The sequence below is a fragment of the Rhincodon typus genome, chromosome 35, assembly GCF_021869965.1.
Source record: "Rhincodon typus isolate 14 chromosome 35, sRhiTyp1.1, whole genome shotgun sequence".
NCBI lineage: Eukaryota > Metazoa > Chordata > Chondrichthyes > Orectolobiformes > Rhincodontidae > Rhincodon > Rhincodon typus.
In genome coordinates, this window is record NC_063366.1 from 21,937,510 (window position 1) to 22,009,598 (window position 72,089).

The 72,089-nt window shown below is 42.8% G+C and overlaps 1 protein-coding gene and 1 pseudogene across 3 annotated transcripts; both read left to right on the plus strand.

Annotated features, from left to right (window-relative positions):
• Window positions 1-10,138: 10,138 nt before the first annotated feature.
• LOC109932017 (proline-rich transmembrane protein 1-like) lies at window positions 10,139-40,484 on the plus strand. Of its 3 annotated transcripts, XM_048616603.1 has the most exons (5): window positions 10,139-10,317; window positions 10,908-11,076; window positions 26,320-26,615; window positions 34,386-34,571; window positions 36,622-40,309. In XM_048616603.1, the coding sequence occupies exons 3-5, from the start codon at window positions 26,418-26,420 to the stop codon at window positions 36,796-36,798; spliced, it is 561 nt and encodes a 186-aa protein (XP_048472560.1). In that variant the 5' UTR covers window positions 10,139-10,317; window positions 10,908-11,076; window positions 26,320-26,417; the 3' UTR covers window positions 36,799-40,309. The 3 variants fall into 3 exon arrangements, with proteins under 3 accessions (XP_048472560.1, XP_020386866.1, XP_048472561.1); XM_020531277.2 differs by lacking the exon at window positions 10,908-11,076 and having other exon boundaries at window positions 36,622-40,484; XM_048616604.1 differs by lacking the exons at window positions 10,139-10,317; window positions 10,908-11,076 and adding an exon at window positions 22,486-22,995.
• An 11,354-nt stretch (window positions 40,485-51,838) lies between these two features.
• LOC125486980 lies at window positions 51,839-54,459 on the plus strand (annotated as a pseudogene).
• The last annotated feature ends 17,630 nt before the right edge of the window (window positions 54,460-72,089 follow it).

Here is a 72,089-nt window from a genome sequence, read left to right on the forward strand (position 1 = left end):
TGATCACAACTGGCAAATGAACGCAAACCAACTTTTAAAAAATTGTGTGTGCAGATAAATTTGCCGTCACTGCAATGACAAATATAACTGTTGGCACGTAAACACTTCCCACTTGTAGCTGCCAGTGTCAGCATCAGGCACTGCTAGATTTGATGTATCGTCCCAAAAGCCAGGCATGGAGAAATGCCTCACTATTCTGGCCCAATCTTATTTCAACTTCAAATGAGTGTTGTCTATCACAATAGATACCAAAAGGGAGGCAATGGCCTAGTGGTATTATTAATAGACTGGTAATCCAGAGACCCAGATAAAATTCTGGGGAACCAGATTCAAATCCCACCATGAGATATGGTGGAATTTGAATGCAATAAAATATCTGGAATTAAGAATGTAATAATGACCATGAATCTATTGCCAATTGTTGGGGAAAACCCCACCTGGTTCACAATATCCTTTAGAGAAGGAAACAGCCATCTTTAGCTGGCCTGGCCTACATGTGACTCCAGACCCACACCAATGTGGCTGACTCTCAACTGCCCTCTGGGCAATTCGGGCAATAAATGCTGCCTAGCCAGGGACACCTCATCCTGTTAATGAATAAAGAACGGTTCCATTGTTGATAATTTTCTACATCTCTTTTTTCACTCTCTCTCTTCTTCCCTTTATTCCTACTACTCTGTTGGAAATTAATTCAGAAACAAAATCAATGACAAAATTAATGATGCATTTTAATGGGAATCAAACAATTAACAACTTCAACATCAACCATTCCACAACAATACTATAAACATTCAATTATGGCCTGCCAGGAGCTCATTGTCAAATCCATGGGAAGTTGTCATTAATGCCTTTGATCAATAAATTAACTTGCACCATTACATCATGAATAAACAATGGCTACCATACAATTATGTCATCAACAAGGAAACTCTAAGAGTATTACATCATCAAAAAGTGACTTCCAGCATGATTAAACCAACAACAGGTGCCACCTAATGTTATCCAGAACTAATAAAGCAATAAATGTCTGCTGAGTTTCTCTAGCCATTTCTGTTTTCATTAGTGCCAATTTTCACAGTTGTATCATAAACAGATGGTTCTGGCAGTATAACATTATCAACATTTAACATAAAATTTTATTACCTTATACCCTTGGGTAGTGGAGAGGACAGGAGCTGCAAGGGATACCTCTCATTAGGAGCTGGCTGAGACTGAAAGAAAATAAAAGAGTGACATTATGAGAAAACCGCAAGTTCATGGACTAAGGAATAGGAAACCAGAAGACTCTGAGACAGACAGTTAGGAGGACACTGATGAGTATTTCTACTGTATGTCTGTAAAGTAAAAATTTGTATTTAGATTAAAAAGTGTTTAAGGTAAAAGAAGTAAGGCAAAGTCTCCAGTTTTTAATCTAATATTCTTTAAACTTGAAGAACTAACTTAAAGATTTTGAAGACAATATGAAACCTTCAAGCATTGTAATTTGTGAGAACAGTGTAGAATGTCAAATGGGCACAGGCAAGTTTGTGGAGTGGACAGATAGGTGGCAGCTGAAGTTCGATGCAGAGAAATGCAAGGTGATGCATCTTTATAGGAACAACACTGAAATACAATTTAAAATAGGGGACACAATTCCAAAGGGGGTGCGGGAACAGACAGGATCCAGGTTTATATGTGCACTAATCATTGAGAGTAGCAAGACAGGTGAAGAAAGCAGTTAATTAAGCACACAGTATCTAATACTGTATCTAATAAATAAGGGCGTAGAGTACAACAGCGAGGAGGTAATGCTGAAATTGTATAAGACACTTGATAGACCTTAGTTGGTGTATTGTGTACCGTTCTGGGCAAAACAGTACAGGGTGAATATGATGCAATAGACAGAGTGAAGAAGAGGTTTACAAAGTGATTCCAGGAGTGAGAAACTTCAGTTATTCAGAGATAGATTAGAGAAGTTGGGACTGTTTTCCTTGGAGAGAAGCAGGCTAAAAGGAGATCTGAAAGAAGTTTTCAAAATCATGAGCGCTCAGAATAGAGATGGTAGGGTGAAACTGTTCCAACTTGTAGTGAAAAAAACAAGAACAAAAGAGTACAGAGTTAGACGGAATTTCAAAAGGAGCAAGATGTGCTATGAGGAAAATTGTTTTCACACAGTGGTTCAGGTGTGGAATGCATTGCCTGGATGTGTGGTGAAGGTATATTCAATCAAGGCATTTAAAAAGGCAAGTGATGATTATTTAATGAGAAACCATATGCAAAACGATATGGGGAAAGGCAAGAAAATGACATTAAGTCATGATACTTACTTGGAGAACCAGTGATGGTCCAAAGACCTCCTTCTGAGATTCTTTTTTTGATACAACTAGGGAGATGGTTTCTCGGGAAAATGCAGCAAGAGTCATATCTGGCTGGAACAACACAAGCCCCTCAGCTGCATGGGTTGGGAGGGGAGACAAAATAATGGAAAAGTGATAGTGATGGGGGATGCTATAGTAAGGGGAACAGACAGATGTTTTCACAGTCGCAGATGTCACATTAGGACAATAGTTTGCCTCCCTAGCTCCAGGGTCTAGGATGGCGCTAAGTGACTGCATGGTATTCTGAAGGTGGAGGGTGAACAACCAAGCTTTGTGGTCCGTATAAGCACCGACAAAATTAATAACAAGAGGGATAAAGTCTTGCAAGCAGAATAAAGGGAGTTAGGAAATAAATTCAAAAGCAGGCCGTTAAACGTAGTAAACTCAGGGTTACTCCCAGTGCCACATGTTAGGGAGTAAAAGAATGGTAAAATAGACCAGATAAATATATGACTGAAGAGATGGATGGAGGAATTTACATTCCTGAGGCATTGGTACTGATGCTGGGAAAGAAATAACCTGTACAATCTGGACAGCTTGCACACCAGCAGGAATTGGACTGACACCATTGTAGGGACATTTGCTAGTACTGTGGGGGAGGGTGAAACTAGAGTGGCAGGAGGATAGGAATATGAGCAGGGAGACACAGAAAGAGAAAGATAGTTAGAAATGAAAGACAGAATAGTGGAAGGCAGAGGGAATCAGGGATGGCAGCAATTAGGGCCATAGTACAAAACAAGTGCATGAAAACATTATAAACACCAATCTACACCTCAGTGGATAGAACAATCACAATAAGATGAATAAATTAACAGTGCACACAGTTATAAATGGGTAATGTCCCCTCCACAATGGTCAAAAACGTCCTCGACTGCCACTCTCGCGTTTCCCGCACCTCAGCCCTCACACCCCCTCCCCGCAATAACAACAAAAACAGAATTCCCATTTTCCTCACGTAACACCCCATCAACCTGCAGATTCAATGCATCATTTTCCGCCACTTCCGCCACCTGCAACCTGACCCCACTACCAAGGATATATTTCCCTCCCCAACCCTATCTGCCTTCCAGAGGGACCACTCTCTCCATGACTCCCTCGTCCGCTCCACACTCACCACTAGCCCCACCACACCTGGCACCTTTCCCTGCAAACGCAGGAGGTGCTACACCTGCCCCCACACCTCCCCCCTCACCCCCATCCCAGGCCCCAAGAAAACCTTCCACATTAAACAGATGTTTACCTGCACATCTGCTAATGTGGTATATTGTATTCGCTGTTCCCAATGTGGCCTTCTCTACATCGGGGAAACCAAGCGGAGGCTTGGACACTGCTTTGGGGAGCACCTATGCTCGGTTCGTGACAAACGACAACACCTCCCAGTCTCGAGCCACTTCAATTCCCATCTCACACCTTGGACGACATGTCCATCCTGGGCCTTCTCCAGTGCCACAACGATGCCACCCGAAGGCTGGAAGAATAGCACCTCATATTCCGTTTGGGAACCCTGCAGCCCAATGGTCTCAATGTGGACTTCACAAGCTTCAAAATCTCCTCAGCCCCGACCTCATCCCAAGACCAGCTTGCCTTGTCCCCGCCTCCTTGACCTGTCCGTCTTTTCTCCAACCTATCCGCTCCTCCCTCCTCATTGACCAAACCTCACCCCCACTTCCTACCAACTAGCCTCATCCCCACCTCCTTGACCTGTCCATCTTCCCGCCCACCTACCCGTCCCTCCCTCCCAACTGACCAATCCCCACTCCAAATCCCTACCTACACTCACCTTTACTGGCTTCATCCCTGCCTCCTTGACCTGTCCGTCTTCTCTCCACCTATCTGCTCCTCTATCCACCTTCTATCATCGCCTCCCCCTCTCTCTATTGATTTCAGAGCCCCCTTCCGCTCCCCCATATCTGAAGAAGGGTCCAGACCCAAAACGTCAGCTTTCCTGCTTCTCTGATGCTGCCTGGCTTGCTGTGTTCATCCAGTTCTACACCTTGTTATCTCAGACTCCAGCATCGGCAGTTCCTACTATCTATAAATGGGTATACTCTGTTTGTGATCATAAAGACATAGCTCTGGGTTGACCAGAGCTGGGAACAAAATATCCAAGGCTATTCAATCTTTAGAAAGGACAGGCAAATCAGAAAAAGAGGTGGGATGGCACTGTTAGCAAAAGATGATATCAGTGCAATCGTGAGAAAGGTTATTGGTGTAGAAAATCTAGATGTATATTCAGTCTGGGTAGAGCTAAGAAGCAACAAGATAGAAAACACATGTGGGTTTTGCCTAAAAGCCTCCAAACGGCAGTGGTGAGGTAGGGGTTGTCATCAAACAAGAACATAGAGTTGCACTAATCATATAAGTCATGATGATCATGGGTGACTTTTACAGACTTGGTATTAGCAATAATACACTGGTAAAAGAATTTCTGGAGTGTGTACAAGGTTTTTTTAGACTAGTTTATTGGGGAACCAATTAAAAACAGGGTATCCGAGATTTGATATTGAGCAGTGAGAAGGGGTTACTTAGTAATTTTGTGTTAGGTCCTTTAGGGAAGAGTAACCATAACATGGTAGAATCTGAGAATTTCCTGAAGTGTTGAATCTGAGAGGATCTGACAGAAAACTGCCAACAGGATCAAAAACAGTTCCTAGGCTGAGAACTATCAATGGGATTGTGTCTAGAGAGCTCGCTTGTGGTGATGTAATTTCGTTTCTTCATTAGAAGTTTATAAGCACATGTCCCACATGAGCCAGGCAATGCTGACTGCACTGCTGGGGCTGACATTGTCGGACACAATTTTTATCCTGTCTGTCCCCTCCAATGGAATAACTAAATCCCACATCGCTGTTCAAAACTAAACAGAGGTGTTCAGTAACATGCCCATAATTCATCCCTCTAACATTGAAACCATATTAAAATAAGAAGGTTCAGCTTTATCTCTGTACAGTTCAAAGGAGATTATTGTGATGAGCTAATTACTATGCTGAAATAACGGTTTCATTTTAGAAGTACTTCAGTGACTCTGTGGCCTGAGATCATCATAAGGGCTATAAATATGCAGGTTCTTTCTTTGAAAGGAGGTAACACAGAAACCATATTATAGAACAATACAAGACTTCAAAAGGGAAATAGTAAAAAATCAAAATGAATCAAATGTTTTGCATTTGAACGAGTTGATGTGTCAAGACTTGGGATCATGGGTATTTTGAAGTGGAGGTGATTCAGTATCTCTGTGATGAGCAGTTTTCTTTTCCACAAGGGACAGACGAGCTAATGTTTTTTCATCCTGATTGACGTCGATCTCATGACTTGATCTCAGACTGGGGAGCAGAGGTATTCCAAAGCTGATCAATCATTCAGTATCTTAATGTGGATAAAAGAACAAAATGAGGTCTGACTGTGATTAATCTATTGGGTCCAATGGTTTGCCTGATTATACTGATAGTGAGAAAATGGTCCAGAAATGGCTGTTGGTGCAAACTATCACATTTAAACAATGAAAGCTTTATAGAAACATGCTTTGACCGATCACTGTATTTTTTAATTACCCTTGTGGTTAGCTGTCTCACCGATTAATCAAGTGGGTCAAGATTAAAATAATAGATTCAGCTAATTTGACCATCTGACCACCACTGACTGGAGACCATTAGTAATCACCCTCTCTTTCCACTTCTTAGATATGTACAAAAGGAGTCACGAATCTGGTTCTTTAGTCATCTAATTGTTGGCAAAGATATACATATACCTAAAGCTTCTCGAGATATCAGCAGTAAATTGGAATAAACGGAATTCTGCTTCAAAGTCTGACAATAGAACAAAAGAAAGTTTTTCAATGCGAACTGCGATTAAAATTTTAAACTGATCCAATTCAGAAATCTATATACTTCGAGAACCATTCACTCAATCTGTTGTACCAATCTAAAGATCTCTGCATATGAACTGACAGATGTTTCAAAATTTTGCGATCAAGCCTATATTTGCCTCTCCCTAACCCTTCTGCCAAAATGTATCACCCAACACTTCATTTTATTAAATTCCATCCACCACTTGACTTCCCATTCTACGAGCCTCTCTCTGTCCTATTTTAAACAGAAACTTCTTGAGGCATTTAGCGAGAATGGGAAATAATAATAATGGTTCTGTGGAAGGGTCACCAGACACGAAACCTTAACTCTGATTTTTTTCTTCACAAATGCTGTCAGACCTGTTGAGCTGTTCCAGCAACTTCTGTTTTTGTTGTCAATAATAAATGCTTGCCAGTAATGCACACATTATTGAAATACTAAAAAAGGGCTATGGGTTATAGGGCCACATGTGCTGTAGGTAGAGATATCATTCTGACACTGACAGGCTGTTAAGAAGATTCAAGGTATAAAGGGGTTAATATTGCTCTTTAACAACAGGCCAGTGACTGGATGCACATAGAAATAAATGGATGAATGAGTTGTCAACATCATGGCAAGTTAAATGAGACATTTATGATTAAAGTGACACAGATTAGGAACCTATTTTATTTTAGTTTTCAGCCTCAAAGTTACTGTGATTGTTACATTTAACCCATTTTCAGTACAGCCTTTTAACATAGTCATTAGCCAGCTTATTTTAAATAGGTCAAATCCTCCCTATCTCTGTAATGTCCTCCAATTATTCATTCATGTGTACTGTGCCTGGAGGCAGCTCCTTAGCTCATTATCTGCTGAAGCTTCATCCTAAGCCGTTTTCCTGGCTGATTTTCAATGGCAGTTGCAATTTGCCTTATTCTCAGGAGCAGAGTAAGGAGGCAGATCCCAAGCCAACCTCTTATGTAGAGTAATAGAGTCATTTACAGCACAGGAGGAGGCCATCCAAGCAATTTCAGTCCAAGGCAGCTCCCCGCAGTGCAATCCAGTCAGTCCCACTGATTGCACTGATATGGGTGGCATGGTGGTTCAGTGACTGTCTGTGTGGAGTTTGCATGTTCTCTCTGTCTGTGTGGGTTTCCTTTGGGTGCTCCAATTTCTTGCCACAGTCCAAAGATGTCCAGATTAGGTCGATTGGCCATGCTAAAATGCCCCATAGTGTTCAGGGTTGTGTAGGCTAGGTGGGTTAGCAATAAGAAATGTAAGGTTATGGGGATATGGTGGGGGCGGGGGGACGGGTGCTGACTGGATGGGTAGAATTGCCTCTATTTTCACAGCAGCATTCTATGATTCTCATCCTGATCCCCTGTAGCCCTCATATTTCAACCTTTTATTTAGTTGCAATCAGTTCTGAGGAAGGGTCACTGGAACCAAAACATTAGCTCTGCTTTCTCTCCACAGATGCTGCTAGACCTGCTGAGCTTTTCCAGCAATTTCTGTTTTTGTTTTGTTTCTGTGTAGCTCTCCGTTTATTTCTTTCAAGTGGCCATTCCATTTCCTTTTAAAGAGCTGTTTCCATTTCTGTCATTGTTATGTCCATTGAGTTCCAGGCAATACCATTTCTTCCTCACAGTCCCACTGCATCTTTTGAATTTGCAACCCCCAGGCCTTGTATTGCCAATTTTTTGGGAAATGTTTTTCTCGCCTACCTTATAATCATGTACACCTCCATTGAATCTCCCCTCAATCACTCTTGCTCCAAGGAAAACAACTCCAGCTCTTCCAAATGAACCTTGTCACAAAAACATACCATGCCAGGAAGCATTCCAGTAAATATCCTTAGTATTGTCTCAAGGATCTTGGGAAGATGTGACCAGAACTCAAAGCAATATTCATTTTGGAGTCTAACCAAACATTTTGTAAAGATTCAACATGACTATTCTGCTTATGTACCTCCATTTATGAAACCTAAGTCCTACTGTCTCAACCACGACCTCGTGTTTCTGACCTTGAGCCAATTTTGTATCCAGTTGGACACTGACCATCCAACAGCCTCAGTTTTGTTTTCCAGTCTTTTGTGTGACACTTTGTCAAATGCTTTCTTTAAATCCACTGCATTCCTTTCATCAACTTCTCTGTTACTTCATCAAGTACAATTTGATCAGTTGCACACAATCTGCATTTTGACAAAACTGTGATAACACAGTGTGGGGCTGGAGGAACACAGCAGGCCAGGCAGCATCAGAAGAGCAGGAAAGCTGACGTTTCGGGTTGGGATCCTTCTTCAGAAATGGCTGAAGAAGGGTCCCATTAAGACGTCAGCTTTCCTGCTCCTCTGATGCTACCTAGCCTGCTGTGTTCCTCCAGCTCCACACTGTGTTATCTCTGACTCCACCATCAGCAGTTCTTACTATCTTTGACAAAACTGTGTTGTCTCTCCTTAATTAACTCAAACGTCTTCAAATGCCTGGTGATATTTTCCCTGATTATTGTTTCCAAAGCCTTAACTGGCTTACAATTGCCAGGGCCATTGTTGCACATTTTCTTGAATAAGCGTGCCACATTTGCCAGTCTTCAATCATCTGGCACCTCCCCTCTTTCCAGGAAAAGTCGATAGATTGAAGCAAGGTCTTCTGCTGAAACCCCACTTCCTACTGTCACCTGCAATGCAAGCCATCTGGACCTGGTAACAGTGCTGCGAGCACAAATTTATTTTTGTTTTTGCTTTGGTTGTGTTACTGGGATGAGTGGAATGTGGAAATGTTGTGCTGGATTGTTAGTGGGAGTCTCCTGACATGTAACAATTAAAGAAATGTCAGCTTGGCAGTATCTGGCCCATTTCAATTTTCACGTTTTCCATTTCCTCTACTCTTGGCCCTTCCAGCCCCGTAGGTCTCTGAAATATCCTTCATTCCTAGATATCCTAGATCAAGAGGGCCTCTTGTTTATTCCTAGTTTTAATCACTTCATCATTATTGGTTCCTTCAGCTATCTAGGCCCTTAGCTCTGGAATCCCTTTGCTCTCCTTTCATTAAGATACTGATAAAAAGTATCTCTTTGCCCATGTTTTTGGTCATTTGTCCTCACAATCTCTGAAGTGGCTTAGTGACCATTTTTATAATATATGATTCTGTGAATTGTTTTACCACATTGAAGAGATAGCATGAATAAATATTGCTGCTGCTAAAATGGTAACTGTCTCAACCATTGTGCTGACATCACTCCCCAAGGCTAAGTTAGGTTATACAAACCGAAAGAACTGCGGATACTTTAAAATCAAGAACAAAAACAGAAGTTGCTGGAAAAGCTCAGCAGGTCTGGCAGCATCTGTGAAGAAAAAATTAGAGTTAACGTTTCGGGTCCGATTCTGAGGAAGGGTTGCCGGACCCGAAACGTTAACGCTAGGTTAGGTTATAGTTCAGGGTTTCTCACTGAAATAATTTTCGAAATTTATGATGAGTAATTCTCAGTCAATTGGCATGGCGAACTGTTCCCGAAACGTCAGCTTTCCTGCTCCTCTGATGCTGCTTGGCCTGCTGTGTTCATCCAGCTCTACACCTTGTTATCTCAGATTCTCCAGCATCTGCAGTTCCTACTATCTCTGTTCTTGCTTAGTGTCTGTTTCTCTCCCCAACCCTCCAGCACCCGCAGTACTTTGCTCAGCGTCTTGTTTTATGGTCTCCTGTAGGGAAGCCCATTCTGGAGCCATGCACTTGTTCCAATGATGGGACCTTCTTTCAGCCTCACTGCTTGAGCTGCAAAGGAGTTAAAAGTAGGCAGCCTCCACAGTGTGAGCACCAAAAGCCAAACGACCCCACAGCTGTGATTGACACGATGACGGAGCAATCAGAGAGAGGGAGTTGCCGGAGGGGGCGTGCCCTTCTGCCGTTAACACCAATAAGCAGCCTCTGGGGAGAGAAGAAGGCGGGATCAGAGATGCATTGAAAGAGCAACTCTACACAGGTCCAACTGTTAGGGGATGATAACGCAAAAGCAACCTATCTTGCCAGTTTAATTTGATTATTGTTTTCCTTCGACTCTGTTTCAATAAATGTGAGGCTTCCGGTAGTTTTACTTTAGTTTCATTTTAACACAGACCATGGCTACTGAAAAAGCAGGTAAAATCGTTTTGCCTTGTCCTAATGACGCTGATTGTGCTGCAAACCCAAATTCATTTTTGTTTTTTGCTTTAGTGGTGTTACTGGGGTGAGTGGAATGTGGAAATGTTGTGCTGGATTGTTAGTGGGAATCTCCTGACATGTAACAATTAAATAAGAAAAATTCCGACCAATCCGTCAGAGCTACATAGTATTAGGACCTCTCATGGCATTAATGTTTTGGCGTTAGCACACATTAGTCCGCCTGTGTTCTGGATTCAAACAGGGTAGGCCGGAGCTAAATGGATGCAAAGTGTGACATGTGCCTTTTCTGATAGCCCCTTTCCTGTCACGGCTTCATTGCCATTGGCTATCCACAGAAATGGCCCAGCTACCGAGCCGTTTCTCAGCTGGAAGCTGTGGGGACACACAGTGCCTGACGGTGCTCTGTACGAATCCCGGGGCTTTCAGTACTGACAGTCCTGTCAAACACCCTGCACCGTACCAGCTGTCCTGAAAAAGGATAACCAGTTCCGGTTATAGAGAGCAGGGCTATTCTCCCTCTTCCCCATGAAAAAGAAACACTTTAGCCCATTTCTCATTTATTGCAGTTCTGTGGCCTCGCAGTTTCCAATGAAGCTTTAATCTCCCACTCATTGAGAACGGCGAGCCAGCAGAATATTTATGGCGAAACGGACGAGCATCCCCGACATAGAACAAGGAGAGTTCAGACAGAAACAAACACCATTACTGCAGTCATGTGTGGAGTTTAAAGGCAAGGTAATAGGGGAAGGATTGAGATTCACTTGTCAACACCATCTCCCTCTCTGTCCTGCTGTTGTTCTTTGGCCCGAAGCTCGCGGTGTAAATCAGGAGGCTGTGTGTGTGTGTGTTTTATGGATATGATTGCAATATAATGCTACACGCCAGATATCTGCATTTTGATGCAGTCATGTAGAAACACGCCAGAAGCGACACTCTGTCTGACGTGTGGGTATACACGGGGCCCATGTGAGAGGCAGCCCTCCCCACGGATGAATGGCTCACTGGAAGAAAGAACCGGGCAACGGGAAAGGAGATATTACGAGCTAGAGGCAAACTTTAGTCAGCCATAGGAAGGGAGATATGATGCAGGTGGATGGAGAGGAAGAGATCGGCTTTTAGATACAAAAAGTAGGGTATTGCTGATGCCCTAAGACTTACTGATAGACATGCTGCAGGGAGGTATAGAGAGAGACTGCACAGAGAGAGAGAGAGCACACAAATAGAGCACACTGCATAGAGACAAGACGCAGAAAAAAAACACTGCATAGAGAGAGAGAGACTTTAGACACAGATAGAAATACACTACACAGACGGGGACTAGATACAGATACACTGCATAGACAGATAGAGAGAAACTAGGTACTGATAGAGATACACTGCCTAGAGCCAGTCTAGATACAGAGGCATTGCAAAGAGAGAGAGAGACTTTAGATAGATAGCGATACACTGCATAGAGAAGGACTAGATACAGATTGAGATACACTGCACAAAGACTAGATTCAGATAGATACACGATGCATAGACAGAGAGAGAGAGAGAGTTTAGATACAGATCGAGTACACTTCATAGTGAGAGAGAGGCTAGACCCAGTTAGAGAGACACTGCATAGAGAGAGAGAGAGACCAGATACAGTTAGAGATGCACTACATAGAAAGAGAGAGAGAGAGAAAGAGACTAGATCCAGATAGACGCTGCAGAGAGTGAGAGGCTAGATGCAGATGGAGATACTCTGCACAGAGGGAGACTTTAAATTGAGATGTACAGCAGACAGAGGGAAAGACAGGTGAAATAAAGATAGAAGTATACTGCAGAGAAATATACTTTAGATAGATATGGGTAAGATATATTTGTACAGAGACAGACGTTACATAGATACAGGGAGAGTTTAGTTAGATGAAGATAGAGCTTTACCATAGAGAGACAGACTTTAGCTTATTAAAAACAGGGTTTCACTGCTGAGTGATAGAGTAATTTTGATTGATACAGATGGAGGTATTCTGCAGAAAGACAAACTGAAAGACATAAAGTTCAGATCGATACGGAGTAGGGCTGTATTGCAGAGAACGAGAAAGTTGGGGTCTTGTGCCGTATTGGTGCCAGTGAATTGTCATCAGGTTTTATGTAAGCCTGTTCTTCTTTGCCACTGAAGTCCAAAACAACATGGAAAAGGATGCGCAGAGATAGAGAGATTTTAGATAAAAAAATATACTGCAGACAGTAGGGAAGGGAGATCTAGGCCCGAAACATCAGCTTTCCTGCTCCTCTGATGCTGCTTGGCCTGCTGTGTTCATCCAGCTCTACACCTTATTATTTCAGGGAAGGGAGAAATTTCTGTTTCACACAGGTATACAGCCTAAAACCAAAGGAAGAGACAATCTTGTGATGGTTGAAAAAATCAACAGAAGGACAATGAAAGAAATTTCCAGTGGATTAAGGTTGATATTTGCTGCAGAAATAGAGAAAGGAATTTCAGTGGAAACAGATACTTATTCAGAGACAGACGTTGGATTTTCATATTAGAAATAAGCGGCTTGAGTACGAAATTTTTCTAACTTGGCAAATCTAATATTCTAGAAAGTAACCTGTCCGTCCCAATTTTCACTCAGAGATAAAAGGGAGAAGGGAAGGGGTATGTGGTGGGTTTTTTTTGCTTCTTCATGTCAATTATTTAGTTATATTTTACGCTCTCCAGCACACACCCTTTCAAACCCCACCCAATCTCCATGACAACTCATGACACTTCCAAGTCATGCACCCAGCATGCACTCTCTATCAAACCAGTGAATGCTGTGGTTAAAATAAAAGTTGTTACCGCCCTATAAAAGTGTCTATCAAACAGAGTTGTAAATATCAGTAAAAGACTTTTCTTTATCTAGTAGAAATAAACATTAAGCCATTGACAAAAGAGATGGTAGAGGAAGAAAAAAATATACTTAAAGCATTTTAAAGATGTCGATCATGGATTTGTTGTATGTGGTTACACTTTTTCATGGGATGTCAGTGTCACTGGCTAGACCAGCATTTATTGCCCAACGTTAATTGCCCAGAGGGCGTTGCTGTGAGTCTGGAGTCACCTGTCGGCCACACCAGTTAAGGATGGCAGTTTCCTTCCCTAAAGGACATTAGTGAACCAGATTGATTTTTCCAACAATCGACAAAGGATCCATGGTCATCACTAGACTCTTAATCCAGATTTGTTTTCTATTGAATTCAAATCCCACCATCTGCCATGGTGATAGCAGATGTGATAATGCCACCAGGCCATCACTTGTTATCCATCCTTAGTTGCCCTTGAGAAACTGCTGATGAGCTGACTTCTTGAACTGCTGAAGTACGTTTGATGTAGTGACACCCACAGTGCTATCAGGGAATCACTTCAAGGATTTCAGCCAGTGACACTGAAGGAATGGTGATATATTTCCAATATATCAGGATAGTGTATGGCTTGGAAGGGACCTTGCAGATGATGATGTTCCCATGTTCTTGTCATTCTAGATGCCATTAGCTATGAGTTTGGAAAGTGCTGTCTAAGGAGCCTTGATGAATTTCTGCAGTCAATCATATAGATGGTACACACTGCTGCCACTGTGCATCATTGGTGGAAGGACTGAATGTGGATATGCAGGCTGCTTTGTACATCTCTGGAACTGAGCTTTTTTGAGTGTTGTTACAGCTGCACCAATCCAGGAAACTGGGGAGTATTCCGTCACACTCCTGACTTGTGCCTTGTAGATGATATAGAGGCCTTGGGGAGTCAGGAAACGAGTTTCTCGCTGTGGTATTGCTAACTTCTGGGCTGCTCTTGTAGCTGCAGAATTTATATGGCTGGTCCAATTCAGTTTCTGGTCAATATTCTTGGATGCTGATTGTGGGGGATTCAGCGAGGTAACAGTTCTGAATGTCAAGGGGTGATGGTCAGATTCCCTTTCTATTGAAATGCTAATTGTGTGACAGAAATGTTACTTGTCACTTGTCTGCTCAAAGCTGGGTGTTCTCCATGTGCTGCTGCATTAGGACAGTGCTATCAAGTTGTGCTTTAATGTGATGCCAGTAGAACAAGCATCACAAAACCTTAGCAGCAATGAGCACCTCTGCCAGTCCCACTGCATGACACCATGAACCTGGTGTCAAAGAGGCTGGTTGTAGAATTAATGAGCAGGCAAGCAGAACAACTTTGTTTTCTATTCGTTCACAGGATGTGGGTGACTCTGGCTAGACCAGCATTTATTGCCCATTCCAGAGAGCAATTAAGAGTCAATCACATTACTGTGGGTCTAGAGTCACATGTAGTCCAGACCAGGTAAGGATGGCAAATTCCTTCGCTGAAGGATGTTAGTGAACCAGATGGGTTTTTCTGACAATTGACAATGGTTTCATGCTCATTATTAGACTCTTAATTCTAGATTTTTATTGAACTCATATTCCACCATCTGCTATAGCAGGATTCAAACCCGTGTCCCCGGGACATTACTTGGGTCTGCAGATTAACAGGCCATTACATTCGCAATTATGAAAAGTCGGCATTGGTCAGGATTGGATCACCTGCCATAAATCTCCCTGGGGCAGCTGCTGCCAAGGCACAGAGGGGAATGACCAAATTCTAAGGAGTTTCTGGCAAAGTATAACAAATTCCAAGGGTCTGTTAAGTTTCAAGATACCCTCATAGCCTTAATGGAATGTAAATAGTTTTCTTCCATAGTTAGAAAATGCCCTTTTGTTGCAACTGGATAAGGAATGTCAAACTTCCACCATACTGTCTGCAGTCTGCATGGATTTGTGTTGAACTTGTCTTTTATTGTTTGATAATTTATGAATAAAGTAAACTTTTGAAACTCAAAGAAGAGAACAGACAGACATGGAAATTTCCATCTCCTGTTGAGTGCCATAATAATGTTATTTTAAGTTTGGGCTTTTTGGATAGGAGTAGGAGGACACTTTAACTTGGTGCTTAACCCTAAATGTGGAACAGTGTTTCCTTCACCAGTCCTGAGCTCTCCTCACTTATTCATCACCAAGATCTGGCTACTCAAAGAAATTACATGGCATGAAATGTCTTCATGTTTTCTGTTTATTCTTGCGGCTCAGAGCACTCAGCACCCCAAAGAAACAATTTAAACTTCCATAGAATCCCTACAGTGTGGAAACAGGCCAGTTGGCTCAACAAGTCCACACCAAACCCCTGAAGAGCATCAAACCCAGATCCATCCTCTTACCCTCTCCTTGTAACCCTGCATTTCCCATGGTTAATGCGCCTAACATACATGCCCCTGGTGCAATGGGCAGTTTAGTATGGCCAATCCACCCAAGCTGCACATCTTTGGATTGTGGGAGGAAATGGAGCACCCAGCAGAAACCCACACAGACACCAGGAGAATGTGCAAACTCCACACAGACAGTTGCCTGAGAGTGGAATCAAACCCATGTGCCTGGTCCTGTCAGGCAGCAGTGCTAACCACTGAGCCACCGTGCTGCCCAAATGTAGAAGACTGGAGCAGATAACTTTATTTTGTAATGAATTAAAGATGTAAAATCAGTACAAGACCGGAAAAGCATCATTTGTTGATTTGTTTCCATATTGTTTCACGCCTTGAACTTCCCAAATGAAAGAGTGTATCCTGTACAATAGACATAACCGATCTTCTAATGAATATAAGTCACTTTTGCAAATTAGTTTAGTTACCATCATGAGCTGGTATACCAGATCTATTGCAATAAAAAATATCATTTCCCATTTACTAAAATATAAATATAAATCTCAGAAAAGATTACAACTCCAGTACTCTTGCAACATTCAACATCACCAAATGTGGTACTCAATAACAAAGATAAAATCATGGGCATTACTGTATATTTCAGGTAAAGCACCATGCTTGTGATGCCACTTCTGACTTGGATAGGATTATTGACATATAAATCACAGAGAGTTAATTTGATTTGTATTATCTTGATTGAAAAATGAGGCGTATTTTTTGGAAATACATAAGTGACTCAAATATAGGGGTATGGGGTCAAATTTCAAAATTTGCCAATTTTACCAAGCTTTGTAGTTGTGACAAGTTGTGACAAATTGTGAGTATTATACAATCAACTGCAATGGTACCTCGGCTGGAAAAATGGACAGACAAGTAGCAGATGCAATTCAATACAGAATGGTGTGAGATAGGGAGAGGAAACGTAGATTTAATGGCACAGACCTAAGAAGTGGTGTAGGGGGACTTGGGGTCAATGGCGTAAGTGGCAGAACGTATAGAGTATGAGGTTAACAAAACACATTGGGCTGCGAAAATATCAGGGATGTTATGCTTAAATAATATAAGATGTGGTTTAGGCCACAATTAAAGTGTTGTGTCCAGTTCTATCTCCACACTTTAAGGAAGATGTGAATGTCCTTGAAAACATGCTGAAGAGACATTTATTTTCTATTCATTCATAGAGCTTTGACGTGACTGACGTTATTGCCCATCCCTAATTGCCCTTGAGAAGGTGGTGGTGAGCTGCCTTCTTGGACTGCTGCAGTCCACCTGGTAGAGGTAGACCCACAATGTCCTTAGGGAGGGAATTCCAGGGTTTTGACCCAGCGACAATGGAAGAACAGTGATATATTTCCAAGTCAGGATGGTGAGAGGCTTGGAGGGGGTGGTGTTCCCATGTATCCGCTGTCCATGTCCTTCTAGATAGAAGTGGTCATGGGTTTGGAAGGTGATGTATGAGGATCTTGGTGATTTTCTGCAGGGTATCTTGTAGATAGCACACACTGCTGCTACTGAGTGTCAGTGGTGAAGGGAGTGGATATTTGTGGATCTGGTGCCAACCATGTGGGCTGCATTCTCCTGGTTGGTGTCAAGCTACTTGAGTGTTGCTGGAACTGCATTTTTTCAGGCATATGGCGAATATTCCATCACATGCCTGACTTCTGCTGTGCAGATGGTGAACAATTATTGCGGAGTCCAGAGGTCAAATACATGCTGTAGTATTCCTAGCCTCTGACCTGTTCTTGTAGCCAGAGTATTTACGTCACTAGTCCAGCTTAGTTTCTGATCAATGATTACACTTAGGTTGATAGTGAAGGTATCGCCATTGAAAGTCAAAGGGTGGTGGTTATATTCTCGCTTATTGGAGATGGTTTTTGTGTCGCGTGAATGTTACTTGTCACTTTTCAGCCCAAGCTTGAGTATTATCCAGATCTTGTCGCATTTGGACTTGTACTGCTTCAGATCTCCCAGAATGGTTCCAGAGCCGAGGGGTTTTCGTGACCAAGTTAGGGTGAATAAGCTGAGTTTGTTCTCCTTGAAGCAAAACAGGTTGAGGCAGGATCTGACAGAGCTGTACAACATTATGACAGGTTTAGATAAAGTAGACAAAGAAAACCTGTTTTATTAGCTGATTGTGTAAGGACTAGGGGGCAAAGATTTAAGGTTTTAAGGTGTGAAGAAGAGCTTATGCAGGGGGGGTAATGACTTGAAAGTAGAATTTTGATGGAATCAGAGACAATGAATAATGTCAAAAAGAAATTGGATGTTTACATGAGTGCAGGCTCATGTCAGGCTATGGGCACAGGGAGGAGAATGGGCCTGACTAGACTGTTCCATAGACAGCCATACATTAGTGGGCTGAGATGAGAGAAATTTAATTCAGAATTGGTGTTCAGAGATCCATCTTTGTAAAAATGACTGTGAGAAAATAGAACAGCATGTCAGAGGAAACCCTGGAGATTTTATATTATGGGATTGAAATGAACTCTCATTCAGTAACCTGCACTTGATGCTCAGTTCCACTGTCATTTTTCAAACTGAATATTGGAATAGACATGAAAAGGGTGGCCCATTTCAACCCCTTTGAGTCCCTACTGCTAGTGAATGAGGCTATACTTAAACTTGTTGGAATATCACATCTGATTTGCTGTGTGTGAACACTGCAGATTTATAAAATCATTCCTTAGACTTAAAGTCATTGAGGGGATGTGAATGACAGATAGATCCTTAACCTGGAAGTGGAGCTATATGAGGTAGCAGTAATCCCATTAGGCTGTTCTCTCATTGGAGCAAGGCAACTGGTGGGTGATTGTAAAAGGTCAGTCAGCACAGTTCAGAAGGCAGGACCTAGATGGTGACCTCAGCTGATGTGGGAATTGAACCCACACTGTTGGTGTCACTCTGGGTTGCAAACCAACCATCCAAACTAACCAACTCCCATTTCGAGGTACACATTAGGGAGATGATGTCCAACAGCAACAGTGTCATGGCTAACAAATAGGAGAGGATGTGCTGCTCTGGGTAACCACTTACTGCTCCGAAATAGACTATGGTTTAATGTTCACCTTGGGCAGCATAGGTGGTTTGAGAAAGGATTCAATTATAAAGAACTTACTGGCATTCAGTCTGCACATGTGTTTTGGATCACAGTGGTCACTGTTAGTTGTGCAGGTAGTGCTCTTGTGTCTGAGTCAGAAAGTAGTGATGCCACTTCTAAGAGTTAAATCTAACCTGAAACTCCCAGTGCGGTTTGGACAGAGTGCTGCATTGTTGGAAATACTGTTTTTAGGTGAGACATAAAACAGACAGTCCTGCCTTCCCTGTCAGCTGGATGTTTGATCCGGTAGTGTTATTGTCAAGTTCAGTGAGTGAGTTTTCCCCAGTGCCTAGCCCAATGTTCATCCTCCAACTGACATCACTAAATATGATCATTACTGTATAGCTGTTTGTAGGAATTCATTGTGTTCAATTTGGCTGATGCATTTCAGCTCCAACAAATTGTAATTATCCAGCATCTTTTAAGAATGTAAAATGTCACAGGCACTGGTTTGAGGTTAGAATAATGACAAAACTGCAAGAGTACCTTATTGACCCTGAAGAACTTTGGCTGAAATATGTTTTATAATTGTAAGTCCTTCCTTAGGTTAGAGGTTATCTTCAACTGGTTTCAATTTCAAAGTGATGTCGAGGTAAGTGCTCACAAATTAAAATACATTCACCTTGCTTAATAGTGTGATATAAACAGATTGTATTGTCAAACAAATGGTTTATCTCTTCTTGTAAAGAACTTTACCAAGCTAAATAGTCCACAAGTGGGTGGAAAAGCTAACAACAAAATATTACTGTTTTGTTTTTGCTTTAGATAGGCTTCATTCACACTAAATAAAGGACTGAAGCTAAGTTCCCATCACATTCTATATTACATGGGCTGCAAAATGAGTTCTCTGGTTTTCCTATTTCTTTATCTCATATCACGATAACATTGGTTAATACTGAAAATAACTTCACAGGTTACTGCAATTCTCAAACTCATTCTGTTTGGTCTCGGACAGTGAGTGTCGCAATGTCAAAGCAGTGGACAAGATTATTCTTTATTCATCCAAGAAAATGCCTTTTATAGATAAAACCTCTCAGTAATCTCAGAACATCTTAAATCATGGCCACTTTCCTAATGTGGTCACGTTTTTAATTTTAAAAATATACTTTACTCATAAAAAAAACTATACCTATACATAGTCACAAACGCAGTTTGGTTCTGTACAACAGCATATGAAGGAAACAAGTAAACACTGAAGTTTGACTCTATCCAACAAACAAACCAGACACCTCTTACTTGAACCAGACAATATTTACATATTTTTGAGATGCTAGGAGAGTCCAATAACTGAAAAGACCCCCATTTAGCTTCAGCAGGAAGACCCAGTCTTTCCCCACTGTGCCTTGGCTGCAGCTGCCCCAAACTTCAGTGCATCCCTTAGCACGTAGCCCTGGACCTTGGAATGTGCCAGTCTGCAACGCTTGGTTGGGGTCAATCCTTGCTCTGGAAGACCAATGGGATTTGGGCAGTCCAATGAGCGTCTTTCACCAAGTTGATGATCCTCCAGGTACTGTCACTGTTTGTCTTGGTGTGTAGTCCCAGGGAACAGACTGTAGAACAGAGTCCTGCGTCACGGAACTGCACAAGGCAAACCCTGACAAAAACTGCTGCATCTTTCTCCTTCACAAAGGCACATTCCAGCAAGGGATATGTGACAGTCTCTACCCCACCCCCACCCTTTCGCTGCTTTGAGGGCAGAGTGCAGTGGCACAGACAGACTGAGCGTTCAAGAAGGATCTCATAAGTAGTGCCCTTCTCACCACCAGCCAAGCAATGTCTTGGTGTTTGTTGGACAGTTACGGAAATGAGGCATTCTGCCAAATGACTTTGACAGTCTGCTCAGGGAACAACCCGACAGGATTTACCGTCTCCTTTTCCACAGGGTCTCAAGGGCGCTACGGGCTGACCACTTCGTGATGGACTTGTAGTCTACTGTTATAAGATAGGAAAGGTGGCAGTCAAGTTGTGCACAGCAAGCTCCCACATGCAACACATACAACAGTCAGGCAACAATTTTTTCAAGTGTTGCTGATTGATAGATACGTATTAGGCAGGACTATGGATGATCTTCCCTGCTCTTCTTTGAAATACCATTGTAATGGACCAGACCAAATCCCCTCAAAACATACCAAGGACTTATCCCATACTCCTATTTGCAGGTAATTTAAAGACAAGTGTTAGGTGTTGACTTCCAGATGTGATTCAATTGGTCAAACCACTAGGCTTTAAGCATAGCACACTTTATTCTTATACCAAGTTAAATTACAAACAAAAAAAAATTCACATAGCTTTAACTATATTTAAAAGTCTTAATATGTTATTTATCTACTAATCATCAACTGTTCCAATAGCAGCATCCCATAAACACACCCTTGGCAAAGGCAAATTCAGCAAAATTGTGTTATTCTCACAAATGTTCTTCTCACTCTAACTCAGCAGAATGACATGCTGAAAGAAACAGGTTAGCAACAGAAAGAGATTTCAAGCTTTTTGCAGCAGCAGAGAGAGAGCTATATCGTGGAGATCCAACTCCCAAAATCCCTAGCTTCAAAAACTGAAAGCAAAATCTAAAACCCTGGGTCTGTGTGGGCCTGACTCCAACCACACATGGTTCTTTTGTCTACATTTTAAAAAGAAGCTAAAGCCATTTACTCTGCTTTTTATAGAGCAGACCTCAGTGCCAGATTTCTAACATTTGGTTTCAAGACAATCAGGACAGAACAAATCCCTTTTAAACACATATCTCATCCCAAGCATCAGGGAAACTTTTATATCCACCAGAAAGGATGGACAGGTCCCCAGTTTAAAAAAAACTGAAAGAACTGTGGATGCTGTAAATCAGGAACAAAAACAGAAGTTGCTGGAAGCTCATTAGGTCTGGCAGCATTTGTGAAGAAAAAAATCAGAGTTAAAATTTCGGGACCGGTGACCTCCCTCAGAACTGGGGATGCTGCCAGACCTGCTGAGCTTCCCACAACTTTTGTTTTTGCCCAGTTTAAGACCGCCTTTCAAAGATAGCATCTCTGACAGCATGGCGCACACTGTCAGTACTGTACTGGGAGGTGGCCTAGAGAGAAAGTAAATAGATGCATAAGTAAAACCTGAGATAACAAGGTGTAGAACTGGATGAACACAGCAGGCCAAGCAGCACCAGAGGACCAGGAAAGCTGATGTTTCGGGCCTAGACCCTTCCTCAGGAATCTGAAGAAGGGTCGAGGCCCGAAACGTCAGCTTTCCTGCACCTCTGATGCTGCTTGGCCTGTTGTGTTCATCCAGCTCTACACCTTGTTATCTCAGATTCTCCAGCATCTACAGTTCCTACCATCTCATAAGCAAAACCTACTGGATTCCTTCTTCCTCCTCCCCTCAACCTCCCCTCACCGGACCGTCTTCACAGGCTGTAAGGACGATCATTCTTTTAAACTCCCCTGTGAAAAAAAGGTGCTGGAAATACCAGCAGGTCTGGCAGCAACTGAGGGGAGAGAGACAGATTCAACGGTTCAGAACATATGTGACTGCTTCTGTTCTGTAGGAGTGTCATATTCAACTCAGAATATTCTCACATTGCTGATTTCCTTCCTAAAGCTGTTACTGAACCAGATGAGTTTCAAAATCACCATTGAGGAAATTAGCTAGCAATTCATGATTTTTAAAATTATTTGTTAATTGAATTTAATTTCCACCAGTTGCCACAGTGGGTTTTGAACATACATCCTCAAGCAGTAGGAATACTAGTCTAGTGATATTACCACTGCACCACTATCAACACCCTGGGGTAAGAAGTGCCATTGATCAGAAACTAACCTGGAGAAGCCATGAAAGTATTATGGCTGAAAGGGTGCAGAGGAATTGTGCAGTGAATAGCTCACACCTTGTCTCCCCAAAGCCTACTGTCCACACACCATGTACAAGGTACAAGTCAGGAATGTGATGAAATCCTTTCAACTGTGTCTCTACTGTAAAGTACGGTTTCAGCAATAAACACAGAAGCTCAACAAAATCCAGGACAAAGCAACCTGTTGGACTGGCACCTTATCCAACATCTAAAGCATCTACATCCTCTACCTCGGATGCAGCATGTACAACAAACAAGATGCATTGTGGCAGCTTACCAAGGCTCCTTTGGCAATACCTTCAAAATCCGTGACCCCTACCAATGAGAAAGACAAGGGCAGCAGACTCATGGAAGCAACATCCACTCCAAGTTCCTTTCCAAACCACTTACTATCCTGACTTGAAATGTATGCTGGCTGTTCTTTCACTTTCGCTGGATAAAAATCCTGGAGCACTCTCCCTAAGAGCTCTGTGAGTGTACCTGCACCACACAGACTGCAGCAGTTCAGGATAGTGGCTTACCACCGCCTCCTCAAGGGGAATTAGGGGTGTACTATAAATGCAGACCTTGCCAGCAATTCATACATCCCACAAGTGAGTTAATCTGTCAAGGAAGTAATATTGGCTTGTTACTGTGGAATATTGATAATGAACATGAATAAATGTCCATTTCAGTATGAAACATGTTTTGCACAGTAATTGGGAAGTAATAGAGTGAGTGTGAGTTACGACAGGATTCAACCTGTGTGCATTAAGAGGACTGAACATGTACCAGCTGTCACGTTGCTGCAGAGTGAGACCTCCCTGTTTTTTTCTGTGAAGGTGATGGCAGTGCCTGCTGCTTGTGGAGACGTGCCAGCGATGAAGAGAGGTGATAATTGATTGGAAGATGTTGTACCCAGAGAGGAGCAGTGGGAGATGGCTGGCTGAAGCATAATCTAATTACTTCCCTGTCAGGTTCCAAAACACCCGCATTGTACAGAGCAATGAACTCCAATGTACTGGAAGGTCCCTTTTTGAATGATTTTTCTTGATCCTTCTCAAACAGAACAGTATTTCAATCAACTATCTTTCTGTTTGCCTAGTTAACATAAACACACACATTAATGGGGGTTTTAATTGGCTCAGTCAATTAGAGAGCTGGTTTGCACTGTCAGACCAATTGCTAACAGTACATGTTTAATTCCTGTACTAGGTGAGGTTACCTGAGGCTAATCCTCACCCTACACTGATCCTCGGGTTAAACTCCCCTTCAGTTGACTGTCTCCCTAGGAAAGCAAGTATCCTCTGGGACTGTGGCAGTTTTCATTTGTCCCTATGGAAGGAGACTTGCAGTTTTATTTTTCTGATCATGGAGCATCCTAAAATGTTTTTTGGCCAATGAAGCTCTCTGTTGTAATGGAGGAAACACACTAGGCAATTTGCTCAAAGCAAGCTCCCCTTTGGTAACGTGATGATAACCAGATCATCTGTTTTCTCGTGATGTTTTAGGGTCTGAGAGGAACACCCTGCTGCTCTTCTTTGAAATAGATTGTAAAGAGGAATTTATTGAAATCTACAGCACAGAAGGAGGCCATTTGGCCCATTTTGTCCATGTATCAGTCAAGTAGCCATCTATCCCTATCTCCTGCTTTCGATGCATAACCTTGTAGGCTACAACACGTCAAGCACATAATCCAAGTTCTTTTTTCCATGCTATGAAAGTTTTTGCCTCTATCACTATTTTAGGCAGTGAGTAGCAGATATTTACCACTCTTTAAGTGTAAATATTTCTCCTTCAATCCCCTCCTGCCTCATCCCAAATCAATGACCAGTGACTGTGGATCCCTCAACTAACTGGAATGGAGTCATTCTATCCACTCTGCAGTGACCCCCTCTTAATTTTATAAATTTCATTTAGATCTCCCCTCAACTTTCTCTTTCCAAAGTAAACAGCACTGACCCATATAATATTCCATCAAAACAAAAATTCTCCAGAAATAAAAAAAAATTCCTGATAAATCACCTCTGTTTCCTTTCCACTGCAATCAAACCTTTGGCATACAGTACCGTGACCAGAATGCATGTATTACTTTAGCTGGTGCCAAACTAATGTTTATATACAATTCCAGTACCACCTTGCTTGTCTTAGATTCAATGTCTCAGGTCATAAAGGCAAGCACTTTCTCAATGATCCTATTGGGCAGTGTCATGGTACCTTTGATGCCCACTTGAAAAGGCAGTCAGGTTTAAAATGTCACCTGGCAGAGGCACCTCTGACTGTGCAGTGGTCTCCCAGAACTGGGCTGGGAGGATGATCATCGAACATTGAATCCAAACTCTTCATAGAATCATTACTGCAATCGAGAAAGCTATTCCAACTATCATGCCTGTGTTGGCCCTTCAAAGGAGTATTTTACTGGCACTCCCACGTCACGACATGATCTTCATCTTCAGAAATTTAAAATATTTTAAACAAGATTACTCTGTCCATCATGTCACCACCTGCCACAAAATGTGCCATACAGCCAACTCCCATTTCCCAGCACTTGGTGCGTGACCCAGGACCTTAATTCAGTTGCATAACTGGGCACCTTTTAAAACAGAACCAAAAGAACTGCAGATGCTGTAAATCAAAAACAAAAACTGAAGTTGCTGGAAAAGCTCAGCAGGTCTGGCAGCATCTGTGAAGAAAAATCAGAGTTAACATTTCGGGTTTGATGATGCTTCCTCAGAACAGAACTGATTTTTCTTCACAGATGCTGCCAGATCTGCTGAGTTTTTCCAGCAACTTCTGTTTTTGTCCCACCTTTTAAATCAGCTAAGGGTTTCTATTTCTACTGCCTCTTCTTAGAGAGATTTCCAGACCCTTGCTGTCATCTGGTTCTTCAGGCACAGAGGTCAAAATGCTACCTACTGAGCCACATTTGACATCATGTGTATTTATATCTGTGTATCTGTTTGTCTGTCCATCAGTCTCACTTACTGCATTGATCTTACCTGATGTACCTTCCTGGCTAATATCACCTGCTTGCAGTCAAGCACACACACAAGGAGCAGAAAGTGATCCTATATGGTGAGATTCCAGTTCAGCAGAGGAGAATTGTTAGTATGTAGTGGCTGCATGAGAGTTAGTTACCATGTCCGAAAACAATGGTCTGCCTTCCACAGAACGAAGCACTGTCCTGTATGAATTTCAGTAACAGTGCAATACTAACCAGTGATTGGCTACCTGAACCAAACAACATGTTCCTATTGGTCATAGTGGGCAGGGTCCATACTCAACCAGCCCATACTTTTGAAACCCAAAACACAATGTGTCAGATGTGATTCTGCAGTTGGGCAACAGTTGGCGATACAATCCTAGGTACGCTCACAACCAATTTAAGGTAATCAGTGGAGGTCATAACATGGCTTTTTTTTAACTTGCTGGAATGACATACATTTAAACACAAGGATCTGTTCTCACCAAATGAAAAGAGTACATTCAAGCTTTGCATCTACCCTTGAGCCTTGAGAGCCTAAAGATCCCCATTGTCCCAATGCTTGGCCAATCAGAATTGAATTGTCAGCCAATCGGCATCTTTTTCGCCTGTGGTCTAAATTGTTGCGATCATTTGAAATTTGGCATTCTTTCATTTGTCCTGATGAGTACAGGATGAAAAGGCTTCAGCAAGGTGCCCCTTCAGCAATGTTAACGTTAATAGCATTGGCATGTAGATTGTGGGTTCCTCTGTAGATTGGGTATGAAATGCATAGCATTTGGTAATAAACATGGGCTGACCAGCTCGTAAATCACTTTCCCTTCCTGTACAGTTTCAGATTCATCAGATGCACCTACACAGCCTTCCTCACCTCCTCCCTACAACCAAGTAATCGAGACACGTCACGATGCCACATCTACGGGGTATTCCATGCCGGCACAGCTGCCTCCCCTTCCCATGGGCGTGCGGGGCTACATTCAAGAGACGCAGTTCCACGGCAGAGCGCCAGGATACACTGCCGTGATGCCACACGGACCCATGGGGCCAGGAACCTACATCTCACCACCAGGCTATGCTGTGCAGCTTCAACCCTACACAACACTGGTCCCTGTCTATTCCATTGGGAATGTGAGTACCCTGCCATCTTCGAATTATATGTGGATATTTGCATTCATTTTTGAAATTGGTCAAGATAATATCAATTAATATGGGAAAGCAAGAACAAGTGTGTATGGGAGTTAAGTCCAATTATGTTAATGAATAATACACATTATGAGCGATGCCTGAGGCCTTGACAGACGTGGAACCAGGCCTGAGCCAGCAAAGTGCAAGGAGAGCTCTCTCCTCTGCCATCTAGCTCGGCATGTGGTTACTGAGAGGTTCTCGTTCAGTGGTGTGAAGGCCGACTTGCCTGCCTTTCTACAACCTGAGTACAACCTCACAAACAAATTGTGCTATTCGTGTGAAGTGGAGTTTCAGGGCTGGTGACAGTGGGGTACATCAGGGCCCTATATTTAGAGCCTCGGGAACCAACTATCACCAGGTCGACAGGCAAGACCAGTCTACTCAGGTCAGGGTTGGAGATGGACCAGGTATGAGAGTAGGGATCTAGGCCAGGAGCAATATCAAAGGCTTGTGCTTCCTGTCTCTGCCTCCCTGGTAATTAGAACATGCAAATGTAATATAGGTCACTTTTTTTTTCCAATTTTCCATTAACCAAGGCTTTGCAAATGACATACATGGGTGAGTCAGAAAGCTGTGTGTTCAAGCACAGCTCCAAGGACTGGAGCTTCCAGGCTGACATTCCCAGTGCTGAAGTGCACAATCAGAGGTGCCATCGTCTGGATGAAATTTTAAAATGAGGCCTGTCCTGCCTTCTGGTGGATGGAAAATGTTCTGCAATTTTGATTGAAGTGCGAGGAAGTTCTCGCTGCTGCCATGGCCAATATTTATCTGCCAACCAACAATGGTTAGCACCCATCCCACCAGCCCAGATTATCTGATCATTATCTCATTGTTGTTATTAGACTCTTCGTGTGTGCAATTTGGCTGCCACATTCCTTACAACGCAATATCTTCAGGTGGCTTGGAGTCAAATTTAATAATCACTCCTGTAAAACACCTTGGGACATCTATTACATGACAGGTAGGGTACATAACATTTCACCATCCTGCTAAGTACAAAATTCAACACGTTCATGCTCCATTATAGCAGGTGGTGAACGGGGCTGAGGAGGCGAAAAGTGGGTAGGTCATTTCTACACCTGAAAACCCACTCAGCACCTGCACCTGATTGGAAATTCATGAATAATTGAAACAAGGGGTTCATTCAGACATAGCAAGATGCTGGAGTCAGAGATAACACAGTGTGGAGCAGGAGGATCACAGCAGGTTAGGCAGCATTACAGGAGCAGGAAAATTGACGTTTTGGGTCTGGACCCTTCTTCAGAAATGGGGTGGGGGGGCAGTGCAGTGGGGGAAGGGAGCTGGGAAATAAATAGAGAGGAGGCATGGGGCTGGGGAAGGTAGGTGGGATGATGACAGTTGAGTGCAGGTAGGGAGTAGCGGGGATTGGTCAGTGGGATGGATGGGGTGTATAGGTGGGAGAGAAGATGGACAGTTTTTGTCAGGGCAAGGAGGTGGGAATGAGAGGGTGGGTTGGACATGGGATGAGGCTGGGGATGGGGAAATTTTAAAACTGGTGAATTCTATGTTTAGGCCAATGGGCTGTTGGCTCCTGAGGTAGAATATGAGATGCTGCTCCTCCAGTTTGCGGTTGGTGTCATTGCAACACTGGAGGAGGCCCAGGGAGTGGGAGAGGGCATTAAAATGGTTGGCAACTGGAAGGTGTTGTCATTTGTTGTGTACAGAGCGCAGATGTTCTACGAAATGGTCTCTGAGTCTACACTTGGTCTCACCCATGTAGAGGAGGCAACATTGGGTGCAGCGGATACAGTAAACCAAGTTGGAAAATGAACAGGTGAACCCCTGTCAGATATGAAAGGTTTGCTTTGGGCCTTGAATGGGGGTGAGGGGGAAGGTGTAGCACTTCCTGTGGTTGCAGGGAAAGGTGCAAGGTGTGATGGGGTTCGTGGGGAGTGTGGATCAGATGAGGGAGTCTCGGAGTGAGCAGTCCCTACAAAAGGCAGATGGGATGGGAAGGGAAATATATCTTTGGTTGTGGGGTCAGATTGTAGGTGGCAGAAGTGGCGGAGAATGATGCGCTGGATGCAGAGGTTGGTGGGGTGATATGTGAGGACCAGGGGGATATTTCAGCTCTGTTCATTCAGCTCTATTTTCCAAATGTCATTGCTCAGGATGGTAACTCTGGTAGGACACACTGAATTATTAATCAGCCATTTGCTTCAGATTGTAACCAGGACTTCCTACTCACCTGTACTTCTGTCTCTCTCTCTCTGTCTCTAAGTCAGAAATTCAGAAGTAGCACTGCTCGATGGGTTGTTGGGGTGGGAAAGTTTCAGCCTTTTTGTTTTGTAGGTTCCACAACTGGAATTCTCCTCTCTCACGCCGCTAGTGGACAATTGGAGTGAATATCGACAATAACCTACACTTATACAACACATTCATTGCAGTAAGACATCTCAAGCCCCTTCAGAGACCATAAATATACAGTTTTTAAAAATTTCTTTATTTTTTCTTTGTTATACTATCAAGGAAGGACTGTTATTCTGAACTTTTTATTTCTTTATTTTTCTAATTTGTTGCTATGTTTTTGGACTTTTGATGGTCCGTAATGCTGGACTTCTTGTTTCTTTATTTTCCTAATTTTTTTTTACTAAGAATTTGTATTCAAGAATCTGTGCCTGGGTAACTTTGTATTTAAAATGGGATATTAAGTGGTGACTTGTAAACTTTTCACTGCACTCATGGGAGTGCATGAGACAAAAAAGCTAATTCAATTCAATTCAGTTTGACACACAACATATAAACAGGGCACTGGTAGAACACATGGGAAGATGTGATGACAAGGTAGCTATGTTTTAAGGAGCATCTTCAAGGAGGAAGGATAGATGGAGAACCAATGGGGTAGAGGGAGGAAAACCTGAAGAGGAAAGATATTGCTAAACCTGAAAGGGTGCAGAAAAGATTTACAAGGATGTTGCCGGGACTAGAGGGTTTGAGTTATTGGGAGAGGCTGAATAGTCCGGGCTTTTTTCCCTGGAGAATCGAAGGCTGAGGGATGACCTTATAGAAGTTTATAAAATCATGAGGGGCATGGATAGGGAGAATAGCCAAGGTTTCTTTTTGCCAGGGTAGGGGAGTCCAAAATAGAGGCCATAGGTTTAATGTGAGAGAGGAAAGATTTAAAAGGATCTAAGGAGTAACTTTTTCATGCAGAGGGTGGTGCGTGTATGGAATGAGCTGCCAGAGGAAGTGGTGAAGGCAGGAACAATAACAACATTTAAAAGGCATCTGAATGGGTATATGAAAAGGAAGGGTTTAGAGGGATATGGGTCAAATGCTGGCAAGTGGGACTAGAGCAGTTTAGGATATTTGGTCGGTGTGGACGTGTTGGACCGAAGGGTTTGTTTCCATGCTGTATGACTCTATGAATCTACGGGACCCAGCGAACTGAAGGCATAGCCGCCGATGATGGGCGGATTAATTTCAGACCCTCGAGATGCCAGAATTAGAAGAGAATGCAAGTTGCAGTGGAAGTTTCAGAGATATGGAGGGACAAGGCCTCCCAGAGCATCATGAATCTTTGGAATTCCCTTTCCTCAGAAGTCACTGGACTTGAAAAACTTGAAATAATTTTAAGGAAGAGATGAATAGATTCTTGATGATCAAGGGGATGAAAGATGATCAGGGATGTACAGGAATGTAAAGTTGAGGTTAACATCAGATCAGCCATGATCCTAGTGAAATGCCTGAGGGCCAAAGGTGTACTGTCGTTCATATTTGAATTTGAAAATACGGAAGAGAAATAAAAAATTAAGGCATTTACAGGGAATTCTCTACCACAATCCTCAATGCTCTTTCTGGTAAATTGAATTGGAGGAACGGATTTATGGAGGCTCCTGTTATAAACTCAGTTCCCTGGGTGTTGTCCATATCTCTTGGTCTGTAATGCATTGAATGCAGAAAATGCATATTGGTTCCTAATGATCAGGAAAATGATTTCCCTGTGTCATGAAGTCATGATTGGAAGTTGTTCTGTGGTGTGTGCTTTTAATCTGATTTTAGGTCCCGTTTAATTGTTGAAAGGTTGAATTTTTGTAAGGAGTATGCCAAAGTGGGTAATAACAACCTCATTAAAGCTTAAACAGGCAAGAAAAAATAAATTGGGTTAGAATCCATAGTCAAATGTGGGTTGATTAGAGAGAACAAATAGGAATCGCTAAAGGAAAGTCATGTTTAACTACACCAGCTAAGTCTGAGGATGGATGGAAGAAGTTGGGATTGTTCCTTGGAGAGAAGGAGGCTGAGATGAGACTTGTTTAAAGCTTTCAATCAAAGTCATGAGGAATCCAGACAGAGTAGATGGGAGAAAACTATACTTGCTTGTAAACGGATCAAGAACGAGAGGGCACAGATTTAAAGGAATTCACAACAGGAGCTAGTGTAATGTGAGAAAAAAACCTTTTTTTCACACCGGGTGGAGTTAGGGTCTGAAATTCACTGTAAAGAAATTTGGTGGAGGCAGGTTCAATTGAGATATCAAGATGGCATTAGATGGTTATTTGACTGGAAGCAATGAACAAGATTACTCAGGAAAGGCAGAAGAATTGCACAAAGTCATAATGCTCACTTGTAGAAGCAGCTCAGACAATATGGGCTGAATGGCCTCCCCTTGCTCCAGAACAAATCTGAGATTCCATGAAGTGATGGCAAAGAAGGAGGGACATTTGAGCAAGTGCAACAACAAATGGTGCCAAAATAACAAATGGATATCTTGTAACAAATCTCGGGGGTGGAGGTGGTACTGGTTTCAGGAACTTGTACATTTAATTTGTGCATTGAAATGGCTGGCCTTGGCGTCTTTAACATGTATACCCAGCACGACATCATCTGTGTGGGCTACAGTACAATGGTTGAGCTGGATGAGCAGCCCAGATGCTGTGCATTCCAGTCCCACACTGGCGAGTAATGAAAGTGAATGTCATAAATCATTAACAACAGCCAGATTGTCAAATAAAACAAAATGAGTCAATCATGTTCCTGGGGACAGGAAAAGCTGTCAGCCCACAGTTTGTCTGGCCTACATCGTACACCATGATCTCTGTAGTTGATGCTGGCAGCTGTGAACTGACCGAGCAATCTGTAAGCAGCAAATTGACAACACAAGGGCTCCAGATGTTTGAGTATAAAAGCTGCCACCACCCCCCCACCCCCCAAACCCCCAAACCATTCTCGGTTTTAACAAATGGGAAACCTTGTCAATGTAAATACCTCCCACATGAAGGTACTGCAGGAAAAGCAACAGGCGAAGTAGCTTCCTCCTACAAACAGCTGCAGGTTTTGTCTGAGATAACAAGGTGTAGAGCTGGATGAACACAGCAGGCCAAGCAGCATCAGAGGAGCAGGAAAGCTGACATTTCAGGCCTAGACCCCCTATCTATCTCTGCAGGTTTTGTCTGTCTGCATTCCATGGAGCAGCTGATGCCAGTCAGTGCCCCTGAGTACTGAATAATTGCTGGTGAACTGAGGGAGGGCAGCCACAATGCAAGGCTGGAGCAGAGGGAGTGCACTTGCCGCTTTGATGGCCTCAGGGAAGTCTGGACAGAGATGCAGTGGTTTTTGTCAAGGTTCGTCTCCAACAGCTGGGTGCTGCAGGACTGTGTGCTCTAAGGTCTGTTTCCTGGGACACACCCCGAAACGAACATCAACGGCACCTGGAGGACCATCAACTTGGTGAAAGGAAAGACGCTGTTTGGTTTGCTTGATCCTAACTGAGTGTTGCAGACTGGCATATTCCAAGGTCCAGGACTACGTGCTGAGGGATGCTCTAAAGCTTGGGGTAGCTGCAGCCAAGGCACAGTTGTGAAAGACCAACGTCTGAAGTCTTTCTGCTCAAGTACAATGGGAGTCCATTCACTTATCTGACCCTCCTGGTGCCTCAAATACATATAAATATTATTTTGCCTAAGTAAGAGATGCCTTGTGTTTGCTCGTTGGAACCTCGGGGAAAGTCATACTCCATCGTTTGTCTGTTTCTCAAAATGCAAAAAATGTACAGAATCGAACCACTCTGGTGACTGTGTATGTATATAACATTTTTATGAATAAAGTATTTTGAAATTAAAAAAAGTTTTTAGACGGGTGTTTATCATCTCATGACGAGATGCTTTGGAACTGAGATGACCGCACAGTGCATCAGCTGTGCCTGTCTCTTGCGTTGTAGAGGTGAATTGTCTCTGGGGAGAACTGAAATTGTTTATTTCGAGAGAAAAAAAAGCCAACAAATATTTCTCTTGTCCTCCCTGCTCTCTAGATGTAGAGCTAATGTCACACTTTAGCAGGTCAGTAGCAAGACTCGAAAGTGGAAGATGGTTACGATAGGGGAATACGAACAGAAACGCTGTGAAGGGATTTAATTCACTTTCTGAAGAAGGGTCACCTGACCTGAAATGTTAATTCTAATATTTTTTTCTTCACAGATGCTGCCAGACCTGTTGAGCTTTTCCAGCAACTTCTGCTTTTGTTCCTGATTTACAGCATCCGCGGTTCTTTCAATTTTTACTTCCAAATGTCTCTTTTTGGTTCAATTCCCTGACAAACACTTTGTTTAGGATGTTTCCTAGGATCTGATGTTTGCAGGGATCACACATTTGCTCTTGTTGCAAGTTACTTTATTTTCGGGAAAAACCAGTTTGTCTTTGAAATTCCCTTCCTAAAAGGCAGCGGTTTGAATATTGAATCTTTGAATATTTTTATAGCAGAGGTAGACGACCCAGAGGATGAAAGATTATCGGGGATATGCAGAAATGTAGAATATAAATCTGGCTCTAAGTACCACTCGAAATTACGACAGAATAGGATTTTTTTGTTACAGGTGGTACCGTATTGTCGAGAGACCCTGTACCGAGGGGAAGGCTTTTCATTCAAGGTAGCAATGTAGTTCTGAAGAAGGGTCACTGGTTCCCCCCGAAAAATAATTAACTATGCTTCTCTCCACAGATGCTGAGTTTCTTTAGCAATTTTTGTTTTTGTAGCAATGTACCCTAAGCTGGCTTCAGCCCCACTTGGGGCTGGCCGGGCTGAGGGAGTCAAATTGCAAAATAGACCTCTGACCTATCGGCAGCTTGTTCACACTGCTAGTAGGAACTGCAGATGCTGGAGAATCTGAGATAACAAGGCGTAGAGCTGGATGAACACAGCAGGCCAAGCAGCATCAGAGGAGCAGGAAGGCTGACGTTTCGGGCCTAGATCCTTCTTCACATTGCTCTTGTGTTTTCTTTCCAACTGAACCTACAAAATCCATATCCAGGAAGAAGCGAGTTAGCCGGAGCATCGCGACTGGACTCCAGAACCCACAGAGCAAATCCTGCCATCAGAGGAGAGGGTTATTAATTGGCCAGCAAATTCACCCTGAGATAACAAGGCGTAGAGCTGGATCTGAAGAAGGGCTCTACACCTTGTTATCTCAGATTCTCCAGCATTTGCAGTTCCTACTACCTCAGATTCACCCTGAAGCCATTTTAGTCGGCCCACACATTGGGAAGGGATTGGATACATTGCTGACTTCACACCCTGCCCTGCTTTATACTCGTCAATGAAGTGACTGGAGAGTAAGATTAGGCAGGGAGAGTGTGTACAGCTGAGATTCCACCAACTCGGTGCTTTGTGTGTGTCACTGTGGCTCCTGACAATGAAGCCAACCGCAATGTTATTCCAGCTGCAAAGGATTATCGACACTTTCTTATTTCATTCCAGCATCCTGCCCCCTACTTGCCGGGATACACTGGGATCACTCCAGGCACGCAGCAGACTCCGATCCCTTCAGGATTCCGGATCCTGGAGCCACAAAGGCCGCCTCATGACTACCTACCCATCGCAGTGCTGACCACAGTGTGCTGCTTCTGGCCAACCGGGATCATTGCCATTATTAAAGCACTGGAGGTAAAATTCTAAGTTCTCAATCACCCCACTCACTCGAAGTAAATCATCAGAGGAAAAGAGAGCCCTGTCGGTCGCCTTATTCCAGCTCTGAGATGCATTCAAGTAATAGATTCAATGGTTTGTGTTTAATGGAGTTTCCATTCTGTTTGTGTGAAGTTACAATCCAACCTCACAACATTAAAATCCAACAACACAATATGAAAATTACATTGGGCAATATAGGATTTATAGAACGGCAACTGGCCATTTGGCCCAACCAATACATGCTGGTGTTTCTGCACCATTCAAGTATCTTTCCCATTTTTTTCCCTCAAAATCTATCATTGTCACAATTAATTCACTTCTCCTTTAAATCCTTGTCCACCTTCCCCTTTAATGCATTTATGCTGTTCACTTCAACTACTTCCTGTACTCGCGTGTTCTATATGGTCACACTCTTTGGGTAAAGATATTGCTTCTGTGTTCTCTGTTGGATTTCTTGGTGATTATATCTCTGCATCCACTTTTTAAAAACAAACTCTTCTTGCTATTCTTAGTATTGACTATTCCCTATCTGCTCTTAATTTGGTAACATCAATAAAGGCAACAGCAAGACCATCTATGATTTTTGAAGAAGGGTCTAGGCCCGAAACGTCAGCCTTCCTGCTCCTCTGATGCTGCTTGGCCTGCTGTGTTCATTCAGCTCTACACCTTGTTGTCTCAGACCATCTATTTGTAGCTTTGTAAAATCTCCTCACTTCAGTCCTTTCTCAGTTTATCCGAAAGCCGTGTGTTGTCTTTGTTACCACTAGTTGTGTCAATCTCCTACATTCCCCTGCAAACAAGATCATCTAAAAATGTGACACTCTGTGGTTTAACTCGTCCCTTTTACTCCTGTGCTCGTTGACATGTAGTGACGACCTGTGTGACGACAAGTGCTATCTTGATTTTAATATTCTCTCTTGTTTGCAAATCCTTTCAGAATCTTACCCATTCCCTAACTCTGTACTGAACTTCAACTCCACCACCCTCTGAGATATCTGTGGTCATCTAAGTCTGGCCTCCTTGAAAATCTCTGATTTAAATTGCATTGGTGGCTCTGACTTCAGTGTTGAGATCCTAAGGTCCAGAATTCTTTCCCTAAACCTCTGAGCCTTGCATTCATTTTTCGTACTTGAAATAAGTTAATACCTACTTCCTTGACCAAACTCTTGGCCATTTGACCCAATAGCTCATGTCTGATCTGATTTATAACACTCTTTTGAAATGCCTCTGTATATTTTATTGCATTAAAGGTGTTCTGTGAATAAATGTTGTGGTTATTTATTGCAATCAGTATTTCAAAATCGATATCTCTGCTTTTCCTGTCCTCTGTGTTTATTCTGCTGTATCTGTGCTGAAGCTTTGATTCTAGTATATGATTCCCATCAGCTTTAATGAGGCTTGGTACATGACGGGGTGAACCACCTTTCAGTTGCTGGTCATCCGACAGCAACTATGAATAGAAACTCATGTCTCTACACATTTACCTTCAAAACCAAAAGCATTGATTTCGAGACCTGTCAGCAGCTGAAATAACAACAGCTCTTGCCTAAAGTTTACAGCAGATTTGTTCCTGCTGACAGTGCTTGTCATAGCCAATATATCACCCAAGTTGACAGCTTTGAAGAAATAAATCCCGTCTGAGGGAAAAGAGGCCAAACAGTGAATAAATATTAAGGGAAAAGCTGGAGCAGGAATGACCTCTTTCTGGAAGGGTATCAAACCTGTTTCAGCCACGCCTCAGTGGATAGACTTCTTATCTCTGAATCAGAAAGTTGTAGGTTCAAGTCCCACTGAAGTACTGAGGATGTGCTGTACTCCCAGAGGTGTAGTCTTTGAGTGGGAGCTTATAACAGAGGATCTGTCTCTTGCTGAGGGAGATGAACAAAGCCCAATTCCGTAGAGGAACAGGGTCTTGCCAGTGAGCCTGGGGATGGGAATTGGTGTGAGGTAGGGCACAGTTGACAGGTTTCGGAGCAGATTGATTCCGGACGGTCACTAACCGGCTTTATTCTTCTCTCCTGAGCAGACCCGGGCAGCGGTGACACGAGGTGATCGGCTATCAGCGGAGATCGCCTCCCGACAGGCTCGCAACTATTCCTTCGTCAGCCTGGCCGTGGGCATTGCCGCCATGGTCCTCTGTGCCATCCTGGTGCTTGTTGTGGTGATTGAGGCCAAACACCGCGACACTGAATGGGACCCATAGTGGGGCAAGGGCGGGTAATTCTGGCACACTGCTGTTTGGGTTCCAAACCCCCCAGAATTCCCCTGAAGCCTCCACGAGTGCAAGATTAATGCTCTGGACACTGTGACAAGGACAAAAGAAACATTATGGGGTGCCAAGAACAAAATGGTTTTTTGGTTTTCTCACAGCATGTTCACTTATTAGTCCAAAAGTATTGGTATTATTGGAATGGTCATGGGTGGGGGAGCCTTGGGCAGAATTTAATACTCATGATGGAGGTCTCAGCAACAGCTTGAAAACTAGTGGGAGCCCAGTGCCGCCTCTGTTGGTGAAGGCCAGTTTATGCCTATTTAAATGCCCCACCCCCACCTCATGCTAATCAAATACTTAAATTTACTGCAACAGGTCTTCCATTGGATTAGGGATCCCAAGGGCCAAGTTACACCCTTCCCTGCCATGTCTCTTCCCCTGTCAGAGGGCTGATGGGTAATTCAAGGTTGGTGTTTTTCCACTGGCGGCAGTGTGCCATCTGTTGTGGTGATTGCTGCAGGCAATTCCTTCGCTGGTGAGCTGAGGGGACCCAGGCCGAAGGTGCGTGAGGGAGGGAGGGGTGAGGTAGTGGTCATGCAGGAGAAGGTTTGTCAACAATAACGGCAATGTGGGTGTGACTCTTAGCAGACACCTACTCCCTGGTGCCAAGTCCCTCAATCATCACCTTTGGACGAGATACTGTCCCCTGGAAATCTCTAAGCAAACCTGACAAGGTTTATTTGTTGGCATTCCTGAGAGACAAATTCCTCTCGTCTGCCACTGACTAAATACCAGAAGGGATTGTGATTAAATTGGGATTAAGTACAAATTAACAGACTTGAATCATAGTTTGGCTGGGTAAAGTGTGTCCAGCCCTTTCCTACAAGGACTTCTGCCTATTTAAATGCCCCACCCTCACCTCAGCTCACCAAACTCACCATCAGGGAGGTATTAAATTCTGCTCCTCATGTCCAATCAAAAATTTCCCAAGAGCGAACAAAATCTGTTTAAATAATGCCCACAAGGAAACAGAGTCTATTGAAACAATGTCCAACAGCAAACAATGTCTATTTGTCTACAATGCCCTGCCGAGACCCCTCTATTTAATCAACAGGATCAATTTTAAAAAATCTTTATGAACTGCACCTTGATGAAGAGGGCCCAATTCTTGTCTCTGTACACTGTGTCAGGAGTGCCCCTTTAAATGTTCTCATCGACTCAGTGACTGCTTGATATTCCTGTCTCAGAGACTTTGTGATTATGATTTTGGTAATTACAGGCCATGTTTTGAGTGTAGATCTCAAATCAATATTGTCAGAGATACTTGTGAAAATCAATTGTAAAACAAGGACTGTGCATGCAAAATACCTAAGGCTCAATCAAATTGAGCATTTATATCACTTACAACATTATTTCTCATCCCTGTGTTACAAGATACTTCAATCCCTTGGGAAGAATGCGCTTCAGGTATCCTCAATTGCATTTGTTCCTTCAAGCGTTGTGTTAGGTTATGTTGAAAATTCTTCGGACAGCTCTTGCTCAGTCTGATGCCAAAATCGAAGAAACTTTCAGTTCAAATTTATTATTGAAAAGGTAGATTTAGCTAAGCTTATGTGCTCATGTAAAAGTGCTCATGCACTTTTCAATAATTCACTGTGAAGACAATCCCATGTGTTATCAGATATAATACAGTGTGGAGCTGGAGAACACTGCAGGCCAGGTAGCATCAGAGGAACAGGAAAGCTGATGTTTCAGGTTGGGATCCTTCTTCAGAAATGTGCCAGCATATTTTATCTTACTATCTCTCACATGTTATCAGCTCTGTACGCTGTAGGACTTGCTTTTCCCTCTGTGGTCAATCTGCTTCCTGCTATAGGCTGCAAGGAATCCATTAGTAAATAATAAGGTTTTGTGCCTTTCCTTTGGTGGGTCTTGAAATTTACAGACTGCTGCCCACCCCCCACCCCCCCTCCCCCAACTCCAACGCCCCACCCCGCCTTACAACAGGAGCAATTTACGTTTTCTAGCACTTTTCATGAAGCAAGGGCCCCAACATGTTACATAGGAGTGAATCTAAGAATGAAAACTGATATTGAGTTATATAAGGTGGGTGATGCATAATGGCCCTGTGGGTCCCATTCAGTGTCATGGTGTTTGCTCAGTTAATGAGGTAGGCAAAGGTAATTGAGGGGAAAGCAGAATGCAGGACTTGTGTGAGTGAAAGCACACCTGTCAATGGCGGAGATAAAATCTGGAATTATAAGTTAGCCTCAGTAGTGTGACTAGCTAAGATTGTTGTAAAAACCCATCTGTTTTGCTAATGCCCTTTAGGAAAGGAAATCTGCCTTCCTTAACTGGTCTGGGCTACATGTGACTTCAGATCCATGGCAACATGGTTGGCTCTTATCGATGCTGCAAAATGGCCAAACAAGCCACTGACTTCCAGACAATTAAGGATGGGCAGCAAATGTTGGCCCTGCCAGCAATGCCCACATTCCATGGCAGAATATTGCAAATAAAGTCAAGAATACCCAAGGAGCCTGGAGGCATAACAGCAAAGCGACCCCAGAGAAACTGGAGAGCTCCTGGAGCAACCTGTGTACAGGGATGAGAATTTTAAAACCAAGGCATCACTGGACTGGAAGCCAATGTAGATTGATAGAGTCATAAAGGTTTGCAGCATAGGAAAAGGCACTCTGATGCCACTTTGCAGCACTTGGCTTTGTATGCCTTGGCATTTCAAGTGCACGTCTATAGAATGTAGATATAGGTCACCCAGCACAGGGAAATTGATTTGAGTTTAGATATGGATTACAGAATTCTATATGGGCTCAAATTCACAAGTGCTTCAAAGTAGGAACAGTTCATTGGAATAGTCGAGTCTGGAATTAACAAAAGCAGAATTAATGGAGTGCAGAATTCTTTGCATTGAATGATGGTGAGGAAATGACCGTAACGGTAGGGAGGTTGGGTGCAGTGATATGCGATGTAAAGACATCCCACTCTCACCTCAGTTAGGAACCAGTGCAAGACTGTAAGCAGGGAGACCAGCTGAGCTGTACCAGCTTTTGTATGGTGGGCTCCATTGCTTGGTCAGCCATGAGCTACTTCACTGGCAGATCATGCTTGGGGAACTGAATGACCTCCTCCTGTTTTGCTCCTACACGGGCAAAGGAAAAGGCCTTGGAACCTCCAATTTCTCAGTCCTCAACATGAATGGCACCACAATAGTCAGGTTGATATGTTGTTACATGTGTGTTTGCTGGCCCAATCTAGGTTGGCTTGTTTTGATTCTTTGACCATAATCTGTTATGCGCTATGCCAGAAATACAATTCCTTTGATATTGTATACTGTCAGACCTTATATGATAGATCAAATTCCTTCTCTATTGTATTTATGACTAATCTTACACCATAAATCCAATTGTTCCTGTATTGTTTATACTGTTTTATCCTGTATCCAAAAATTGAATAACTCCTATATTTCATATAGTGACAACTTATGTTTTATAAACATGAACTTCTACATCATAAATAAATCTAATGCTATATCCTGTATACTGAAAGTTCCTGTCATAGCCTATTTATTCTGTACTTTGAGGTTGTTTGTAATAATCCAGTTTGATCCTACATTTTATATACTGCCAACTCCAATATAATAAATTGAATTACTTCCATACTCCAAAAGTCATTTCTCTTAAATCCACTTACTATCATTTTTCTGTACAGTCCAAACCAATGAGGCTGAGATGTACTGGTGAAGTATTAGTTATAGGTTTAATTGGTTAATTGGATTAGCACCTTCATTAACATAGCAGCGAGCAAAGATTGTAATGAGCGGCATGTGTTAACATCAAATGTTTGCTCGCAAATCTGATGTGCCCATAGTTTCCACATCAAAATGCATCTTCATGAGGTGATGGTTGCCATGGTGACTAGCGAGCAAACATTGTTTTTGTGTTTCTTTTTCTTTTGATTTTCTACTCTGCTTTCCTAAATTCCAGCCGGACTAGATGAGGTAAACACAGGAAGAATGTTTCCAATGACTGGGGAGTCCACATCAAGGGCAGAAGGGTCACAGTTTATGGGATAATCGATTTCAGACTGAGCTGAGGAGAAATTTCTTCACCCAGAGAGTGGTGGGCCTGTGGAATTTGCTACCGTAGACTACGATGTCAAAACATGGTATGATTTCAAGAAGAAATTGAATAACCCACTTGGGGCTAAAGGGATCAAAGGATGTGAGGGTAAAACGAGGACATGGTACCAACTTGAATGATCAGCCTTGATCATATTGAATGACAGAACAGTTTTGATGGGCTGAATGATCTAAGCCTGCTCCTATTTTCTGTTTCTAAAGTCAGGGTTTTCCCTGGCATGGGTTCTGAACTGCATCAGCAGTTTCGGACTGGGGGAGAAGACGATGGTGAGGATCCCACACTGTGGGGAACAGTCTTGATATGATTTTCCACGGAGTTGCCAACTGATGCCCAGAAGATATGCTCACCTGCCAGTTTGAGTTCTCCTAGCTGGAAAGCAGTAGCAGGATACTTTGGCAGGTGGCAGTAGGGCTACCCATCCCCGAGGGCCAAATGGGGGAGAGGTTACCAGGGACTCTGTACAGGGAGTCTGTACATGTGGTCTACCTCCAGGCAGTTTATCCGAGCTCCTCCTGCCCTCTTGCTCCCAGAGGAGGTTGACTGGAAAATGTCAGTCACCCTCCATTAAGGGACTTTCAATTAGACCATCTATACATCCGGGGGTGAGTGTAGGGGCTGCTGGTGGGCAAGTAGACCTCCTGAACCAATTACACTCCACATTCAGTAAAGGAGTCCAGACTGAGATGGAGCCAGGTAGGCGGCAGGCACAAAGTTCTACACCCACCTACCACCAGATCCAACCCTGGCCCATTGAGACTTGTTGAGGAAGCTATGACATGAGATCCAGCAGTGATATTTCATTCAATTATGTGAGCTTTATTAGTAAGTGTGGCCATGCCCTTCAGTTGTGCAATCTCAGTCATTTTCAGTGGCTAGCACAGCTCCCTCTGAGTCACCAGGTTGTTGACTTCAGTTCGAGCCCAGGTCACTCCCAGTGCAGTACTGAGGGAACTCCTACCCTGATGGAGGTGTTACCTAATCATACTGTACTGAGGTCTGTTTCCCAGTGAACAGCAAAAAAATGATTTGATTTGATTTGATTTGTGATTCTCACATGTACCAAGATACAGTGTAAAGTACTGTTTTGTGTGCTAACAAGACAAATCATTCCTTGCATAAGTGCTTCAGGGTCATAGAACAGAATGCAGAATTTGTGTCACAGCTACAGAGAAGGTGCAGAGAAAGGTCAACTCAAATATATGAGAGGTCCATTCATAAGTCTGATAATAGTGGGGAAGAACAGTTGCATTTAAATCTGTCAGTAGGTATATTCAAACCTTTGTATCTTCTGCCTGATGGAAGAGGTTGGACGAGAGTATAACCAGGGTGGGAGGTCTTCATGTTTTGAAGAAGGGTCATTCAACCTGAAGTGTTAACTCTGATTTCTCTCCACAGATGCTGCCAGACCTGCTGAGCTTTTCCATCAATTTCTGTTTTTGTCTTTGGTTATGTTGGCTGCTCTCCTGAGGCAGTGGGAAGTGTAAATGGAGTCAATGGATGGAGGCTGGTTTTTGTGACGGATTAGGCTGTGTTCACAGTCCTCAGAATTTCTTGCGGTCTTGAGCAGAGCAGTTACCATACAATGCTGTGATGCATCCAGATAGGATGCTTTCTATGGCGCATCTATAAAATTTGGTCAGAGTCTTTATGGACATGCTGAATTTCCTTAGCCTTCTGAGTTATAATGTTCGAGAAAAACAGTGAGTGCTCCGCAAGGTCCTGACGAATGGATCTCTCAGTCAACATCACCAATGGATAACCTTTCATTATCATGTTGCTATTTGAGGGATCTTGCTCTGCATAAATTCTTTGCCTATGTGTCTTACATTGCAACTGTGATGACGAAAGTCCCCTTGAGTTTTTCTTTGTCATGCAAGGTCTGTGAGTGGCTGAGGATTCCAGAGGCGGAAGTCAGTCAGTGAAACAGTGATTAATGTGTGAGGGGCTTCCCAGCAGGTGACTAGATTTGATTGTGTAAAATGGTCTATGATGTACTGAGGTTGTGAAAAGCGCTACATAAAACAAATGCGACCTTTCCGAGTGTATCACGGCTGAGGTGGGTACATCCTGCATGCTCTTTCCATCAGGGTCACTGGATCTTGTCTCAGGACGATGACCGTTCTCCTTTCTGATACTGAAGGCTAACTTCACACGCTGCTTCCACCACGTGTAAGGATACTGTCATTTAGTTCAACTGTTGATGTTAACAGCCCTGTGAGTGTTCTTTCACCAGATGGACTGCAATAGCTCAACATATTGGCTCATCACCACCAATTAAAGATGTACAACAAATGCTGGTCCCGCCAAGTGAAAATCACAGCTCCAGAAAAGAGAAAAAAATGAGCTGTGTGTAACACTAGTGTTCCACCCAACTTTCACTAAGTGCCTTAGTTTAACGTTAATGCCTTAACTTTATTCCAGTTGATGGAAAGATGAAGAAAAATCCTGTGAATTCAAAGGTAAAAGAATAAACTAAAGCAAGAGATGATGATTTTTACTCTTTACATAGAGAGTGGTGGGCGTGTGGAATGCGCTGCCGGCAGTGGTAGTGGAGTCAGATACATTAGAGACATTTAAGCAACTCCTGGATAGACACATGGATGATAGTATAATGTAGGGTATGCAGTGTAGTTTGATCTTAGTAGGATAATAGGTCGCCACAACATCATGGGCCAAAAGGCCTGTACCGTGCTGTACTGTTCTAAGTTCAATGTTATATGATGAAGATGAGAAGGAACTGTAGCCTAACTGGCATTGTCAGAGGTTTGGGGGTTACAAGTGGAAATAACAAGCTGGTTTTGAGACAAGAGAGAATGATGAAAGAGGAATATTGAAAGCTAGAGACAACTAAAGCAAGTGGGAAGAATCATGAGGAAGTGAAACATATTATTAGGTGAATAAGAATAAAAGAAATAGAATTTGGATAGAGAGCCTCTCGTTCAAGAAGATCACAGCTGACTGCATACCTCAGTTACAAATTTTCCCATGATATCCTTTGTCTGAAGTACAGAAAATGTGATGTAATGGACACCTATTTTTGATAAGGTATTGTGTAGGATAATGCTGGAGAAGTCAAACAGCTAAAAAGGAACCTGTGGAAGGGTCGTCAGAGGGCTGTGAGTCTTTGGAACTCCTTGCCACAGAAAGCTCTAGGGTCAGAGGCCTTGTGTATGTTTAAGGCTGAGATAGATAGATTCTTAATCAGTCAGGGAATCAAGGGTTATGGGGAAAGGGTGGGAAAGTGGATGTGAGGAGTGTCAGATTAGCGATAATCCAAATGAATGGTGGAACAGGTTCGAGGGGCCCAATTCTTTTTCTTATTTCTTATGGTCTTATATTAGTGAAAACTGGCTAAAAGTGAATTGGTAGAACAAAGGTAAGGGAAGAGAGATTGGTGAATACACTACCGGAGTTAACTATTGAAGTAGAGGCCATGTCGCCTTTCACGAATAGATTAGAAGGGTGGCTGTAGAAAAGAGGGAGAAAGCACAAGAATGAGGGAATCAGGAATGCTGAATGGTAAAGTTCAACATGAACTGCTTGGGCTGAATGGCCTGTTCAGTGTTATGACTTCGATCTGATTCCAAGATCAAACGTCATCATCAAACTCTTGGTGGGATGATGTATGGACCTGTTGATAAAGAACAGGAAATCCAGGTTCTTCCAGACTGACAATGTAGAACAATGGAGGTGAAAACAATCTGTATTTATTTAATAAAAATCAACAAAATACAAATTATTGAATGTGGCATCTTGTCACTGTGTTTTACATTGCTCTAACAATGATAATGAATACTAACAAAGATCCACCATTGTGGATCTCCCCACAGCACCTGAACTGCAGCGGTTCAAGAACACAGCTCACTGGCACCCTCTCAAGGGGCAACTAGGGATAGCCAATAAATGCTGGGCCCAGCCACTTGTAATTAGTCAATAGTAAAAGAACCAACCCTCAGTAGATGGTTCATTTACAAAGGAAGACCATTCCAAACAGAGCTGAAGATAATGGCACCTCCTATAGCCTGGAGGATAAACTTACATTCAACATTCAGCACTTACTCAATCAGATATATTTTCTTTCCTGCGAGTTACCTCATGATGAATTAGTTTATCCTATTTTGAAAAGCAGCAATAGCTGATTTTATTTTCTTTGTGTGGCAATAATTTAAAATATTTGTGGGGCATTCCAGCAAATAGTTATGAGGATCCTTTGTAAATGGATGTTCTCATCTACAGCTCATCCTTGTAGAGAAATTGGCCCACTTTTCAAAGTAGAGGCATTTTTTTTTTCTATCATGGCCCCTTTAAGAATCCCAGCCATGGTAAAATAAATAGAAAGTTCCTTGTACAATACCACTCCAGCATGTGAGCACAAAACTCAAGGCTGATCGCCCAGAGCAGTACTGAGAGAATGCTGCACTGTCAGAGATATGGATCAGACCCTCACACCAATGCCATGTCTGCCTATCTGGGTAGGCTATTTTGAGGAAAAGCAGGGGACTTACAACTAACCCTCCCCACCTCCCCTCACCCTCCCACCTTCCTGGTCACTATTTATCTCTCAGTCAGCATCACAAAAAGTGAGATCATCTGATCATTAGTTCTTTGCTGCCTGTGGGACCTTGCTTAGTGCTAACTGGTTTCTGTCTTTCTTATATTGCAACATGCTCCAGGAAGACTATCAGCTCACTGTTTGGTCTGCCTGAAACTGGTTGGTCTTCCAGAACAAGGAGTTTATCCCGACCGAGTGTTGCAGACTAGTACATTCTAAGGTCCAGGACTATGTGCTGAGGGATGCCTGGGTCACCTGCTGCCAAGTCGCAGTGGAGAAAGACCACTGTCTGAGGTCCTTCTGCCGAAGTTAAATGGGGGTCTGTTCAGTTATTGGACCCTCCCAGTGCCTCAAATGTGTTGTAATATAGCCTTGTTCAAGTAAGAGCTGCCTTTGGTTTGTTTGGATAGAGTCAAACTCCAATGTTTGTTCGTTTCCTTGAGATGCTACTGAACAGACCGAACTGTGACTGTGACCATATATATATAAATATTTTTTATGAATAAAGTATATTCTTGAATTAAAAATTCCTGAAAAACACTGCACTATCAATGAAGTATTTTAAGGTGTCCATTGCTGTGAAGGGCACTATTATAAACAGTAATTTCCTTTTCTTAGGTTTGCGTCCATTTAGAAATACAACCAGGAACAATGCATTTAAGTGCGTATTTTAAGTGGATTTGAATTACCTTCATTGCAAACAATTGCTTGAGTCTGTATTGTAGCAGACATGGCATTTTACAAATGCACAGCTTACATAACCCTGGGTTCTAACTGTTTTTTGATCACCTCTGGCCTGTTTATCTTCCTCCCTATTGGCTACCTTCTCCTTATTCTCATTGTTACAAAGTACAGAAAGATACCATTACTGAATTCACACTTTGTAGTCACATTCACTTTGCCAACAAGAGAAAATGATCAAATGGGAAAATTCCCAAGGAATATTTCGGCCCTGTCTCGTGCCTGGAGCAACATTAATCATGTATTTTGTGGATGAAATCAGCACTGCTGAGCATATAACTCTGCTGCCAACCCTTCACAGGGCAACCTGAAGTGTTCAGGAGAACATCAAGTTTAGAAGCAATGATTGAAGCTGCACACGTACTTTAATGCTTGTAGCATGTTCCCAAAAGTCAAAGAGAATCTTTCTTTAATGTGCTGAGTATTTTCTAACCTGATTTGTTTATGTGGTTGCCCCTGGGGCCTGAATAATGTGCAACATTGATGTAAAGAAATGTCAGATCAGTCATGAAATATTTCCAAGGACATAAAAGATGGTGATATAGTATTATTTTGACTACTTTAAAATCACATGTACGAATATGTTATGTCATCATAGCAGAAGAAAGAGGAGCAGATTAGGACCAAAGAGCCAACTCTGCCTTTAAACAAAATGCAGTTGTAAAATTGGGCAGCACTTGCTCATCAAGCCTGAGTCGGCTAATAAGAATGAATTAAAGATCATTAGTGTAGCCCAAACGATAGTTCACTTACATGAGAAGTGACATGATCATACACAGGCACCTATACTTTGCAAGGAGAAAGATTAAATTTTAATTTTATTTTCAGTTAGCAGCATGTTTGGAGAGTCCATAGTCCCCTACTTAGTTCTTTGAAATCAACATCTCAGCCAACTAGAGTTCACCAACAAACCAATCAGCAACTCTCTTCTTCTGTAGTTAAAATTTTTGCGATCATTTGAAATTTGGCATTCTTTCATTTATCCTGGTGAGTCTAAACAGAACCCTACAGCAACATGTCTGTCTTTTCAGCAATATTTAAGTTCTCCATTATCAAGTGACTGCCCAGTGAACTATTTTAAATTGACCACCCAACCCACTTCCTGTGAGGAGGAAAGGTACAGGGCTGGTGGGTGGTTCAGATCAGCCCTTTTCTAGGTAAACATCTCCCCCCAACACCAGCTCCCTCACCAAATCTGTTTTCTTTCACTTTGTCCCTGGATGTGCTTTATTTCCATTTTCAATTATTTTTTGCAAGTCCCTCTGCTGTCAGATTTGATATTGTCACTGAATAAACATTGCTGCCTTTCAAGGTTATTGCAAGTGAACAAGAGAAACTGAAGCTTGGATAATTTGCCGACTTCACCTTCGGGGCTGGATTGAGAGATGGGGAGATGAATGGATGTAAGATTTTATGTCTTTCAATAAATCTAATGTTGTGAAATAAAAGTTAACTCTTACAGGCTTTATCAGATTCTTTACAAGGGGAGAAAACAAAGTTTGCCACAGAACAAGAGGAACAGATGTGTTGGCCAACATTGTGCCATTTTACCCAGGATCCCTTGAAGCATGGTTCAGGGCCAGACTTGGCAGTGGGTCAATTTACAAAATTCATGTTCAAAAGGCCACAGCAATGACTTTGACAATTTTTCAACTTGTTGGAAGAACCCATCTGGATCACTAATGCCCTTTAGAGAGGGAAACTGCCATCCTTACCTTGTCGGGCCTACATGTGACTCCAGACCCACAGCAATGTGGTTGACTCTCAGCTGCCCTCTGCACAGTTAAGGATGGGCAATAAATGCTGCCAGCGACACACTCATCCTGTTAATGAATAATGTTTTTTAAAAAATGGAGATTGAATCGAATACTTCTCTTAAGAATTGTTCAGTATCTTTGAGCTCACTGCGGTATCTTCACTTAATCAGAGAAGACAATCATAAAATCCTTACAGCATGGAAACCGGCCATTCAGCCCATTGAGTGCACACTGCCCCTCTAAAAGACATCTCACCCAGACCCACAACACATAACCTATCCCTGTAACCTTGCATTTCCCATTGCCAATCCATTTATTTTTACATCCCTGAATACTATTGATAGTTTATCACGGCCAATTCACCAAACTACACATCTTTAGACTGTGGGAGGAAATTGGAGCACCTAGAAGAAACCCATGCAGACACAGGGTGAATGTGCAAATGCCACATGGCCAGTTGCCTGAGGATGGAATTGAACCCAGGTCCCTGGTGCTGTGAGGCAACAATTCTAACCACTAAGCCAGGGTGCTGCCCTCAACAGGATCTTCCTTAACAGTATCATGAGTAGCACCATTGTCTCTGATGGTTTCAGCTGGTGGCTCAGTGAGTGATATCGTTGTGTTTGTGTCAGAAAATTGTGCCAATGCAGGCACTAGGGTGAAGAAATTTAAAATACCTCACCAGTGCAGCAATGCCAGAGGATCCTGTCCTCTGAAATAGATCTTAAATCAAGATCTTATCTGCCCTCTCAGGTACATGTTCATAAAAGAGCAGGGAAATTCTCCCTGGTATCTTTGGAATCCTTCATCAGCGTCACAAAATGAAACAGATCATCCAGGCATGACTATAGTGCTGTTTGTGAAAGCTGGCTGCACGCTAATTGGTTTCTCTACTTTCCTTCATTACTGCACTCGAAGGTGAGTCCCTCACTTGTTGCACAGTTGGATGTCCTGAGGTTGTGAGAGGTGCTAGAGAAATGTACATATTTGTTTCAATGGGAATTGCCGATTTTGATGAGGCTAGAAAGGGAACAGTATGATGGATGGATGGATGTCAGGCCACATGGTGTCAGGCAGAGATGACCATAGAGATGGTTAGGGCAAGTGATTCTCAAGCTGCTGAGTCTTCAGCACCACCTCCTGGGTAGCAAGTCTTGCCCTGTAAAATCTGTGAAATGGGGGAGGAGACTACTTGGATCATTGTGTCATTGTCAGCTTTTCAAAAGATCAATCTCACCAACTCCAGAGATAGCAAGAACTGTAGATGCTGGAGTCAGAGATAACAGTGTGGAGCTAGAGGAACACAGCAGGCCAGGCAGTATCAGAGGAGCAGGAAAGCTGACGTCTCGGGTCGGGACCCTTCTTCAGAAATGGGCTGTTTCCTGAAGAAGGTCCCGACCCGAGACGTCAGCTTTCCTGCTCCTCTGATACTGCCTGGCCTGCTGTGTTCCTCTAGCTTCAAACTGTGTTGTCTCATCTGCGTTTTGAATCCCCTCCATCCTTTCTACCTTCAGGCTTTGGGAATGTTAGTTTGAGCCTGGTTGGAGACCAGTGACGTCTAATTATTGGAATCCAACAGCCCAGGTATTTTCCAAAAAAAAACCAAGCCATGGTTTCAATCAAAAGAACTGCTAAACAAAATCAACGATCATGAATGTTCATAAATCTAAGGTTTTGGAGTAGATCTGTAGCTCGGGTTGTGGGTGTTGATGTTGGTTGGCTTGCCGAGCTGGTTTGTTGTTCCGTAGACGTTTCGTTACCGTGCTTGGTAACATCCTCAGTGCAGCCTCTGATAAAGTGTCGGTGTGTTTTCCCGCCTGGTTTTTAAACTCTGGGGTCCGTTGTGATGGATTGCCTCACTTCCGGGTTTCCTCCGTAGTGGAATGTATATAGGGTCGAGTTCAATGTGTTTATTAATAGCATGCTTCATGGAGTGCCATGCTTCCAGGAATTCTCGTGCTTGTCTCTGCCTAACCTGTCCCAGGATCTTGGTGTTGTCCCAGTCAAAGTCGTGGTTCTCCTTGTCCATGTGGATTGAGATGAGTGAGTATTGGTCGTGTCTTTTTGTAGCCAGTTGGTGTTCATGTACTCTTGTTGTTAGTTTCCTTCCTGTTTGTCCGATGTAGTGTTTCTCGTAGTCTCTGCAGGGGATCTTGTAGATGACATTGGTCCTGTCCATGGTGGGGAGTGGGTCTTTAGTTCGGATGAGCACTTGTCGTAGGGTTGATGTGAGCTTGTGTGCCACTCTGATGCCCAGCGGTCGTAGAAGTCTTGTGGTGACTTCTGACGTGTTCCTGATGTAGGGTAGTGTGATGAGTGTGTCAGGGTGTGTAGAATCTTTCTGATGCTGTTCCTGTAGGCATCTCCTGACTGGATCAGGATTATCCACTTGGTCTGAGTCCTGATTAGATTAATCATAAAAGGCCTTTAAATTACATCTGGAAATGTTTTCCCCTCAAACTTCGCCCCCGCCCCCCCCAACGCTATGCTAAATCCTGGTTTAGCACAGGTGGAGCTAGCACCTTGAGTCTCTGATTCCTGTATTATATAACTGTGGCATATTGTGTGTAGCCCTCGCTCTCTTTCTCTCTCTTCTCAGTTTGACTATCTCGGAAATCTAATCCCCATTAGGAGTCCTTCATTTAACAAAACATTTCAACTCTTCAAGGTAGCACACCAAATGTTAAATGGATTCTGTTGGATAGAGATGTTCCTTGCTATACAGGCAGATCGCTCAGATAGCAAAAAGCACACACACAATCTGCTAACCACTGTAATAAACATTTCACGCCCTACTCCTTTGCTATTCTCTTGTTTCCCTCCGAGGTAAATCGGTCATGAGATCGGTCATTTTTCTGAAGAAGAGTCTAGGCCCGAAACATCAGCCTTCCTGCTCCTCTGATGCTGCTTGGCCTGCTGTGTTCATCCAGCTCTACACCTTGTTATCTCAGATTCTCCAGCATCTGCAGTTCCTACTATCTCCGGTCATGAGATCAGTTGGTGGAGGCTGAAAATTTTAGGATAAAACATCTTGCCGAGAGAAGCCTTCTATTTAAATGGGCCATCACCCAATTGCAAAACAGTTATTTTCCTCCCACAACTACATTTTCAAATTTATTAATTTATGGGATGTAGGTGTCGCTGGCTGGCCAGCATTTATTGCCAGTCCCTAGTTGGCCTTGAGAAGGTGGTAGCGAGCTGCCTTCTTGAACCGCTGCAGCCCACGTGCTGTGGGTTGACCGACAATGCCCTTATGGAGTGAATTCCAGGATTTTGAACCAGCGACAGTGAACGAACGGCAATATATTTCCAAGTCAGGATGGTGAGTGACTTGGAGTGGAACTTGAAGGTTCCCATGTATTTGCTGCCCTTGTTGCTTGAGATATAAGTGGTCGTGGGTTTGGAAAGTGCTGTCAGAAGACCTTAAATGAACTTCTGCAGTGCATCTTGGAGACAGTACACACTACTGCTACTGCGTGTCTGTGGTGGAGGGAATGGATGCTTGTGGAGCTACGTGTGGAACTGCAGGAAATGGGGGAGATACTAAACGAATATTTTGTGTCAGTGTTTACTGTGGAGAAGGATATGGAAGATATAGAACTTGGGGAAATAAATAGTGGCATCTTGAAAAGTATCCAAATTACAGAGGAGGAGGCGCCAGACAGCTTAAAACATGTAAAGGTGGATAAAACCCTAGGACCTGATCAGTTGCATTCTAGAACTTTGTGGGAAGCTAGGGAGGTGTTGCTGGGCTCCTTGCTGAGATATTTGTTTCATCGAAAGCCACAGGTGAGGTGCTAGAAGACTGGACGTTGGCTAACATGGTAGCACTATTTAAGAAAAGTGCTAAAGAAAAGCTAGAGAACTGTAGACCAGTGAGCCTGACATCAGTGGTGATAGTTGTTTGGTGGAATCCTGAGGGACATGATTTACATGTATTTGGAAAGGCAAAGACTGATTAGGGATAGTCAACATGGCTTTGTGCATGGGAAATTGTGTCTCACTAACTAACGTGATCTATATGGACTTCAGTAGGGTGTTCAACAAGGTTCCTCAGGGTAGACTGGTTAGCAATGGAATAGAAGGAGAACTAGCCATTTGGATACAGAATTCAAAGGTAGAAGGCAGAGAGAGGAGCTGGAGGGTTGCTTTTCAGATTGGAGATCAGTGATGTGGCACAGGGATCCGTGCTGGGTCCACTGTTTTACATCGTTTTTATGGTCACTTTGCAGATTACACCAATGTTGGAGATGTCGTGGACAGTGAAGAAGGTTGCCTCAGAGTACAATGGGACCTTGATCAAATAGGCTGGTGGGCTGAGGAATGGCAGATGGAGTTTAATTGACTTTATTGGTCAGTGCATTGAGTATAGAAGTTCAGAGGTCATGTTGTGGCCATAAAAGACATTGGTTAGGCCACAATTGGGATACTGTGTGCAATTCTGGTCTCCCTGCTATTGGAAGGATATTGTGTAACTTGAAAGGGTTCAGAAAAGATTTACAAGGATGTTGCCAGGATTGGAGAGTTTGAGCAATAGGGAGAGGCTGAATAGGCTGGAATTATTTTCCTTGGAGCCTTGGAGGCTAAGGAATGACCTTATAGAAGTTTATAAAATCATTAAGGGTATGGATAGGGTAAATAGATAAGGTCTTTTCCTTGGGGTAAGGGAGCCCAAAACTAGAGGGCATAGATTTAAGGTGAGAAGGGAAAGATTTAAAAAGAACCTAAGGGGCAACATTTTCATGCAGAGGGTGGTGCATGTATGGAATGTGCTGCTGGAGGAAGTGGTGGAGGCTGGTACAATTACAGCATTTGAAAGGCATCTGGATTGGTACATGAATAGGAAGGGCTTAGAGGGATATGGACCAAGTGCTGGCAAATAGAACTAGAGTTATTTAAAACAACACCTGTCAGCACGGACGAGTCAGACTGGAGGGTCTGTTTCTGTGCTGCTCATCTCTAAGACTCCAGTGCCAATCCTGGATGGTGTCAAGCTTCTTGACTGTTGTGGAGCTGCACTCATCCAGGCAAGCGGGGAGTATTTCAGCACACTCTTGACTTGTGCCTCGTAGATAGTGGACAGGCTCTGAGGAGTCAGGAGGTGAGTTAGTCACTGCAGTATTCCTAGCCTCTGACCTGCACCCCTACAAGTCATACACATATGCCATTACTTGTTGCATTCTTTGTCCCGCAATGTTCAGCACCACTCGTTGACTCCTGAAAAACTGAAGCACTCCATTCCTAAATAAAAGAAGACCTAGATGAAACAAGTCCACTTTGCTCTCTCTCTCTGTCTCTCTCTCTGTCCCTTTGTGTGCGAAGGTACGCCAGTAGCAGCCGGCTCCCCGCACAGGAATCCAGGCAACGAGACACTTCCCCCTCCCAAGTGATGCTTTGTGTTGCGCTGCGTGTCTGCAAATGTTCACAATCACCATGAGCATGGCCAACAACACATAACGCATTTTTTTGTGAAAAACATTAAGCCAGGAATGAAAAATGTAGATGTCATTTTTACTGTTCTGGAAATAGGTCCGCTGACCAAAACTAAAGATGGACATGAAGTGAGGTCATGCAACGTGGCCGATTAAACTGGCAGCATTGCAGTTTCAGTGCAAGATGAGGTTGGAGGTCTCATACGGCCCGGGGATATCATTTGTTTGAAGAGAGGCTATGCTTCAAGGTGAGGAAAAGCAAACAGCCTAACATTCTATTCCTGGGAGAGGTGGCGATCTTCAAAAAATAGGAGAGTTTTGTCTGGTATATTCAGAAGTACCCACATTTAGTGCAGCAAGTCCAGAATACTTCAACCAGTTGAACAAACAAACAAACAATGTTGCACAAAGTGAACATAGAAACATTTCTCCTCCTAGTCAGCAGGCTAAAAATGGACAGGTGCAACGGGATTTTTTTATTCACTCATGTGATGTGGGCCTCACTGGCCAGGCCAGCATTTATTGCCAATCCCTAAATGCCTAGAGGGCAGTTAAGAGTCAATCGCATTGTTGTGCATCTGGAGTCACATGTCGGGCAGACCAGGTAAGGATGGCAGTTTCCTTCCTTCCCTAAAGGGCATTTGTTAAACAGATGTTTTTTCCCCTCCTCCCCTTGGCGATTGATTCATGGTCATCATCAGACTTTTAATGAATTCAAATTGTACCATCTGCCATGGTGGGACCAACTTAGGCCCCCAAAACATTACTCAGGTCTCTGGATTAACAGTCCAGTGATAATGCCAGTAGGCCATCGCCTCCCTCACAATGTGAACCATTGCAAGGAGGACTTCCTTCATCAAGCAACAGCCATCAACAATAACAGAACCTTAACTTTGTACATGGTGGAAGACCCAATGGGTGGGGACCAATGTCAGCCACTGATGACTGGATCTGCAACAGTGACCACTGGTAACAACGGAAAGGACCCACATAGAGCATTCAAAAGATGATGTGTCAAATGTATACATCAGCTGTGTTCTACGTCCTTGAACCCATTCGGAGCACTTTTGTTATTACAGGACTGTGTTTGAATGTTTTGTTTTAATCCTCTTGATTAAGATGGGCTTTGAACAGTAAAACATTGGGTTAATAACTGAGGTGTCTTTCACTGTGTAAGCTGCACAAAACCTATTATTTTATGATCTGAAAATGACTTGTGAAAGCCGAGGTAATTGTCTTGAGAGCAATGGAGGAAAAGAAATTAAGTAAAATATACATAAGAAAAGAGGGCAGCATGGTGCCTCAGTGGTTAACACTGCTGCCTCACAGTGCCAGGGATCCTGGTTCAATTTCACCCTCGGGTGACTGTCTGTGTGGAGTTTTCACTGTGTCTGTGTGGGCGTCATCTGGGTGCTCTAGTTTCCTTCCACAGTCCAAAAGGTGTGCAGGTTGGGTGGATTAGCCATGGGAAATGTAGGGTTACAGAGATGGAGTGGGTCTGGGTGGGATGCTCTCCAGAGCATGAGTGTGGACTTGATGGACCAAACGGCCTGCTTCCACACTGTAGTGATTCGATGAATGTCGAAATTAGGCGGGATTAGGCTGATAAGTGGATTAAGAAAACATTTGTACCTCAAAGCTGTCAGGCAATGACCATTTCCTAGTCCGAATCCTTTATCACATCTTGACATTTGATGGCATTACCATCTCTGAGTTCCCCACTATTGACCTCCTTGGGGTTGCCATTGACCAATATCGGAATTGGCTAGTCGTATAACTATAGTGACCACAACAACAGTGAGTAACTCATTCCTGACACCCGAGAGCCTGCCCATCATCTAAAAAAGCACAAGTGATGGAATACTCTGTACTTGCCTGGATGAATATAGCTCATGAATAAAGAAGTTTGACACTGTTCAAAGAGAAAGTAGCCTGAATGATAGTCACCACATTGACAAGCATCCACTCCCTGCACAATTGATGCTCAGTGTGCACGACTTACAAAATGCGTTAGAAAAATTTACCAAGGTTCCTTGCAACAACACCTTCCAAACCTGCAACTACTTCCATCCAGAAGGACAAGGGCAGTAGATACGGGGAACACAAACAACTTGCAAGTTCCCATCCAAGCCACTAACTATTATTACTTGGGAATATATCTCTGTTCCTTCAGTGTTGCTGGGTCAAACTCTTGGAACTTCCTCCCTCAGGGCATTGTGGGTCTACCCACAGTATAAGGACTGCAGCTGTTCAAGAAGGCAGCTCAGCACCACCTTCTCAAGGGCCACTCGGGATGGCCAATGATGTTGACAGAGTGAATGAAGAAGTCACAGAGAACTGGGGCAGATCTTTTAATCAATTCATCTTGGCACTCCTCCTGGGCACCTGTAACTGGTGTTCCAGAGGTGACAAGCCAATTCCATCGTGGAACAAAGATCTCACGTTTCCCCCTGTGGCAAGTGTGATGAGCAAGGATATTTCCTAGCTTGAAATACTTACTTCGAGAGTTGAAATCTGGGCTATGAGGCCATAAGATTGGTTAAGATCTTGTTGAAGTGGGGAGAAAAGTTCCCAGGGAACCTGTGACACATGCTCATATCTCTTTCGTAAGTAAGCAGATGCTACATCAAGATTCAGAGACAGGCTGAATTCAGGTTCAATTTTGCAATTATGCAAGATCATCTTCGGATACAACAACAAGCAAAAGCAGTTGCAGTAACATGGCACCTTTTAGGCACTAAACAATCCCAAGGCACTTCATAGGAGGTACCAGTCAAATGAATTTGACACATAAAGATCTGCTAGAACAGCTGGCGAAAAGTATTACCAGGGCTTTGCACTGTTTACAGGTAACAGTGGCAATAGCGGGTTCACAATTAATTATAGCTTTCATTTCCTTTTCACAATGGAGTCTATATAGGGTAGGAGTATGTGAAACAGATTGACCCCTTATAGGACCCCTTGTAGCCTGTGGAGTCAGAAAACTGCAGAGTCAATGATGGCAGGGGTGCCATTTATAGTTCAGTCCTGGCAACTTGGACTTTTGCAGGTTGTTAGTTCAGGGTTCTTCATTGGTTATCTCATTTATTTTGCAGCTTTGAGACTGGAGATAAAGGACTCACTGGTACCTGAGCCACAATGAATTGTGTATTGGATCATGAGAGAAAAAGTAGCCAGTCAACATTCCTGACAAGAAAATGCAGCAACTTTTAACTGCAACCCTCCATCTTCTTCCAAATCTGATCACTCATGCATTCTGCAGCACTTTCATACCCACTAATGGGTACATTACATTCAGTCACCTGGGTCTTCAGCCCTTCCAAATGCTTTCAGCCTCTCCAACCTCTCACTCGCTCTTTCCTCCTTGTAGATGCCAATTAAAGCCCAACTCATTGGCTTATGATTAGTCACCTCTCCTCCCGTGACAAAAGGAACTTGCACTTTATGTATAAAGTCTTTAACATAATGAAACAGTGCTTCACAGAGCATTATCAAACAAGATGTAATACCAGACCACATAGAGAGACATTAGGATGGAAACACAAGGCTTGGCCAAACAGATTGCTTTAAGGAATGTTTTCAAGAAGGAAAGAGGCATCAAAAGGCATTTTTGTTCTGGGAAAAATTTCTAGACTTTAGCGGGTTCAGTAATTGAGCTGTCTTCCAAAATTGGAGTCACAAAAATCTGAACTGTGCAAGAAAGTGGCACAGTGGCTCACGGTTAGCACTGCTGACCCACAGTGCCAGGGACCCAAGTTCAATTTCAGTGGGTAACTGGCTGTGTGGAGTTTGCACATTTTCCTCTGAGTGCTCTGGTTTCCTCCCACAGTCCAAAGATGTGTTGGTTAAATGGATTGTCCATGCTAACTTACTCAGCGTGTGCAGGCTAGGTGGATTAGTCATAGGAAATGCAGAATTACAGGGGTGAGATGCCTGGTTTGGACTCAATGAGCATGATGGCCTGCTCCCACATTGTGGGGATTCTATGTTTCAAAGCAGGGTTAATGAGCATGAATATCTCAGAGGGTTGTGGGACTATAGTAGATGAAAAGAGATAGGAGGTGAGGAGGGGAATGCGATAGAGGTTGGGCAATGGCGAAATTTGAAAAGAAGGATGAGAATTCTATAACCTCTCCAATAGGCTTGGTCTGACATTAAATTTTGTGTGATAATGCTGCTCTGAAAGTTCAGGATGTTTCATGAGGTTAACATTTGTATATTTTTGTTGGCGTACAGCATGCTGCAGTCCTCACCTTCCGGAAACTGTTGGTGGGAGGGAGATTAGGAGATGCTTCACTCACACAGAATGAGGATTATTCGAGACGCGCCACCTGAACATTCATCACACTTCTCAACCAAGTGCAACAGACCAAAAAAAACTGAACAAATTGAGGTTAAATGTAAGCAGACACCTGGCAGCCACACTTCACAGTTGACAGATTGTGCCAAAGCCACGAGGAGCTTTGGAAAGCAGTTGTTCCTGCAAATCTTATTTACGTGTTAGTTTAGCTGCATGGACAGATTGGCGAAGCTTGGATTGTACTGCACTGAGAATGGAAGTTGAAAAGGGATTTGATGAAGGCATTCAAAATTGTTAGGGGCCTGGGCAGAATAGGTAAGGAGAAAAAAAAAACTATTTTCATTGATGGAATCACCGATGAATTGAGGATTCTGATTTAAGAGAATTGACAAAAGAGCAAAAAGTGACATGAGGAAAATCTTTTTTACTCAGCAACAACCTGGAATGGATTGGTAGCTTTCAGAAGGCAATTGGATAACTATCTGAGGAGAAAAGGTTTGAAGGGTCCCAGGGAAAAGTTAAGGGTGTGGGACTGAGTGAGTTGCTCTTGAAGAGAGTTGACATGGATGTGATGGGCTGAATGGTGTCCTTCCATTGCTGCAACTATTCCGGTCTATTCTAAAACCTGGAAAGTGCTGTCATTGCAATTCAACACAGATGAGGAAGTTCAGTATCAGAATGTAGAATGAAGCAAAGAAAGGAAAGCCAATTGAGTGTAAATCTCCAGTTGTCTTGCCCACCAATGAAGCTGAAGTAGTCACTGATAATTTTACATTTAATGTGGAAACCAATCTCTTCTAGCAACCAGGATATCACAGAATTTTGAGAAACCATTTGCCCGCAGATCTGTCTGATCTCTCGGCTTTTGTTAAGTCAGAAATTATTCAATGCCTTTCTGAATGCGCTGCAGTGCATCTTGTAGATGGGACTCACTGCTGTCATTCTACAATAGAGAACAAGGAAATAGTTGATTGAGTTAATACATGAGCCATTGATAAAACTGACTGCTTTGTCCTGGTTGGTTTCCAGCTTCCTGAGTTTTCATGCAGCTGTCAGATATTAATTATAATCTATTTGTACTGTCTCAGTTTACATAAACCCTACTAAAGTAAAAGCAGCTACATGATTGTTGCCCTATTCACCTCCTTTAACATTAATTGTCCACCAACAACTCAGAGTGGCAACAGTGTGTACCATTGACATGATCCACTACAGAAACTCATGGATACTCCTACCTCAGAACCATTCAAACCTTCACCACTTACAAGGACAGCAGATGAATGGGAACAGCATGACTTAAAGTTCCTCTCCAAACTACACACCATCCTCACTTGGAACAATGTCACTGTGTTGTTGGACTGAAATTCTGGGACTCACTTCCTAACACCACTGTAGGAGCACCCACACCAGATAGACTGAGGTTCAAGAAGTTGCTCAGCACCAACTTTTCATGGGTAATTAATATGGGCAATAATTTCTGGTCTTGCCAGTGATACCCACAGAAGAAGGATGTTGCAACACTTCACAATATTGTGGCAATCCAGACATACCACAACTTTTTGAATTTGTATTCATCAAAAATATGAACTTAGCAACTGAAGCAGTTGAGTTCGGTTTTGATGACACAATATACCAAAATAGATGCTGTTGCTATCAAATCCACACACCCCCACCCCCCAACCAGGAGAATCACTTGCTAACATTTTCTTAGGGTTCCTAAATATATGTATATTTCCAATATATAGATACACAGTTGATATAGAACATAGAGGATAGAACAGTACAGCACTGTACAGGCCCTTCGGCCCATGATGTTGTGCCAACCTATCATCCTATTCTAAGATCAAACTAACCTGCATACCTTTCACTTTACTATCATCCATGTGCCTATTCAAGAGTCGCTTAAATGTCCCTAATGTATCTGACTCTACTACCGCCGCTGGCAGTGCATTCCATGCACCCACCACTGTCTGTGTAAAAAACCTACCTCTGACATCTCTCCTATACCTCCCTCCAGTCAACTTAAAATTATGGCCCCTCATGATAGCCATTTCCGCCCTGGGAAAAAGTCTCTGGCTATGCACTCTATCTTTACCTCTATCATCCTTCTTTGCTTCAATGAGAAAAGCCATAGCTCCCTCAACCTTTCCTCACAAGACCTGCTCTCGAGTCCAGGCCGCATCCTGGTAAATCTTCTCTGCACCCTCTCTAAAGCTTCCACCTCCTTCTTATAATGAGGTGACCAGAACTGAAAACAATATTCCAAGTGTGGTCTAACCAGGGTTTTATAGGGCTGCAGCATAACCTCACTGCTCTTAAACTCAAACTCCCTGCCAAAGAAAGCCAACACACCATACGCCTTCTTGACAACCCTATCAACTTGGGTGGCAACTTTGAGATATCTATGGATGTGGACTCCAAGATCCCTCTGTTCCTCCATACTGCCAAGAATCCTGCCATTAACCCTGTATTCTGCATTCAAATTTGACCTTCAAAACGAATCACTTCACACTTTTCCGGTTTGAATTCCATCTGCCACTTCTTTGCCCAGCTCTGCATCCTGTCAATGTCCCGTTGCAACCTACAACAGCCCTCCACACTATCCACAGCTCCACCAACCTTCGTGTAATCGGCAAACTTACTAACCCACCCTTTCACTTCCTCATCCAAGTCATTTATAAAGATCACAAAGAGCAGAGGTCCCAGAACAGATCCCTGTGGAACACCACTGGTCACCGAGCTCCAGGCTGAATACTTTCCGTCTACCACCACCCACTGTCTTCTATTGGACAGCCAGTTTTGTATCCAAATTTCCCTGAATCCCATGCCTCCTTACTTTCTGAATGAGCCTACCATGGGGTACTTTATCAAACGTCTTGCTAAAATCCATATATACCACATCCACTGCTCTACCTTCATCAATGTGTTTTGTCACATCCTCAAAGAATTCAATAAAGCTTGAGAGGCATGACCTGCCCCTCACAAAGCCATGCTGACTATCTCTAATTAAACTATGCTTTTCCAAATAATCATAAAAACTATCTCTAAGAATTCTCTCCAATAATTTGCCCACCACAAAAGTAAGACTGACTGGTCTGTAATTCCCATGGTTATCCCTATTCCCTTTCTTGAACAAGGGAATAACATTTGCCACCCTCCAATCACCTGGTACTACTCCAGTGGTTAGTGAGGACACAAAGATTATTGCCAAAGGTGCAGCAATCTCTTCCCTCGCTTCCCGTAGTGACCTTGAATGTTTGGTATATTTTAATCTATAGTTGTCCGTGAAAATTTTCTGCACATTTTAATGCACACTACCCAACGTTCAAATCTACCTTTGAAACATAGCAGTCACATGAGCTCCCTTTCCTCAATGTACCAGTTCAGAAATTTGCGAATGAGCTCCATACAAGGTTACGTTCCCTGGTCAATGTACGCTTTGGGATTCATGTAGCTCCTCTGCCGTATTGGCAATCTCAGAAATTTTTTTAAAATTCATTCATGGGAAATTGTTGCCTAGGCTGGCATTTTTTGCCCATCCCTAAATGCACAGTGAACAGTTAAGAGTTAACCACATGGCTGTGGGTCTGGAGTCACATTTCGGTCAGATCAGGTAAGGATGGCAGATTTGTTTTCTGAAGGACATTAGTGAACCAGACGGGTTTTTTCAACAATCAAACATGGATTCACGGTCATCCTTAGACTTTGAATTTCAGATTTTTACTGAATTCAAATTTTACCATGTGCTGTAATGAGTACCTGGATGTCCAGAGGATTAACCTAGTCCAGTGACAATACCACTATGTCGTCGCTTCCCCTTGAGGGCCCAAACAAGCATAAAATTGAAATAGGGCACAGGATAATGGTGATCCTAATCAGATCATTGCACGCTGTAAATCATACAGCTTCATGAATGTGCCTCATGCCTCCCATATATAATGCCCAATCTGTTTCAAATAAGGGTAAGAAATGTCAACCTTTGAACAGCAGTTGAAATTAATCATTTCTGCTAAAATGAATTAGCAACATGACTGGCATTTTCCACAAACAGAACGCTTCTATCAAGCCAAAATGGCATTCTACATACAATACAAATAAACAAAGCAATGTACAAACTTCAGCCCCAATGCGATATTGTATGTTCCGACACTGGTGGATAACCTCAACAGCAAGTTACTTTGGTTGTTTGCTACAGGCAGAGTATAATTGTATTCAAACAGCTTGCGAATCTTAGGACATAGTATCCATTGTTAGATGGACAGTACTTGCTAGGCCATCCTGAATGTGCTGATAATTACACTAACAAGCAAGTTAAGATATCTATTGAGCTTGCAATATAATTCACTTAACACAGGCTAGAATCCACATGTATTCATATGCAAGGACCTGTATTCTGTGGAAAATTCAGCATCCTTTTTTTCCACACAGTGTAGGACATTGCAGCTCGTTGGCTTGGTGGCTCAGTGGTTAGCACTGCTGCCTCACAGCACCAGGGACCCGAATTCAATTCCACCCTTGGATGACTTTCTGTGTGGAGTTTGTACATTCTTCCGATGAGTGCGTGAGTTTTCTCTGGGTGCTCTGGTTTCCTCCTGCAGTCCAAAGATGTGCAGACTAGGTGGGTTGGCCATGCTAAATTGCCAATAGTGTTCAGGTATGTGTAGATTAGGTGGGTAAGAGGGGAATGGGTCTGGGTGGGATGCTCTGAGGCTCGATGTAGACATGTTGAGCCAAAGGATCTGTTTCTACACTGTAGGGATTCTATGGATTTCTATGAAATTCAGTGTTCTTGAATCTGTCCTGATTGGTTCTCCTGCTCCATAATATTTGCATCCTCTATCTTTCCAAAAAGAAAATACTTCTTGCCTGTTTATTTTCCACAGAGAGTTCATGAAGAAATCAATAGATTGAATTAGGTGTAAGTAACAGAATGGAGTACTAGAGGCATATTCCATTTACTGCCACAAATTCATACGAAGGACTCAGATTTACAATTATATGTGTTCCTCTGGCAACAGGGATGGATGTTCATATCTGAGGATATTTTATAGATAAGCTAGACATTTATTGATAAGTTATCTCTCCTGAGTTATGTTCTCCCTCATTTCACTGACCCACTGCTCTACATATTTCAGGCTGGTGACTACACTCTAAGCCAATCTGCCCAGCAGAGAATGGATGGACTGTAAGTCTGCTGTTATGGAACATCCATTTGCATCTAAGCTAAGGAACCTTTGTACTCTGTAGATCTTCATAATCTGACTCCACAGTTCCCATTGAAATCCCGATGTGTGTTTCTGAATGCAGAGAGGAATCAGACATCATTCATGTGGGTATCAGATGCCCAGGATACAAGAAAGGAACAGGTCATTAAATGTGCCCAAATCTTCGATTCTCATGTCTGCATTCTTTCTTCTATATCTGACTTCCATTTCTTTTAAACAATGAGCTGCTCTTTAGCAGAACCAGCTATCTCCGTGACAGATATTAATCATAGGCCCTGTCTGTTCTGATATTAAAAGAAAGCAGAAAGTGCTGGAAATATTCAACATGTCTGGCAGCATCTGTGAAGAGAGAAGCAGAGTTAATGTTTCAGATCAATCAGCTTTCATCTTAGATGGAAATGGAACACCCTGTGAGATGTTTTCAAAGAGGAGCAGACCAATATTGATCCTTCAGACAAAATCACCAAAAGAAAAGATTATCTGAGCATTTATCTCATCATTTCATGCTTATCACAAATTGGTTGCCATCAATAACATTGTGACAAAATATATAACACATCATACTTCAAACTAAGCTTTTTTTTTCCTTGTTGCTGTGGGCTCTCTTAATACTCTTTTATTTTCAGGGAATTTCTTTAGTCTTTTATCTGTGACCTTTCATCTAACTCATTTAACTCAAGTCTCCATCTTCATAGATACTGCCAGGTTTGCTGAGTACTTGCAACATCTTTTGTTTTTAATTCCAAAGAGCTGGCATGTGCAGTATTTTGCCTTTGTATTAATGTTTTTTGTTATCATTGCTTCGGTGTCAATAATAAAATTTGCTGCAGTTTCACAGTTTGTTATAAGTTAAGAGCCCTTGTATCGCATTGACTGTTAATTTGCAATTTTAAAAGGTAACACCTTAGACAATAAAAGATAAAGTCACCGTGGGCCTGTTCTCTCGTTAGAGAGAGATGATTGGTGATGGTTTAATCTAAAGGTCACCATGCCTCAAGTAAGAGGAGAAGTTGAGGAAGAAAGTCTTTCATGGCGCCTCAGCTGGTGCAGAAATTGAACCCATGCTGTTGGCATCACTAACCAGCTGACTGGCTAACTGAGCTAAATGACCCACCTTAAATCCCGCTCTATACTCTGTTACTGTGCCAGCATTGAATATGAGCTGTTACTCTGAAATGGTGTCAAACCAAGAACAGTGTTAAAGTTAAGAATAAATTTTATCTGCAAATCTAAACAATGCCATCGTAGCAACGGCAGAGCTGTCACATAACCATAGCAACAAAGCGACCTACTGTGAGATCATCAGCTTAGTAACCATGTAAGTGTGTCACCAGAGATTGGTCACCAGGCCAACTTCCCCTTTCTTCCCCACTTTTCCCAAGGAATTGTGTGCTTTCCCATAGCTGACCTCCGTGCTTTACAATAAACCCCAATGGGAAAAACTGGATGAATTCTTTCTGGCTCGCTGTCTGGATGTCGAGGAGAGGTTAGTGAACAAGGATGCCTTCATGCCTTTCTCTGCAGGTAAGCTGCTCAAAGTGCATCTCCAGAGGATCAGGAGGCGTTGGTGGCCAGCTTTTGCCTTCGAGCTAACATTCCTGTCTCTGATTTTGAAGGTGCAGGGTTTGAATCTCCTTCCTGGTGATCACTGGCTCTGAAATCTAACATCAAGAGAGATATTCTTGCCTGGTGAGAGTGGGATCCTTCCACTCAGCTCATTATACAGGCTGTGGGCACCCATTAAAACTCTTTCTGAGTAGTAGCCATCTTTTATCAGCTAACAATTGTTCACTTTTCAGTCTGTAATTGGTCTGAGAATTCTCCTGACTGTACTCCAAAGTGGCAGTGTGAAAAGTCGAAATTACCCTCTGCAGCAAACGGTGTTAGCGAAGCTCTTAGCTTTACGGGAAGCCTGCTACCAACTTTGTCCCTCGAATGCTCTGGCAGAAGTATCTGAGCTAACCCAGCCTACAGTGAGCAAGAGCAATGACTGTCCAAGTAGCCTATTGTCATTTCTCAGTGGATTTACCTACTCAAATATTGGGATCAGTGAGCTGCGGATTTCACCTGTAATCAATAATGCTTCTATTCCAAGAACACATTTTCTTGCTTGTACTAGACAGCAGGGGGCAGAAGTGAATCCACAGTGTTAAATTTTTTTGCACTTACCGTGTGGAAATGTTTGCCAGCCATGCAAATCATATTAACCAAGTTATTGGAGTTCTTTGAGGAAGTAACATGTGTTGTGGAAAAAGGGGAACAATTGGATATACTGTACATAGATTTCTAGAAGGCATTTGATTAATGTTAAATATTATTTTGGAAAATAAAAGCTCATGGTGTAGTGTGTAACATATTGGCATTAACAAAACTTTAGCCACCTGGCAGAAAGAAGACATAAATGGGTCTTTTCCTGGTTGCTAAGGCATAATGAGTAGTGTACCACAGAGAAGAGTGCCAAAGTCTCAATTTTTTATAATTTATATAAATGAATCGAATGAAGAAAGTGAAGGTACATTTGCTAAAGTTGCTGATGGTACAAAGATTGGGAGGAAGTTGTGAATGGGACATAAGGAATTTACAAATGTGCATAGATCAGTTAAGAATAAAAAAGAGGCGTATTATTTAAATAGTGAGAGATTGCAGAGCTCTGAGATGCAGACACATCTGGGGTCCTTGTGCATGAACCACACAGGGTTAGTCTGCAGCTACAGCAAGGAATCAGGAAATCTACCAGAATGTTATTTCTTGTTACAAGGGGAGCTGAATACAGAAGTAGGGAGCTTGTGTTTCAGTTATACAGGCCACGGGGATCAGTGCTGGGGCCACATGATTTAATAAATGACCTGTACGTTGAAATTGAATGTATTTTAGCCAAGTTTATGGATGACACAAAAATAGGTTGGAAGGCAAGTGATGAGGATAACACAATGAGTCTGCAGAGAGATCTAGATAACTTAAGCAAATGTGCAAAATTTGGCAGATAGAATATAATGTGGAAAATTTAAGGTTGTGTATTTTGGATAAGGGGCCCAACACTTTTCATAGCATTCCACCTGTGGTCTGACTAGTGCTTTGTATAGTTTTAGGAAGGCTTCCCTATTTTATACTCCACACTTTGAAATAAAGACCAACAGAAATAAAGAACAGAGGAGCTGGATATTATTTAAAAGGAGAAAGATGGCTTAAGGACAGAGAGATTTGAGAATCCTTGTTCGTGAATTACAAAAATGTAGCAAACAAGTTCAGTTGATAATAGGGAAAGCAAATGGCCTGTTGGTCTTTATTTCAAAGTGTGGAGTATAAAATAGGGAAGCCTTCCCAAAACTATACAAAGCACTAGTCAGACCACAGGTGGAATACTATGAAAAGTCTTGGCCCCTTATCTAAAGAAAGATATCCTTGCATTGGAGGCAGTCCAGAGAAGGTTCACAAGGCTGATAGCTGGTGTGGAGGAGCTGTCATTTGAGGAGGCTGCTCCTGTACTCATTGGAGTTTAGGAAATTGAGAGGAGACCTTATTGAAACATGTGAGGTTTTGAAGGGACTTGATAGGGTAGATGCAGACAGATTGTTTCCTCTTGTGGAAGAGTCTAGGACCAGAGGGCATGATCTCAAAATAAGTGGTCATGCATTTAAGACATAGATGAGGAGGAATTTCTTCTTTCAGAGTGTGGAGAAACAGTGGAATTCTTTACTGCAGAGGATTATCAAGGCTGGATTGTTAAGTATATTTAAGGCTGAGATAGATTTTAATCAGTAAAGGAATCAAGGGTTATGGGGAAAAGGCAGGAGCATAGAGTTGAGGATTAGTGGACCAGCTACAGTCACTTTGAATAGTGGAGCAGACTTAATGGGCTGAATGGCCTGTTTCTGGTCCTATGTCTATAGTCCTACGGTGTTAGGTCATTGGTGAGAATGGTCTGGAATACTGTGTACAGTATTAGTCTTCTTATTTCAGGAAGCATGTGAATGCATTGAAAACAGTTCAGAGAAAGTTTACTCAAACTGGAATGGGTGGGTCGTCTTATGATCAAGGGTTGGACTGGCTTGGCCTGTACCTGCTGAGTTTAGAAGAAAGTCAGAGGTGACTTGATTGAAACGTACAAGATCCTGAGGGGTCTTGATAGGGAGGATATGGAAAGAATATTTTCTCTTGTGGAACAATCTACAACTAAGGGTCACTATTTAAAAATAAGAGGTTGCCCATTGAAGGCAGAAATGAAGGAAATTTGTTTCTAAGAAAGTGTGAGTCTTTAGAACTCTCTTCCTAAAAATACAGAGGAAACAGAGACTTTGAATATTTTTAAGACTGACGTGGGCAGTTGTTGAAAAGCCAGGGGCTGATAGGTAAACAGGAGTGAGTGAGATTGCGGAGTCATCAGATCAGTGATAATCTCAATGAATGGAGGACCATCTTTAGGGACAGAGAGGCCATGCCTGTTCCTAATGCACATGCTCACCTCACATCTGGGTCAATTCTAGCTTAATCTTCCAGTTTGGAACACCTATGAGTTTTATTTCCATTGATTTGTGTGGCCAGCTGATCCTTTTCACCAGGGGACCAGCCAAATGGCAGATATAGCTGCCACCAGGGCTCAGTGACACCTCTGAATCTAAGGTTTGTGGGTTCAAGACTTGCTTTACAGCAGCAAAATCTAAGCTGATACTCCAGCACTGAGGGAGTGCTGCAATGTTACCCTCTGTCAGATTGAACAGAAGCCCCATTTACCCTATCAGGAGAATGCAGAAGGCTTTACAGCCACTGTTTTGCAGAAAAGTTCTGGCCAACAGTTAACATTCTACAAACATCACGGTAACAGATCATCTACTTATTGTTATCTTGTAGGAGCTTCTTGTGTGTAAATTTCTTGCTGTGTTTCCTGCATTACAACAAAGACCACACTTCCAAAGTATTTAATTGGCTGTAAGGCAGTTTAGGTTGAGTGCTATGAGTAAGACTGCCCTTGTCATCTCTCCCTTTTTTGCTTTGCAGGTCGCAGGATTTGTGCTGGAGAGACTTTGGCCAATATGGAGCTCTTCCTCCCCTTTACAACTTTGCTCCAGGGGTTTCATCTGCACACTCCATCTTCTATCGCTAACCTGGACTTTGCACTTGCTGTAGAAGTGAGACTCGTGCCCAAGCCTCATGAGCTGTGGGACTGGGCCATGTCATTTTCCCTATGTACCTCAACCATGGATACAGTCTCGGTGGCATTCCAAGACCATTAAAGGGCCCCCATTGTACTACACTTACCACTGGGTATTAATGCACTGAGAGTCTGCTGGGGCAATCATATCTTCCTATTCATAGACCCTGTGTGCATTTGAAGTCAATTTGATCTAAACTCCTCATTCTATATGTTGATCCAGTTTCCACATTACACCCTAGTGCTGTGGAAAAATAACCAGTTCTCGAGTGCTTTTTCTTGCAATTTGCAACAAAATAAAAACAAGGAAACATTGATGCTTGCAAGATGGATGATGGTACAGAGTTCAGCCCAAAACAAGGAGAATCATTCCTAGGAATATTAGTATCAGACTCCTTTATCACCATTGTTTGAATGCTTCATACTCATAGCCCTAACGCTAAGAGTCAAATAAAACCTAGCTCCTCTTTAGCATGTATTTCCGTATGACATTAAAACAATTGTCTATTCCACATTGTCTGCATTGACACCATAATAACTTCCTTTGAAAGTTCTGATTTTGCAAGTGCACTGCTTATGTTTTAGCTGTCATCGACAATGCTGAAATTAATGAAACTCATCACGGTACAGTTCTTGCTTTTTTTTATTCATAGGATATCGGCGTTATTGTCAAGACCGATATTTGTCAGCCATCCACTAATTTCTTTCAAGAAATTGGTGGTGAACTATTGCAGTCCTTGGGGACACTCAAAGTGCTATCAGGGAGGGAATTCCAGAATTTTGAACCAGCGACCCTGAAGCAATGCTGTTGCAGTACCAAGTCAGGAAGACAAGTGGCTTGGAGGTGAACCTGCAGATAGTGGTGTCGCCATGTATCTTTTGTCAAAGTCTTTCCTGACAGTAGAGGTTGGAAGTTCGTCCTGAAGACTGGGCATGGGCTGAATTCACCAACAATAACTCCAGGAATAGAATGGGCCATTGAATCGTGAGGGAGAAATGGACATGCAGGCATAAACTGTCTTCTCTATTAAGCAAGTGTTGCGAGTCCCCTCAGAATCAGACATACTTCAGTAAGATCTCCTCTCATTCTTCTAAACTGCTCAACCTTTCCTCAGAAGACACTCCTTTCATTCCAGGAAGCAGCTCAATGAAGTATCTCTGAGCTGGTTCAAAAGCAAGTGTGTTCCTCTTTAAGAACAGAGAGGAAGCTACGTTGTGAATGAATCGTTTCAAGATGAGACTTGAAAGAGAGACCCGGCCTTTCTGCTTCATGCGAGTGAAAGGGAGCTTTGAACTGGCTAACACCCCTCTCTCACACAAAAGCACCAAAAGACATCTTTTATTCAGAATCATACAATGGCACAGGACAACAAGAGACCTCTGGCCTGTGCTAACTCTTTGAGAATATCATCCAATTCATTACACTCTTCCCTTTCTCTTGCCCCCAACACAATGTTGTCGTGTTTAGCTATATATCTATTTCCTTGTTGATAGTTATTATCAAATTTATTTCCACCATCCTTTCAGGCAGCTCATTCCAGATCACAGCATGTTACTGTGCATTTTGGTCATCTTCCTGTCACCTCCAGTCCTTATGCCAATCACTTTAAAACTGCATCCTCCTGTTATCCATGCTTCTGCCACCGGAAACCTCCTTATTTACTTCATTGAAACCATCATTGCTTTCTTAAACTCCTCTGATCTCGGAAGAACAGTCCCAGCTTCTCCAGCACATTTAGTTACAGTTTTGTTCACTTTCAAAAGATAAGGCAGAAGGCTGTATTTTGAAGATGATTATTTTGCTAACTTTTTAGTTAAATGTGAGCGAATATGGATAACGGACTTGATTGAAGTCTTCGATTATGCGAAAGGGAACAGTAGATTATGGGAAATAATTTCTATTAGCTGGAAAATCCTGGACTTAAGGACATTGTCTAAACTCCTGAGGCACAAGTGAAATTAGGAGCGATTTCTTCAGGTAGCTAACTCTCCACAAACAGTGAGTGATTGTTAAGTTTAACACTAGGTTATTTTTAAAATTGAGATATCAAAGGATATGGGGCAATATTGTCACAGGTCTCATTGAAAGGCAGGATAGGCTTTTTTTTTCTCTAACTAATTCACAGGATGTGAGCATCGCTGGCTAGGCCAACATTTATTGCTCACCCTTATTTGCCCAGAAGGAGTTGAGAGTCAACCTCATGGTTATGTGGCCTAGAGTCATATGTAGGCCAGTTTCCTTCCTTAAATGACATTAGTGAACCAGATGGATTCCCCCATCACCACCCTCCCCACCAATCAACAATGGTTTCATGGTCATCATTAGATGCTTAGTTCCAGATTTTTATTAAATTCGAATTTCACAATCTGCCATGGCAGGATTCAGACCCAGGTCCCCAGAACACTTCCTTAGTCTCTGGATTAACAGTTCAGGGATAATGCCACTACGCCATTGATACCCCTGTTGCTTGAGGGTCTGAATTGCATCCTTCAGTATTCCTGTGCTCCTGTAAGTCTCTCAATCACCAAAAGAGAGTTAAAAAAAAATGAAAGGATACACAGCTAAAGGATAAATGTTGGGTTAATTAAAGGAAAATAGTTTAGGAAATGCTATCTTGACTCCTGAAGGGGATGAAACTCAAAAGAGCATGTAAAGATAAGACCACCTGAGTGGTCTCCTTCTGCACCTTAAGTTTCCTGGGATTCTGTGAAATTCCAGTGGATCAGGTATTATTCTGCTTCTCACCACCATCCCCTTCCCCAACTCCAGCCTGTGGCTCACCTTTATCTGTCTAGAGAATTGTTGCAGGAACAATTGAGTGACATCTACCCCTAAACTCATCACCTTTGGTTCATCCTGACCAGGGACGATATCGTTATGTCTCCCTAGAACTTAGGCACCATCTTGTGGTTCAGGACTGAGCATGACTTCAAATAAAGCTGAGGCAACTTGCAGTTGTGGGTTGGATGCAAAAAAAATTCCACAGAACTAACAGCAGAGTTTAGTGCCCCAGGTAATATTGATCACAGAATCACAGCAGTGTTATAGAAGCAGGCTACTCGGGCGCTCCTAGCTTTTTAATTTGATGCTATCCCCTGCCTTCTCCCCTCAACCAACACCACAAAACCCGATTGTCCAGTCACTGTCAGGTTGTTTCCTGCGGGATCTTGCTGTGTGAATTACCCATAGTGTTTCCTACATCAGGACAGTGACTATGCTCCAAAAATTACTTCATTGACTGGAGTCTTTGGTTGTGAGAAACATTGAAAACATTTATTTCTTCCTATAGGGTGTCCACTATACAAGCTGCCTGACTTTTCATGTGAAGTCCATTACCTTTTCTTAAAAGTGACCATTACCGTCAACCCCCTCCTCCCCCCGGACAGTGTAATCCCCCCTTGAGCTGGTGTTGCTCGGAGCAGCAGGCGCTATACAGTGGTAGCAATCACAGGAGGGCGGTGTTAAGGTGGAAACTAATGGTTGTATAATTCACCCCATTGTTAGGAAGTATCCTACGATCAGCTGATTAAACTTTGGCAGCACAGCCACAGACACCCTAGTGAAGTAACAGATGGCGATCACAGTCCTTTTCCGGGGATTTCAATTCTCTTCCGCTCAAATGACAGCTGACAACCAGAGAAAGATCTTCGAGAATGCAACAACAACTTGCACTTCTGTCATTAGAATCAGGGAATTGTTTCAGCAGAAAAGGAGGTCATCCAGCCTGTCATGCTTTGTCCTGGCTCGCTGCAAGACCAACTTAGTTAGTGCCCCCTTCTCCCTGGAAATGTATCCCCTTTTGAATAGTGATAAAATTCCCTTTTGAAGGTTACCTCCCACCAGCTGTCATTCTGAATTGTAACCACTCGCTGTGCAAAACATTCCTTCTTCACGTCACCTTGCTTCTTTTAACAATCACTTTAAATCAATACTCTCTGTTTCTCAATCCTTTTACCAATCGGTAC

Bases quoted from the DNA above. Each gene is read 5' to 3' on its own strand.
- LOC109932017 (XM_020531277.2), top strand. The intron at 26,616-34,385 runs GTGAGTACCCTG...ATTTCATTCCAG, and splicing joins CTGTCTATTCCATTGGGAAT to CATCCTGCCCCCTACTTGCC. The intron at 34,572-36,621 runs GTAAAATTCTAA...TCTCCTGAGCAG, and splicing joins CCATTATTAAAGCACTGGAG to ACCCGGGCAGCGGTGACACG.